Raw genomic sequence first — 72089 nt, 5'->3', positions numbered from 1 at the left:
AGATCTTGCTTGTGCAAGACCCCAGGGAAGTGTTTTGATTTGTTTCTCTTTCTTTACAGTTTTCTTTACTTGCTTTGTTTTTATTTGTTCTTTTGCTTTGATTTTATATTTCATGATTGATTGTTTGTTTTGCTTGCTTAGTCTCTGCACTTTCTTTTCTTTCGCTCAACTCATTGAGGACTATGTCTCTCTCTAGTTGGGGGATAGCACGTGTGCACAGTTTCAAAATATATATATATATATAAATAAATAAATAAGATTTGTGAAATTTGAGCATCTTGGTGGAGTAGTTGAGCGGGATCATTTGTGAAGATTTATTTTCAAGCTTAAACATAGAGCATGATTTTTAATGCATCATATTTTGTTGATATGTGGCTTGAAATACCGGGATGTTATGCTTATTGAGATGAAACTTGATAAAATTTTTGTAGAACGAAAGGCAAATTTTGAAGGACATTTTGCACATGCTTACGCTTGTAGTGTTCCTTATTTACCATTCATTGATTTAACACTGGAGAAGTAAACTGCAGGACTACCGAGCCATGCCAAAAAGAAAAAAAAAAAGAAGAAAAAAAGAAAACAAAAAAAAAAAGGGGAAAAGGATTTGAAAAGATTAGAATGAAAAGAAAAAAAGAAAAAAAAAAGAGAGAAAAGGAATAAAGGCAACTTAGTGAACTTTCCTAAGTAAAAAGGGCTAGAAACAGTTACCCAAGACTTTGGGGGTTGAGTGTCCAACCTTTAAAAACAGAGCTGGCGTGAAAACTGCTAGACCCTTGGGCTTTGAGGTAGTTAGAATCAGCAATGATTAATCTTAAGGTTGAAAAAAATCCTATGGCAAATCATGGCTAGTAATGAGGAACACACAACCGATCTAGCTCCACACACACATTTGAGTTCTGAGATATTTGCCTTAATTCTATGTGAAAGATTGTTAAGATAGTCTTGATGGGTATAACCCTTGGGGGTTGAGTAGTAACGTGTCACTTTTGTGAGAATTCAGAATTGTGTTTGATTGTTTTTGTTTGAATTTCGATCTTTATGCAACATTCATCTCAATTAATTTTCACTATTTTGCTCAAGGATTAGCAAAATGCTAGTTGGGGGGTGTGATTGAGTTGAATTATTGCATTTTTAATGCTTTTGGAACCAATATATATTAATTCTTTCATTACTTTATCATTGGTTTTATATGGAAAAATGAATAAATCAAAATTGTGATTTTAATTGATTAAAAGCATGAATTTCTGTTCTAATTTTATCAACTGCCAATTAATATGGGTTATGGTACATTTCGCTCGAGCGTCGGCTTCTGGCCGCTCGAGCGAAGTCAGGCAGATTCAAACGCTCGACTTCCGCTCGACAGTGGGCTCGAGCGAGATGCGGGAAAAGAAATCGCTCGAGCGGAGGCATTTGGCTGCTCGAGCGAATTCAGGCAGAGTCGAACGCTCGATGTTCGCTCGACAGGCCGCTCGAGCGAATTCAGGCAGAGTCGAATGCTCGATGTTCGCTTGACAGGCCGCTCGAGCGAACTTAGGCAGAGTTGAACACTCGATGTTCGCTCGACACTCCGCTCGAGCGAATATCGCATTTTTACAGATCAGGGTTCATTCCGCCGTCAGAGTATATATATGTTTTCTTTACATCTGAGGACGACTCTTGGGCTGGAAAACTTGGTTTTTGAGTAGAGAAACACTTAGAATTCATTTTGCCTTTGATTTTAGTTCAGATTCGAAGAGGATGATTCATTCAATCGATCATTCACGCAGCTACACAATTTCCACTGGATCATTCACTCACACTGCAGCAGATTGAAGAACTCCTTGAGGGGTCCAATTGCCACTGCAGCTCAGCCTCCTCCACCTCTTCAAATCTTCATCTCCATTCAACTGACTTGATCTTTTCAATTCCCTACTTGCTATTTCATTTCAGTTTTGAGTTTCTGAATTATTTTAGAAAATTTTGATTTAGACGTTTGAGTAATTTATTTGTTATTCATTTAATTCATGTTATTTATTCTTATTGTTTCGTTAAGCTTTCATTTTAGTATTGATTACAATTACGGTGGTTTAATTTGAGAATTTGTGATTTGAACATAATGATGAACCCTAGAACATTGATTTTGGGGCTTTTCAATTTCAGTGCATGTTTTGTCAATTACTTCCTAATTTAGTTTAATTCTTAATTTAGTTTTATCAATTTCTGAGTTTAATCTATTAGTCCTTTACATTCCGATCCGACAATCAAAATCTAAAAATATGAATATAGTCCAAGACTAGTGTCCTCTCCCATCCATTGCACATACCATCATTTTATTTTCTCTTTGTGAAGTTTTTCACCTTTTTCAACGAGTTTGATTTCTAAGTAACTTTCCCTGAGGAGACGATCTAGGAATTTATTCATAATTATTACACGACATCCTCCTGCACTTGGGATAACTTTAGTGCTACTCATTTTTGAGTGAGTCAGCTGCGCCTCCCCTTATGTTGTCCTATGCGGGATGTTCTTAATTTCTTAGGGTTGGCCCCGGTGCAGCTTTATCCAAATGTGCCTAGCATCTCATAGTTGCCACCTATGTGATCTTTCATAGGATACTCAGCTCAGGATTGAAGGAGTACCTCAGATTGACAACTCGAGAGTTTCTATCCATGTATAGGGTGTTTCATCTCAAAATATGTTGAGTACTGTAGAGTCTGGTCCACACCGCTCAAGCGGAGGCATTGGCCGCTCGAGTGAAGTCAGGCAAATTCGAACGCTCGATGTTAGCTCGAGCGAACATGCATTTTACACGGATCTAGGGTTTTTTCCGCCGTTTGACTATATATATGATTATTATATCATATGGCCATACCGTAGAAACACTGTGGATGTATAGTGATTGATCCATCATTGTAGTGTGATATTCCTTAATAATAAAATCCTCTGCAGCTTCCGTGGACATAGGCAATTTGCCGAACCACGTAAATCTTGTGTCGTGTGTAATTGTTTTCTCATTCCATATTCTTTTTCAATTTATTGTCATAATTTTTCACAACAATTGGTATTAGAGCCAGGTTCGGGTCTGAGAAAAAACGATGGCTGGAGATGAATTGAAGGCATTAGAGATCGAGAAGTTTGATGGCACTGATTTTGGATACTGGAGGATGCAAATAGAGGACTACCTCTATGGGAAGAAACTTCATCTTCCACTATTGGGAAAACAACCGGAAAAGATGGATAATGCTAATTGGAACTTGTTGGATCGACAGGTTTTGGGGGTTATTCGATTAACCCTGTCGAGATCCGTTGCACACAGCGTCATCAAGGAGAAGACGACTGCGGATCTCATGGTGGCTTTGTCAGGTATGTATGAAAATTCGTCAACGAATAACAATGTACATTTGATGAAAAAGTTATTCAATTTGAAGATGGCAGATGGTATATCTGTTGCACAACATCTGAATAATTTTAATACTATCACAAATCAATTGTCGTCTATTGAAATTGAATTTGATGATGAGATACGTGCACTGATACTATTGGCTTCACTGCCAAATAGTTGGGAAGCCATGAGAATGGCTGTCGGTAATTCTGCTGGTAAATTTAAATTGAAATATGATGGTATTCGTGATTTGATTTTGGCTAAGAAGGTGCGTAGGAAAGATTCAGGTGAGATCTCTGGTTTGAGTTCAGCTCTAAATGTTGATTCTCGAGGGAGATCACAAGACAGGAACTCAAACAGAGGAAGATCAAAATCAAAGTACAGGGACAAGAGCAAGTCAAGGCCTGGTCAGCAGGCAACTTACTGGAATTGTGGCAAAGCTGGCCACGTAAAGAAGAACTGCAAAAACCCTAAGAAGACCAAGAATGATAGTGCTAATGTGGTAACTGAAGAAGTACAGTATGCACTATTACTTATAGTTCATAGTCCAGTTGATGACTGGAAACTAGATTCAGAAGCTTCATTCCATACATCTTCCCACCGGGAGTTAATGCGGAACTATGTTGTAGGTGATTTTGGGAATGTGTATTTGGTTGATGAAGAGGCTTTGAACGTAGTGGGGATGAGAGATATTGATATTGCACTCCCTGGCAAGAACAAATGGACCTTGCAAAAGGTCAGGCACATTCCTGAGTTGAAAAAGAACCTCATTTCTGTTGGGCAGCTCGATGAGTGTAGTCATTCAGTGGTATTCTTAGATAGCACCTGGAAGGTCACAAAAGGGGCATTGGTACTGACTCGGGGTAAGAAAACTGGTACACTTTATATGGTTTGATTGACACTATTGCTACTACCGTTGCAGAGAGCACAACAGATTTGTGGCATTGCAGGCTTGGCCATATGAGTTAGAATGGTATGAAAGAACTTCTGTCTAGAGGCAAGCTACCATAACTTAAGTCAGTTGATCTTAGTATGTGTGAGAGTTGTGTTATGGGAAAACAAAAGAAGGTCAGCTTCTTGAAAAGTGTCAGGACGCCTAAGATAGGAAGACTGGATCTTGTGCACACAGATGTGTGGGGTCCTTCCCCAGTGGCATCTCTTGGAGGTTCTCATTACTATGTCACATTCATTGATGACCATAGTAGGAAGGTATGAGTTTATTTTTTGAAGTATGAATCTAATGTATTTAATGTGTTCAAAATTTGGAAAGCCATGGTTGAAACTGAAATGTTTGAGGTCTGACAATGGTGGTGAGTATGTCGATGGTGGGTTTAAGGAGTATTGTGCAGCTCTAGGCATCAAAATGGAGAAGACCATTCCTGAGACACCACAGCAAAATGGAGTTATTGAACTTATGAACAGAACCATTAATGAGCATGCTAGAAGCATGAGGTTGTACGCTAGACTACCACCCACTTTCTGGGCAGATACAGTCAGCACTGCTGTTTACTTGATAAACAGAGGGTCATCAGTTCCACTGGATTGTGGATTGCCTAAGGAGGTTTGGAGCGGGAAAGAGGTCAAAATTTCTCACCTTAAAACTTTTGGTTGTCTTTCTTATGTGCTTATTGATTCTGATGCTCGTAGTAAACTTAAGGCTAAGTCAAAGAAATGTTATTTCATTGGCTATGGAGACGACGCATTTGGCTATCTTTTATGGGATGATCAAGGTCGAAAGATCATAAGAAGCAGAAATGTGATTTTCAATGAGAAAATATGTACAAGAATAAGTCTAGTACAGCTTCTGTAGTAGCTCCTCAGGAGTCCGAGTTTGTAAGATTGGATGACCTACCAGAGGTCATAGTGCAATGTAGAGATGTGAGTGACGAGGAGAGTGGGTCCAGTGCACCCATTCCTATTATTCCGTAGGCAGTTTCAGAACCATCTACTCCTACAGTTGCAGTTCGCAGGTCAGTTAGGACTATACGTCCTCCACAACGTTTCTCACATACTTTGAATTACATTCTGTTGACAGATGGTAGAAAACTGTAGAGTTACAAAGAAACCTTGCAAGATGAAAATTTTATCAAGTGGGAGCTGACCATGAAAGATGAGATGGATTCCCTGTTAGGGAATCAGACATGGGAGTTGACAGAACTTCCATCAGGGAAGAAGGCATTACACAACAAGTGGGTGTACTGGGTGAAAACTGAGCATGATGGCAGTAAGAGGTACAAGGCCAGACTTGTTGTAAAAGTCTTTCAGCAGAAGCAGGGTATTGATTACTCTGAGATCTTTTCTCCTGTGGTGAAGATCACAACCATCAGGATGGTATTAGCTATGGTTGCTACTAAAGATTTATTTCTTGAGCAGTTAGATGTGAAGACAGCTTTTCTTCATGGAGACCTTGAAGAAGACATCTGCATGCACCAGCTTGAGGGGTTTGTGGTACAGGGAAAGAAAGGTTCAGTTTGCAAACTGAGGAAGAGCTTGTATGGCCTGAAGCAAGCTCCTAGGCAGTGGTACAAGAAATTTGATAACTTCATGCACAGTGCAGGGTACATTAGATGTCAGGCAGATCACTGTTGTTATGTCAGACACTTTGACAATTCTTATATTATTCTGCTGTTGTATGTGGATGACATGCTTATTGCAGGGGCTAATATTGATGAGATCAATAATCTGAAGAAGCAGATGTCAGAGCACTTTGCAATGAAGGATTTGGGAGTTGCAAAGCAAATCCTTGGCATGAGAATTGTCAGAGATAGAGTTAGAGGTACGTTGAGACTCTCACAGGCTGAGTACGTGAAAAAGGTACTCAGCAGGTTCAATATGGACAAGGCCAAACCAGTTGGCACACCCTTGGGCAGTCACTTCAGACTCAGCAAGAATCAGTCACCTGAGTCAGAGGAGGAACAATATTACATGAGTAAGGTTCCTTATGCCTCAGCTATTGGTTCACTTATGTATGTTATGGTTTGCACAAGACCGGATATTGCCCATGCAGTGGGAGTTATGAGTAGATACATGAGTAACCCAGGAAAGCAACATTGGGAAGCAGTGAAATGGATTTTAAGGTACTTAAAGGGCTTCTTAGAAACCTGTTTGTGTTTCTCTGGAGAGAACTTAGAGGTGCAGGGCTATGTTGATGCTGATCTAGCTGGAGATATTGATAGCAGAAAGAGTACCACGGGCTTTGTTTATACACTTGGTGGTACTGCAGTGTCATGGGGCTCTAATCTACAGAAAACAGTTTCTTTGTCTATTACAGAAGCTGAGTATATTGCAGCGTCAGAAGCTGCAAAGGAGATGATATGGCTACAGGGCTTCTTGGAGGAATTGGGTAAAAAGAATCAGAAAGGCACTCTCTATAGTGATAGTCAAAGTGCCATATTCCTTACCAAGAATCCAGCATTTCATTCCAGGACCAAGTATATTCAGATTAGGCATCACTTCATACAATCATTGTTAGATGACGGACAGTTGTTACTTGAGAAGATTCGTGGAAGCAAGAACCCTACTGATATGTTGACAAATGGTGTTACACTTGAGAAACTGAAGTTGTGCGCAACTTCAGTTGGTCTTCTAGCATGAAGACAGGGGCAGTGAGTTGCAGAGATGGAGGATATCATGTTTGAGGAAGACGGCGATACAGCGAGTGTACCAATCTCCAAGTGGGAGAATTGTTGAATACTATGGAGTCTGGTCCACACCGCTCGAGCGGAGGCATTGGCCGCTCGAGCAAAGTCAGGCAGATTCAAACGCTCGATGTTAGCTCGACAGAGAGCTTGAGCGGATGCGGAAGAAAGTTCGCTCGACGCGTGCTCGACACGCCACTTGAGCGAACATGCATTTTACACGGATCTAGGATTTTTTCCGCCGTTTGACTATATATATGATTATTATATCATATGGCCGTACCGTAGAAACACTGTGGATGTACAATGATTGATCCATCATTGTAGTGTGATATTCCTCAATAATAAAATCCTCTGCAGCTCCCGTGGACGTAGGCAATTTGCCGAACCACGTAAATCTTGTGTCGTGTGTGATTATTTTCTCGTTCCATATTCTTTTACAATTTATTGTCATCGTTTTTCACAACAAAATAGTAATTGCAGACAAAATAAAAAGGAGATCGAAGAACTTCTTACTAATTATTATTTTTCCGTCACATGAATTGAAGATGAATAGAATTTCATAAGAATCCGTCTTTTTTTGTTGAAAGGTTTTTGAGTTTGCAGGAAGTTCGCCGCACATCAATTAGTGAGCAAATATGTTAATTGTATTTATATAACTACTTTACATAGCATCATTATCTTATTAGGATTACAAAACTTTAGAGTATCTTATTACAATTGTCTAACTTTGTACTCATCACAAGCTTTATCTCGGTCTTATCTTCTTGTGTTCAAAGTTACGTGTTTGAGTTTTGATTCCATCTAAGTTCTCGTCCAGGACAACCCCTTCTATATGTCTTCGCAAACTGAATACAGCAAAGGAATGCCAAATCATGTTAACGGTAATGTTCGTATCGTATCAAGTCGTATATATTATACAATATGAGTTAACCTGAACACGACCCGTTAAACTTAACATATCAAATTTCTAAACCCTAATATGATCCCTTAAAATAACGGATTGACACGACAATGTCTATTATGAATTAATTAAAAATATATTGATACGATATGACTCGTTTCGACTCGTGTTAACCCGTTTCAATTAGTTTATGTAAATGGATTGGATTGATCCAAATCATCTATTTGATCAAATTAACATAATTTCACATAAAATTTGAAATCATAATATCTCCCAAAAACATAAAACTAACTACAAAATTCCAAAATTACAATCCAAAAAATAAAAACATTAAAATTACAATCCAGAGAAAGTGTGGAAGGCGGTCGTGATTCATAAGAACTTATTCAACTGAGAACTGAGAGAGAGTGAGGGTATGAGAGAGTTAGAAAATATGAAATAGGGTTAGAGTTTTTTTTTTAGGTTAAAAATGATATAATTATAATTTTGAGTAAAAAAAATTAATGAGTCTAAATGGATCACTAACAAGTCAAGCGGGTTAGAAGTGACCCATTAATGAATCATGTCTTAACGAATCAATCCGATTTAACCTGAATCTGTTAACATCAATCCAAACTCATTAATTTCGTGTCGTGTTCATACTAAATTAATAGATCGTGTCGTATATTATTACCCCTCATAAAACTAGTTCTACGTGAAGCTTAGACCAGAGGAATGTAAACCTGGTAGATACTGATGGTTTAGTGAATACATCAGCCGCTTAATCCTTATTTGAGATCAACCGAATATAAAAAATACATTAGAAGACGTTCTCACCAACAAAATGGGAACCGATGAAATGACCAATTTTCTGGATCTTTCAAATAGCCACAAAAAATCAAAAACGAGAAAAATGCGCAGCAGAAGATTAAAGTAAACCATAAATATTTAATATATATAAATATATTTTTTCTTTATTACTAAACATTTGGACAGTGAGAACTCAGTTTGATGTCAATAATATCATAAGCAATTCTAAATATATTTATGAATTGTATAAACGTAACATAATTTTTTAAAAAAAAAAGAGTGAAATTTGTTATTAAAAAAATTAATTTATATATATATATATTTTATATTTAATCGTTTAAAAAAATGTGTGACATTTATTAAGTAAAATGTAAATATTATTTATCTGATATCACGGTTGATCAATGAAGTAAAGAATAAAAAGTAGTTGCCCACGCCCAAACCACCGGTAGTTGATTTGTTTGTCCTAATTTTAATTTGCAAAGAAACCACAGCAGAGTTTGGGCCTAAGTAATTACGCGACGGGCCGGGCAGTGAACACAAGCTCAAATATTAATGCGTTCTGGAATTAGGTACTACCAACCATTAATTTTTTTTTTAAAAATTTCTTCTTATCATCTTTACACTTCACATATTATATTTATTTTAATTTTTTTTTATTTTTTTATAATAAATATATAGTATATGGATGATAAATAAAATAATTTAATTAATTTAATAAGAATAAAATAAAATAAAAAATAAAAAAAATAAAAAATAATATTTTAATATATAAAATATGTGGTGTAAGATGATGTGTAACATTCCTCTAATTATTAAAATGACTTTTTGAATTGTTATTAAAGCCATCTCCACTAATACGAAGTAAAATGAAAACTTTTCTTTTTTAAATTACAAGCCATCGGTACTGCAACATAACATCCAACTAAAAATTTGAGAAAACCATAAAACACATGATCCTAAATTAGAAACATAAGAAAAATGAAGACTTTTTTTTTTTTTAATTACAAATCATTGGTACTGCAACATAAACAGCCCACTAAAATTTTGAGAAAACTGTAAAACACATGATCCTAAATCAGAAACATAAGAAAAATGAAAACATTTTTTTTTTTAATTACAAACCATTGGTACTGCAACATAACAGCCCAGTAAAAATGTGAGAAAACCGTATAACACATGATCCTATATCAAAAACTTAGAACCATGACTCTTTAGATACTTTTTAGATTATTGAATAAAATATGTTTATGTCAAAGAAATGCATTATGATAATGATATTTAGACTACTTTTTAGATACAAAGTCACCAAAAATTCTCCTTGTTTGTTTCCTTTATGATAATGATTAGTCATAGAAAAAATATGTTTCTAGTAGTACAATCTTATTTTAATTAATGATATTTGTAACCAATCTTATTTTTTGATACTATCCCATTAAATTCTTAGCTATTGTGCATTCGATATTTGTTCTCTAAATGACACATTTTTCATGATATTAGGTGGAGTATAAATTTGAAACATGAGTATTTCTAGGGATGATATTGATGTAATATCCACTTTTACGTGTATTTGTATTGAATAATTTAAAAAAAAAAAATTATTATAACTAATGTTTTTCTTGTTTTAAATTAAAAGTGATTTTCGCGGTATTAGTTTATGATTTTTAAGTTGTAAAATTATTTTAATATGATTTCTTGTTATTTATCATTGTTTTGTATTTAAATTACTTTTTAATTTAAATTAGTCTATTTTGGGTTTTAAAATTATTGTATTTTTAGATTTATTTTATTTTATTTAATCATTGTATTTAAATTATTTTATGGACTTTGCTACATACAGTCGGCAAATATAGTCGGCGTGCAGTCGGCTGTACGGAATGAATAAAAAAAAAATATTCAAGGAAACCTACATGAATAAAAAAAAGTTATAAAAATAATTTTTTTTTTCATATAGGTCCCGTATTAATTTACTTTTTTACAATCGATTGCACGTTAACTGCATCTGCCGCCTGCAAAAACTATTTCTCTATTTCTTTTTCACTCTTTTTTCTTCTTTCTTTCCTGCTTTTCTCTCCCCACACGCAACCCGTTTACCTCAGGTCTCTCGCAATTTCGCTGTCAGTCTCCTCAGGTCAAAGGTATTTAGACGTGTTGTTTTTTACGTGCTTACAAGTTTTTTTTCTTTTTTTCTTTTTGATTACGTAAAGTTACTTCTACTTTGATAATTACTGCAAAATAATATGTTTAGTCATTACCTGTAGCATTAACCCTCCATAAAAATATAGCCACTCTTTGTCTACATAGGTACTTGACAAAAGAGTTAATTTGTCTTTTTTTTAAAACTTGGTAAAATGAAAACTTTACAAGTCATTGGTACTGGTACTGCAAAATAACAGCTTACTAAAAATTTAAGAAAACTGTAAAACACATAATCCTAAATCAAAAACATAAGAAAAATAAAAACTTTTTTTTTTAATTACAAATCATTGGTATTGCAACATAACAACCCATTAAAAATTTGAGAAAACTGTAAAATACATGATCCTAAATCAGAAACATAGAATCATGACTTTTTAGATTATTGAATAAAATATGTTTATGTTAAAAAAGTGCATTATGATAATGATATTTAGATTCCTTTTTAGATACAAAGTCACCAAAAATTTTCCTTGTTTCTTTCCTTTATGATAATGATTATTTATCAAAAAATATGTTCTTAATAGTGCAATCTTATTTTAATTAACGATATTTGTAACCAATCTTATTTTAAACAAATGATGTACCATGTATGTAATAAAATTGCAGACATAAGAAGAGAGTCGATGTTAAAGAAAGACCAATATTATAAATATGTGTTAAGAATATATAAATATATGATAAATAGTTAAGAAGAATGTTATTTTTAATGATAAGTATCATTATAAGAATTAATTTTAATTCGTGTTTTAAAAATTATTAGTTTTGTTACAATAATATTCAAAATTTGTTCACACTCGTTTTGAACAAATCGAGTCTACATTATTTTTATAACATATTAAATCTATAATAGCAAAAGTATTATAACATATTAAATAAAAAATACTATAAATGTAATTGATGGATTGTAATAACTTAAACATCTATTTGTTAGGATAAAAAATAAAAAAATAAATAAAAAATAAAAACTTACGCGAGTGACGGCGTAAAGAATTAAGTGGGTGAAAGTGAATAGATCCATGATAAATTCAGCTTTTTTTTTTTTTTTTTTTTGAAATAATGATAAATTCAGCTCAGTTCCTATATGGGCTCGAATTCCGTCATAAAAGTACCGTTGGCTTCCAGCCGAAGCAAAGTGGTACAAAAATACAAATCAACAAAGTAAACTGAACGTGACCTCGAAGCCGATCTGATTTCATAGCAAGTACTAACTTTAGCAGGATGGAGCCCAGTTTGATTTTTCATTAAATTATTTATTGTTCTAACTATCTTAGGTTTATTCCCTGCTTTTCCTATTGGCCCCAAAACCACGCCACCCACCGTTTGCATTATTTTTCAAGAAATAATAATTATAATTATGAGTATATAAGTATTGTATAATTATTTTTATAAAAATAATTAATATAATATCTATATAAAAATAAATTAATTTTTTAATAATAGATTCTATTCTTTATCAAAATGATTAAATGATATTTATACATTATATAATTATATGTAATATTACTTTTATTTTCCTTTGCCCGCTATCTGCATAGATATAATGATTAACTTGAAGGGGATTAAAAAAAGAAAGAAAATAAACAAACAAAGGAGTAAGGGACATGTCTCAATATCAAATATGATTGTCAACCTGCAAGTAAAAGGTGAACGGCCACTAGGTGTATGTGGCCACTCCGATGTTTAAGTCAGTAGAAAATAATATATAATGGCTCAAATATATGATCAAAAGTGATTTCAAAGTTACTTGATACATATATATATATATATATATATAGGTGTAAGGACGAATGGAATCAACACTACGAGTTGATTACCTTCCTAGCTAAGTAGACATGAAGTTTATCCTTAAATGGAATACCATGTTTGCCATGCTATTGCTTATCTATCCTACTAATCAAAAGAGTATTGGGTCTTGATGGGCCTTTATTCTGTGGCCTGGCCGGTCTCTACTATTATTACCCGTAATTGGGTTAGCTCAGAATTAGACCCTCCAAAGGGATATATAATACTAACATAAAGCATCAGTACTTTAATACTATAAACAAGATAGGAAATAACATCTACCAACTACTGAAGCGCTAGTGGAATGTGATGAGACGAATGATCAGTAGGTGGATGTTGATGCCTAACAAATCACAGGTCCATTACATTCACGAGACTAATAGTTTACACATGAGCAAAGGCATAAAGTTTCAACCTAGGTATAAATTTATAATGCTTTTACTACACATGATAACAATTGTGGATATATATTTTGTCACGACAAGTATAGAAAGGAAATCAGATCGGTTTCGAGGTAACCTTCACTTTACTTTAGCAGGTATAAAGTAAAGTGTAGCTTTTATAATAGACTTTTCTTTATTTGTTCAGAAAAGTAAATGGTAAAGTTTAAGGCACAGAGAGGAGAGACAGTAGGAAGGCAACAAGAGGATGGAGAGAGAGAGAGAGAGAGAGGGAAAAACACATCTTTTTAATATGTTAGAAAAAACATTGAGATCTCGTTTGATTATACAGTTTAAATTAGATAAGATGAGATATTTTGTTAAAAGTTAAATAAAATATTATTATAATATAATTTTTTTAATATTAATTTTGTTTTGAAATTTAAAAAAGTTGAATTGTTTATTATATCTTATATAAAAATTTAAAAAAATTATAATGATTATATGAGATGAGATAAGATAATTTGATTTTATGTAACCAAATTAGTCCTAAATTACTTTTTTATTATTTTTTATTACCCATAGGCTATCAAACAGAAAAGCCTTTGATTGAAGAGATATTTTTATCAGAGTTTTGCTATGTACAATCATTTTTACATATTTTTTATGCATTCCATTAATTTGATTGTCTAAAATAATTATTTTATATTAAAAAAATGACATAATCAATCACATGAATGATGTGCATAAAGAGTAAACAAAAGTGATTAAATATAGAATTTTTATTTTACTCAACTTAAACATGTGCATGTATCTATCTTTCTCTTATCTCAATAGAACAATGTACCCACCTCATTTACTTTGGACGATGCATGATAAATGCCTTGATCTGTTTGCAAATAAAATAAATGCATGATCTAAGTTTATATATATATATATATATATAATCATTTAACTTTGAAACAATTATTGATGAATGGAAACCAACCTGGAGCACATATCGTATTTTATATTAAATTTCTACTTTTCGTGTTATGAAATATTGATTGTTTTTTTTATATATATAAAATACTGTTCTCCTTTTACTTTACTTTTACATACAACATTATTTCTTCTCCACTCATAAAAGATGTTGCAACCAACATGAGACCACCTCGAAAAGGATTGTAATAATCCAAGGCTACACATTAGCCTATATATCAGACCTTTTATACAAACTATTGTTTTATATATACCTGCACATTTCTATCACTTTTGTTCAGCTTAGAATAATTTAATTTAAAAAAAATTGAAATCCAGCCTTCCCTATAATTTCTCCTAATTTTTAACTAAAAATCACATTTCTTTTAATTTTCTCATAAATTTTATTTATCTTTAAAAAATCACATATATCTCATTCCTTATAATTTCTCTTTATCTGTTAAAATAATTTTTCTTTATTCATTCTTTATTATTTTTTTCTCTCATCTCTATTTACAATCTTAACTATTTTTTTTTTTTTGTCTTCTTTCCCTGTTGAGCATTTCCAGTTTCTACATAAATCTTAAACACGAAGCTTATTTTTTTATTCCGATATGCGAATAGTTTTCAAATTAATACAAATAATAAATATTTATCTTTTCCAACTGTTTTTTATTTGTAATGGAGAAATATAAAATTGAAAACTGAAAAATATATTTATATTATCTTATCAATTCTACATACAAGTATTAGTATTGCCTATTCAAACTAGCTTCAAAACACAAATATTTTTTGTGAACAATAAAAGCGAGTTATAATTACAATTACTGAAATGTCGATATAGTAAACCCAAAAGTTTGGTATATGTCACCATAATCAGAATTTTTCATAATAAATTGTCAAAACAAATAACCATGACGTCAAAATTCAAATAATCAAACTAGTTTTCTCCAATTTTTGCTTCCGCCTCTCTAAAGTAATTTCTAGTTGATGTCTACTAGTTTGGATGTCCATTGAGGCTTGTATCTTATGAAGTTCGGTTTTTAATCGGTTAATTGTCTTTTACCCATATGTTGATATTTTTGGTTTATACCAACAGAAAAACCCGCAAGCCTATCCAGCATGCACAATTGACAAGTATTGAAATCAGTAAGCACACCAGTACAATTACATCTATTGGAAATAAGACCACCAACAAAGCATGCAAAATTACTTCATAATTTTGGCAACTGAAAAATTGGTACGCCCCATTATTCTTAGTATGAGCAGTTCGTCAACATGCTTTAATACCACAATAACATACTCAATATTCATTGTGACGATAATTTGCTGAGCATGAGTTATTGGTAGTGCTACTACTTGACCCAAGCATTGGGTGGTGTATCTTTTGTTTTGTTTCAAGTTTATAGACAAACAGTGAGCATTTTCATTCAAATTTGTCTACTTATTTTGCTAGCCGGCTTAGGAACCGAATTGTGACATACATAAAATTTGGCACCCTCCCTTAAATGGCTGTCATAACTAGTTGCCACTACTTACTGACCATCCAAGTTAACATGCAATGGAGGTGTGTGTAGAATTTCCTATATCCCTATGAGGCTTTGTCATCATCACAATGAGGAGGTTAGATAAGGAAAATCCAACAACAACTGGTAAAGAGGATGTGCTGTAAATGAATGAGAGCATTCACATATGCTTCCATAAAGAATGTTTGTTCCATGGGGCTCAAAATGATTTTTATTTATTTACAGCATGCGTAATATAGGAGCTTAATCTTGAATGCCAGCAAAACCATAAACCTCGGTTACCTTTTGTAAAAACTATTACAAAATAGTTGGTGGCCATCTAGGTTTGGATTCTCCCGCCATATCAATGGATCCCCATGGCTAAACAGTTGTGAATTAACTCCATTCACCACATCCTTACACTAGACATGCAGCCCCACTCAATACGCCTAAATTAACACCAAAAGCTATAGAGGATGAAGGTAGAACTAAATCACAGTAAGCAAAATCATAGCATCAACGTGGCTAACAAGAAAGACCAAACTGAGCAACAGTTACACAAAGTAGAAGAGCAAAATTAGAGCATGCAAAATCAGAAATAGGCATGCAACATGACAGCCCCAAATGGCAAGTATTTCAAGTGGAAAACTGAGCAGCAAATTGACGAAGGTTTAGAGCAAACTCACAACAAGCAAAAGCAAAACAATATGGCAAGTATACTTTGTAAAAATAAAAGCATGAAAAATAATTCCCAACAAAGATAATGAATGCATTAAAGTGACTATCAAATTAAAGACTAAACTGAGTAGCAGATTCACAAAAGTTTAGAATAAACTCACAGCCTACAAAAATAGAACAATATGGCAAGTATACTTTGTGAAAATGAAAACAAGAAAATAATTCTCAACAAATATAATGAATGCATCAAAGTGGCTAACAAATTAAAGATCGAATTGAGTAGCAGATTCACTAGGAGTTAGAGCAAAGCACAACCTGCAAAATTATTCAAATTAGGGATGCAAAATCACAGACCTGAATGGCAGCAGATATAGGGATGCAAAATCACATACCCAAATGGCTGCAAATCACATACCCAAATGGCAACAAATCACAAACCAAAATGGCAGCCAATCACAGAACCAAATGGTAGCAAATCACAAACCCAAATGGCAGCAAATCACAGACCCAAATGGCAATAAATCACATATCCAAATGGCTTCAAATCACAGACTCAAATAGCTGCAAATCATAGACCCAAATGACAGCAAATTACAGATCCAAATGGCGGCATGCAAATCACAAACTTAAATGGCTGCAAATCACAGACTCAAATGGTAACAAATCACAGACCCAAAGAATGGACATCATAGAGAAAATGGCAGCAAATATATTCACCCAAAGTACAGATCCAAATGGTAGTAGAAATTTAGAACAAACTCACAATTTAGGCAAAATCAACATCTTCAATAAGGATGCAAAATCATAGACCAGTGAGCGACCAATTTTCCCAAATCAGAAACCCTAAATATATTGTGAGAGACTAATTTTTCCGAAATTAGAGCCCCAATATTGCATAAGAGAGAGGTTGGTGCTACAAGTTCGAGTAGCAGAACACCCAAATAGGTAAAATCAAACCTAAATCACAAGCCATTTCGAAGGTGTAAAATCAGACCCAACAACATTGAAAGCACAACTCAACATCAATAAATCACAAAGAGAAAATCGCAAATCAAGCAATGCATTGATGGATGTTAACAATGAAGCATGCAAGGTGTATGCTAGGAATCTCGACTATTGGCACAGTGCATCATATATGTGTGTGTGTGTGTGTGAGAGAGAGAGAGAGAGAGAGAGAGAGAGAGAAGATTTGACCCCGTGTGTGTGTGGCTCTTACTAGAGACGATGACAAAAGGGCTACTGGATGGGAAGGCGAACAATAGTTGAGGTGATGAAGGTTCGAACCAAGGGCGTTGGCGCATGACGAAATTGGAGAGGAAAGGATTGGAAATGTATAGTAGTTCCCCATATATGAGAAACCACTGTAGCATTCCCGATAGCAAATGGGGAATATGATGGAGTGTGTATTTGAGGTTTTCCCCAAATACAAACCTATAATTGAAGGAAAAGCCTCCTTTAGGTAATCAGATGGGAATGCTATAAATAGGTTGTATGTACTATGAACCCATGACCTCCCTTCTCCCATGAAATCTTAAGTAAAGAATGGAAAAAAAAAAAAAAAAAAAAAAAACGTTTTTCATAAAGGGAAAATGAACCATTTTCTTGAAGACAGTTTAGAAACAACAGTTCCAGAAAAAGCATAAATCTACTTTTTCGTAGGGGTGTCGACTCCAAGCTTTTGAAACTCGTTCCGGTGACTGTTTTAGTTGAGGCATTAGAATAGAATATTTTGATACTAGTACGTTTTGGTGTACCGTTATGGGATAGACATTAAATAAATAAATTATATATATTTATGTATATATATATATAGAAACTACATTCCAAAATAATATTTTAAAAATATACATAGTGAGAAACTCATAAATTAAAAACACAAAACTAAATGAAAGGAATTGAATAAAGTGTAGAGTTTGTTAACCAGAACACAAAGCTGCCATTGCTTCCCAATCCAACATCAGAATATAATGTTATGGAAAATGATAATATGATTATCAAATATGCCCACTAAATATGTTCACTCATATATTTTTATTTTTTATTTTTTTTCTTAATGATTATAAAAGTGATTATTAGTGAATTTATGTTTTTTTTTATCAGTTTTTTTTAATGATTAGGGATGTTTAAAAAATTCTTAAAGAAAAAGAAAAAAAACCTTATTTATATTAGTATGCACATTTGATGGACATGCATATTTAATAGACATGACATACTGTTATATAAAATAAAATGTCAAAAACTTAGGAAAAAAAATGCACAAATGTTAAGGAGAACAAATAAAAAGCAAGAGGCATGGTTGTATTGCTTTTAGGCTAATAGGCTTTTAGCCTTTTGGGGGGTTTGGGGAGATTTCGCCGGCTAATCAGGTAATGTGGGGGAGAAAATGGGGGTAGTTGGGCCGTACAAATATCATTTTGTCCCTATTTTTTACTTGATTTACAAAGAGGCCATTGATTTTAACTTTATTAATCTTTTTCTATTAATTTGGTACTGAAATCATCATTCCAGCTGGAATACCAAAATCTAGTAGGACTGGTTGGGCATTACATACAGAACAGTGATCCAGTGATCCAACCTGACGTGATCCGTTTATATAAATGGGTTGAACAAATTTGAAATTAATCCATTTAATCATATTAAATTTAGTATAATTTTATATAAATATTAAAATTTCTCTATAAAATAATAGAAAACTAACTACAAATTTAAAATTACAATCTAAATAATAAAAATATCAAAATTAAAATTTTAACAATTTTACTTTTAAGTATAAGGATATAATTGTAACTTTAATTTTCTTAACGGATTGTAACAGGTCAAAGTGAGTTGATCCGTTAAGCAATTGTGCCTTGATGGATCAACTCCTTTTTATCCAAATCCGTTAAAACTAAATTCAAACCTACTATTATTAAACCCATAATTAGTAGATGATCTCTCGTGATTAGGTTATGCATTCTTCCATTTGTCATAATCCGATCTCTCTCTCTCTCTCTCACACACACACTGCACACACGCACACGCGACATATATAGGCTAGCTATAGCAAGTGCAGTTAAATATGATATATACCGGCAGTATCTTCTATCAAAAAAAAAATACCGGCAGTATCTCTTTCTAAATACCACCTTCTAGGAGGTAGGCTCGGCTCAAGTGTTTTTGAATTGACGATAACGAACGGTAGGTGTCTTAATAATTTGAAGGGCCGAAAAATAGATGAAGAAGAAGAAGAAGAAGGAGAAGGGAAGATTAACGCCGACCAATATTTCATTTGCTCGACAAATCATTTTATGTTATCATGGGATCACATGCAGATGATTCCCAATTCAAGCATATCTTTCACGTGGAAGAATGTAAAATGGACAGGCCGTTTCCTATCGAACTTTATATAAACTCTTCATGCGTCCACCTTCTACTGTAAGTCTGTATCAGTAACTAGCCAAGACTTCCATTAAGCTTGTTTTGTGTTTTTTTGTCCTGCCACTTTCTCCTTACACAGTTTGAGACCTACGAAGCCGAAAACCAGACTTCTTTCTTCCCTCTACCTACCAAAGATGAATGCCCTCAATTTCAACCATGGCCTCATGAAACACTCTTCTTTCTGTAACACAAATAATCCACTAGACCCTGAGGAGTTCAGGCGTCAAGGCCACATGATCATAGACTTCCTAGCTGATTATTACTTGAATATCGAGAAATATCCTGTTCTGAGCCAAGTCGAACCAGGTTATCTCCGAAAACGCTTGCCAGAATCTACCCCATATAATCCTGAATCCATTGAAACCATTCTCAAAGACGTGCAAGACCATATACTTCCTGGTGTAACTCATTGGCAAAGCCCTAGCTATTTTGCTTACTTCCCATCCAGCGGAAGCATAGCGGGGTTTCTTGGCGAGATGCTTTCCACTGGATTCAATGTGGTTGGCTTCAACTGGATTTCGTCACCAGCTGCGACTGAGCTAGAGTCAATAGTCATGGATTGGCTCGGAGAGATGCTTCAGCTGCCCAAGTCTTTCCTTTTCTCGGGCAATGGTGGGGGTGTGCTACAAGGGACTACTTGTGAGGCCATTTTGTGCACACTCGTCGCTGCTAGGGATCAAATGTTGCTCCGCATTGGGAGTCAGAATGTGGGAAAGTTGGTGGTCTATGGATCTGACCAAACACATTGTTCACTTCAAAAGGCGGCACGGATAGCTGGAATCAACCCAAGTAATTTCAGAGCCATCAAAACCAGCAAGCGTGCGTCATTTTCGTTGTCTCCGGACTCCCTACGATCAGCCATTTGCAAAGATATTGATGCAGGCCTAATCCCCTTATTCTTGTGTGCCACTGTGGGGACAACTTCGACAACTGCAATTGATCCACTAGGGTCGTTAAGCGATGTTGCCAAGGATTATGGCTTGTGGCTTCATGTCGACGCTGCTTATGCTGGAAGCGTCTGCATTTGTCCTGAGTTCCGACATGTCATTGATGGTGTTGAGGGTGCAAACTCTTTTAGCCTCAATGCACATAAATGGTTCCTAACCACTTTAGATTGCTGCTGCCTTTGGGTCAAGGACCCGAGGGCCTTGATAAAATCACTCTCAACAAATCCTGAGTACTTGAAGAATAAGGCAACCGATTCAAGGCAAGTGGTGGACTACAAAGACTGGCAGCTTACCCTAAGCCGAAGATTCCGATCTTTGAAATTATGGTTCGTGCTTCGAAGCTATGGCGTGGCTAAGCTTAGGGACTTTCTGAGAAGTCATGTTAACATGGCCAAGCTTTTTGAAGGGTTTGTCACTTCGGACAAGAGGTTTGAAATTGTTGTCCCTAGAAGCTTTGCTGTGGTTTGCTTTAGGGTTCTGTCCCCAGGAATGGGTAAGGGCGCATCAAACGCAAATGGTACTACTACAAATGGTCATACAAATGGTTATACAAATGGCGTAAACGGCCACGTAAACGGTCATGCAAATGGAAAGGGTGATGATCATGATCATAACTACATGAAAGAAGCAAGTACAAATGAGCTTAACCGGAAGTTATTGGAGTCCATTAACAAGTCAGGTCTTGTTTTTATGACTCATTCCATTGTTGGCGGTGTGTACGTGATAAGGTTTGCAGTTGGAGCAACTCTAGTGGAAGAAAAACACGTTATCACGGCTTGGAAAGTGGTGCAGGAGCACGCAAATGCCATACTTATAAGCGAAAACAACTGAAAAGTATGTTTTTGTTGCATGAAATAATCTATATATTATTTTCCATTTTCTGTATTGGTGTTCTTAATTAAGTACCCTTGGGTCTTAATTGGTAAATAATTAACACCACTTCAGATCGTATTGATTTGTACGTACTTGGCCATTTTAAATGGGTGAAATTTGTTGTTGATTTGAATGTCGCTTTCAAATGACTATTTATAATAAGAATGGATTCATAATTTCGATAAGAAATTGTCAATTTTCATAGCAGTTTCTCGTACAACACAAACAACTCCGCATAGTTAAGGTTGTAAATGAATAACTAGTGCGTCAGAAAATTATCTTGTACGTAGCAAAACGGGGGACATTATTCAGTTATGATGCTGAAGCAAACCGTGGGGGGAAAATCATGAGAAATAGAAAACTTGTGGCAAGACGTGCATGATCATGTCTATGTATGGCGACAGAGATCATGGTGCTGCCGGATTTTAGAGTTGGGGCGAGAAAATCAGTAAAAAGGGCCAAAATACCACAGATAAGGGAGGTCGGCCATGCTGGGAGGGAGGAGCTGGAGATTCAAATCTTGATGGAGGGTAGAAAATCAGTAAAAAAGATCGAGTTTGACACATATTCAAATAAAATTTAAACAAGCCTTGTTTGGTTAAATATATGAGATGAGACGAGATAAAAGGTTAAAGTTGAATAAGATATATATTACTAGAATATAATTTTTTAATATTATTTTATTTTAAAATTTTTAATTTTTAATTTTTTGTTATATTTTGCATTAAAGTTAGAAAAAATTATAATAATTATATAAAATGAGATGAGATAATTTGATTTATAATAATAATCTCTTACTCGCTCGAATTCAACTCGTTGACAAGTTGCATTCCTACCTTTTCTAACTTTCCAAATCAACTTCTTGTGCTCAATCTTGTCTATATGCCTCTATTCTACTTTTGTCTTTTTAGGTGGGATTTGGAAATTAAGATGAGATGGGATAATTTTAGATGAAAATTGAAATAAAATAAAATATTGTTATAATGTTATTTTTTAATATTATTCTTGTTTGAGATTTGAAAAAATTTAATTGTTTATTATATTTTATAACAAAATTTATGAAAATTGTAATGATGAGATAAGATAAAATAAAATAGGTTGGAATGGTTTTATACTGGGTTTAGATATTGAGAAGTATTGAGATATATTGTGAATATTAGTAAAAAAGTAGGTGAAAAGTAAAAATAGAATATTGAATAATAGTAAAAAATAATAAATAGTAATATAAAGTAGGTGAAAAGAAATAATAAAGTAATAAATAGTAATGGAGTATGTTGAGAAATGTCGAGAGTATTTCAACACCCAAACACATGTCCAGCTTGGGCTGGGTTTATCTGACTTGGGACTTTTTCCATAACCAAGGGCTTCTTGGGCTTCAATTTGATCTGATGAGCCCAATGGGCTTGTTGAAGTTTGCTCCAGCTCGATATCGAAGGTCATAATTTTTACCCACGAATTCAATCGGCGCGAGAGCCGGAGCAGCCGTTCTCATTTATACCATCTCGTTTGAATCCAGTCGTCCTGTGTAAACCCTTAAAATTGTCAAATTCTGGTTTCTCAATTACTATCTTCAAGTAGGTAAAATGGCTAACCGAAGTCTATAACTAAGAGGACCAGAAACTTGAAAAGCCCTCATTTTTCGTGCAAACATAATCTGATGCATTCAAGGCATGCTGCATTGGTCCGCTTGCATTCGATAGAACCAACCTTACCTCACAACCCAAGCAACAACTTCTCAAAGCCGATACCAACTTGCCCAGGAAATCCTGTGCCACACCTTCTCAAGAAATGTATTAATCTCTTGCAGTTATGTGCCTCCTCCATAATCAGACTCAAGCAAATCCATGCCTTCTCGATCAGACATGGCGTCTCACTATCCAACCCAGACATGGGCAAGCACCTCATCTTCACCATTGTGTCCCTCTCATCTCCCATGTCTTATGCCCAGCATATATTTTCGAAACTCCAGGGTCCCAACATCTTCACACGGAATACCATGATTAAAGGCTATGCTGAGAGTGCGAACCCAAGGCCAGCCGTTGAATTGTACTATCAAATGCATATGTCCTCCATAGAACCTGACACACACACATACCCTTTTCTTCTGAAGGCTGTAGCTAAGTTGACTGCTGTTAGAGAGGGAGAAAAGATACATTCCATTGCTATAAGAAATGGGTTTGAGTCATTGGTTTTTGTTCAAAACTCATTGGTTCATATGTACGCTGCTTGTGGGCATGCCGAGTGTGCACACAGGATGTTTGAGTTAACGCCTGAAAAAGATCTTGTGGCTTGGAATTCTGTCATTAATGGGTATGCTCTTAATGGGATGCCCAATGAGGCCCTGACCCTTTTCCGGGAAATGGGTTTGGAGGGTGTTCAGCCAGATGGATTCACTATGGTAAGTTTATTGTCTGCTTGTGCTGAGCTTGGAGCATTGGCATTGGGGAGGAGGGCCCACGTGTATATGTTTAAAGTTGGTTTGAGTGTCAACTTGCATGCTAATAATTCCCTCTTGGACCTCTATGCAAAGTGTGGGAGTATTAGAGATGCGCAAAAAATATTTGATGAGATGAAGGAGAGGAATGTGGTTTCTTGGACTTCTTTGATAGTTGGGTTGGCTGTTAATGGGTTTGGTAAGGAAGCACTTGAGCTTTTCAAGGATTTAGAAAAAGAGGGGTTTGTGCCAACGGCAGTAACTTTTGTTGGGGTCCTATATGCTTGTAGTCATTGCGGAATGGTGGATGAGGGGTTTAATTATTTTGAGAGGATGAAAAAGGAATATGGCCTTGTGCCTAGGATGGAACACTATGGCTGCATGGTTGATTTGTTGGGTAGGTCAGGCAAGGTGAAAGAAGCATATGAATATATTCAAAACATGCCATTGCAGCCCAATGCCGTTATTTGGAGGACCTTGTTGGGAGCATGCACGATTCATGGACTTTTGTCTCTTGGGGAGGTTGCAAGAGCCCGGCTTCTAGAATTAGAGCCTGGGCATAGTGGGGATTATGTACTCCTCTCAAATCTTTATGCAGCAGAGCGTCATTGGTCAGATGTGCAAAAGTTAAGGAGGACAATGCTTACAGAAGGGGTGAGGAAAACTCCTGGATATAGCCTTGTTGAGTTAGGAAATAAGGTTTATGAATTTACTATTGGTGATAGATCTCAACCTCAAAGTGAGGATATATATGCAATGCTAGCTGAGATCACAAAGTTGTTGAAATTGGAAGGTTATGTGCCTCACACAGCAAATGTGCTTGCAGACATAGAGGAGGAGGAAAAGGAAAATGCTTTGTTGTATCATAGTGAGAAAATTGCAATTGCTTTTATGCTTATCAATACAACACCGGGGACCCCAATTAGAGTTGTAAAGAATTTGAGAGCGTGTGCAGATTGCCATTTGGCTATCAAACTCATATCCAAGGTTTTCAAGCGAGAGATTGCTGTGAGGGACCGTAGTCGGTTTCACCATTTCAGAAATGGTGACTGTTCTTGTCAGGATTATTGGTAACTATTGGTCAATTCATGTGAAAGATCAGGTGAAGCTGGTACTGGAGATATGAATATAAATTGCAAAACTTTCCTCCTTGTTATTGCCACACCAATGTTTGCAGGATGCATGCCAACATTGGACCAAGTTGGATGATAGTCGATGCTTCCTTGCATGCATGCTGGTGCTCAAACATGCAAAGGAAGCTTTCAAAGTTCTGAGAGTTAACTGATTTTATACCCAAATATATTTCCCCGGTTTTTATTGAAATAGTTTTTGTCAAAATTTGAAGTAGAAATACAGAATGCATACAATGAGGCATCGGCTATAATACTGGAATGCTTAAACACCTTATTCCCAACAAAACGTAATGCTTTTTTAATACCAGTGAACTCTTCCTCTCTTTTCTTTTTCCAGCTTAGAAACGAACCACAATGTCCACAAAATCTTTTTCTGGAATGTAAGAACGGAAATTGTTTGAAGACAACTCAACAGTAGTGTCTTCCAATTAGCCTCATAGTTGATGTTCTCTTAGCCTTTCTGCTAATATAAGTGTTATGCATGGTTGGGATGCTGTTTGGGATCTGTTGTACTTGATGTTGATGCTGTCCAGCATGACTCTGTGTTGCTTTGTTCTAAATTCATTCATCTTTAATTTGCAGCATTAATTTGGAGTTCTAATGATCTGCTTCGTTTGTGTATGGTAACTGGCTAGTCTGGCTGAGTTCTTTGATGCAACTCTGTTCAGTTTTCTGAGATTCCAACTTGGTGTGTCAACCTGTTATTAAAAAAATGGCATTTTGACGATTTTCATGAGTAACTTTTTCACCAACCTGTTTTCTCTGTTTCAAGGGATAACTCCATTACTTTGATGATCTTTTTCTCGACTTTTGTAATCAGCCTTGAGAGGACCATTCAAAGATGTACCACATGGTACATAATCTTTTCAGTGATCCTTTTTCATTCCCATAATTAAACAGATCTATTGATCATTGGTGCAAAAACTAGTAGTACGTAGTCTATCAAAGTCTTTATCAGAGTTGCACCTTTTCCATTTCTTAGAAAGAGAAGCTCGGACTTTTCTCTAGAAAAAAAACTTATTCTTCCGTTCAGTTTCGCCAGAGAGGAAGGTATGAGTCGAAACTCACACCTTCCTCTCTATCTCGCTTTCTTCTTTTGTTTCCTATTCGCTACCTATATATGAATATGCTTATATGATAGTCTTTTATTGTCGGTTCAGATTTTATCAGATATGCTGCTTTCCAGCCACGAAAAGTCGACACGCGCTCCACCATGATGTTTCCCTGCTGCCGATTTGTTGGGACGACGCAGAGCTACGCCCAAAATGCCATCGCGTGGACCTCACGCTCGGCTTGTTTTCGCGTATGGTCTTCACGCTCCACTGCTCTTCGATAGCTCTGCTGGCTACACACGCCGCACTGGCAGATTCCCCTCCCTCCGTTCATTTTGATTCGCCTAACCTCATCTCCATCCCATCGGCACGTGGCCCTCGTGCGCTACTCCAGAGGCGTGGGTTGACTGTCCCGCCACCCTAGATCTACTCTTCCGATGACGACCTCTCTAAATTTTTGCTTTTTCTAATTGGTGATTTTGTTGAAGAGACTAAGGATCTCTCCATAAAATTTTTCAAGACAATAGATTGCAGTGCACCTGTTGTCATTGCCTCCAGCAGTGGCTTACTTTCAAAATGTCTTTTAAGACGGTACCCTTGTAATAGGGCTTAGGTTGTGACCAAGAAATTGGTCTCAAAATCTTTTTTTTTTTCTTTTTTCTTTTTTTTTTCCACCACTTTTGCACTGTGGTTATTGTATTGGGGTATTTATTGGAAAACCTTACCCCCTAACATGTATCATCTTTTATTTTAATGAAATTTGATTACTTAGAAAAAAAAAAAAAAGGTCTTTATATCAGGCTATATACTTCAGAGATACAAGCTACTTTAACTTCTTTTGTAAAGTGTTAGTGATCCTGGAAGGTCCAACACGACTATTAGGAGTGTCGATATGTTACACGATCCGTTAATTCAACACAAACACAACGCGATAATAACAGGTTAGGGTTTAGTCTTAACGGGTTTAAGTCAAAATGGGTTAACCCGTTAAGACACGATTACTTAACGAGTTGATAATGGATTAACCCGTTTTGAACCGTTATGACACGTTAAGAAAGTTAAAGTTACAATTATACCTTTATACCTAAAAGTAAAATTGTTCGAATTTCAATTTTGATATTTTTATTTTTTCGATTATAATTTTAGACTTGTAGTTAGTTTTATAATTTTTTATAGATATTATGATTTTAACATTTATATAAATTTAAGTTAAATTTAATCAGATCAAATGGGTTAATTTAGAGTCTATTCAACCTATTTACATAAACAGTTTAGAATGAGTCGTATTGTGTCATGTTAACGTATTTCATAATATTTACTAGTGGGTTAAAACAGGTTAACACGACACGACCCGTTATGTTAATAGATCGTATTAGGATTTGAAATTTTAACACGATAAGTTTAACGGGTCGGGTTAAGGTTGACCTATATAGTATAATATACATATTTTAACACGATACAAATACGATCCGTTAACACGATTTGACACTCTTAATGACTACTTTGAACTACTTCGAATGGTAGAAAAGACAAGATTAATTAATCTCTATGGAAGCTGGCAAGAGGTAGAAGACTTGTCAATGGACTTGGTGGGATTGGCATCTTTGCATCTTTCTTCTTGGGCATAATGCATCTTCTGTTGAACACATTCACTTGACCCGATTCAACAATGCTCCATCTCTTTGAATGCTACTCTACGTAAGAAAATAATAATAATTTATCAAATCAGCTAAAAAAATGAAAAATAATCTTTACAGCATTAACCAAAAAAATAAAAAACAAAACAAAAGTGAAAATCCAAAAAATAGAAAAAATCAGATCGAGTAATCGGACAATGATAATTGGTTCGGAAATGCCAGCTTCAATGGTGAAGGAGGTCGGAACAGGAACAGGTTTCGGACTGGATTGGATAAGCAATTCTATATTAAATCATAAATTATTTTTATTATAAAATAAATTTAATTAATCACATAAAATTGTCTAAATTTATAAATTTATTTTTATAAAATATATTTGTTATCCACAATTACTCAACTACAGACATGTTTTATGGACTGTTTTCGTGTTCGCATTTGGAGAAAACAGAAACACGACAAAATATCTAAAGTGACAACGTCGGATCAGAAAAAGAAAAGAAAGGAAAAAAGGTTCTGTCATTATTTTTCTCGTGCACCACTCAACAATGTCCTTTACAAAGAAAGGGAAAAAAAAAAAAAAACACTCCGTTACAAAGAAAAATGCTTTGTATTCCGAGGATGGGTCTCAATTTTTTTTTTTTTTACCTAATAATTAAATAAATATTTTTTAATAATATTGTACAAAATTTTAAAAATATTTAAGGAAATTAAAAAAAGGCTAAAAAAAAAAAAAAGAAGAAAAAAATGGCGGTGACTTTTCTTGTAGCAGTGTCATTTTGCAGAACTCAAAACACAAACTATCAGATACCTTTTTCTTTACTTAGCATCGTCGTATGGAATCTTGAACGGCAATGTCATGCTTTTTTCTTTACTCGTGGAAATGATCTTCAGGCTGGTCAACTTTTTCTTTTGCTGAGATGATTCCACATCACTTTGGTACGGGAAGAGGGACACCTCATGTTCTACTTTCTACTTTTTTTTATTTGAGTAGTGGATGTGGCCGAGCACCCAATAAATTTTTTTATTTTTATTTTTTATATTCTTAAATATTTTTTTAAAAATAAAAAATTTAAAACATCACTAAAAAATATTTCATTAACAACTAAATTAAAAAAAAAAAATTCCAATCACAAAGCATTTCTATTTTTATTTTTTTAATTTCCCTTTTTATTTTTTTTTCTTCTTTGGAAATAGCCGATTTTCTAGCTCGATCCATGGAATTATGTGAGACACGCTGAACATGCCACATGGCGCCATAGCATTCTGCTATCTTATCCTTGATCAACCTATTCCTGCTCTTCAAGTATACTGGTTCTTATCCAAATGAGAAATAAAATTATTAATATAACTACAATAAAAATAAGAAAAATGTTTGATTTATATATAAATAAATTTATATACTTACTTGATTTAATATGATGTATTAGATTGATTTTTTTTTTTAATTTTTATAAAAATTAAAAAAATTGTGGCATGGTCATGTAATTGTGAAGTGTATTTTGCGGCGATATAGTTGAAGTGTTGGGCATTACTATGCAGTTTGTGTTATGGCTGTAAGTAGTGTGAAGCGACAGAGTGTTGTGTCGTGTCATGTGATTGGTGATGTGGTTGTATGCTATGAAGTGACGGGATTGGGTGTGGATTTGTGATGTGACGGTGTTGTACGTAGTGATGTGATCACTACGCAGTTTGTGAAGTGGCAGGATGCCACTTGAAGTGTTGGGATGAGCTCTCTAGCTTGACGTGCAGTGTAGAGCGATTTGATATGGTGTAACCATGATGCAGTTGTACACCATGTAAGTCGTGTGAAGTGTCGATATATGCCATGTAGTTAGACGGGTTGTGTGAAGTGTTACGTTGATGGATTTGAGTTTGGAGTTAATGTCGGTGTGTACAAAGCTTGTGTTATATAAACAAGCAGATGTTTAGTGAATTATAAGTTGATCTTAGGTGATAGAAAGGATAAGGTATAGGTGTAAGCTGGTTAGACACATGTGCTAGACAGATATGCCATATGTAATAGATAATCTGTCCAGAATATGAGTACACAATGTTTAAACCTCAAGGTTGGCTTAAAATTATGTATTAGACATGGTTTAGATTATGATGAAGTGTTGGTTAGGATTGGGATGTATCACTTGGTTGGTCTGAGTTATGCATCAAGACAGATGGTTTGGTAGGAAAAGAATGATGGATGGTTGGTCTGAGTTATGCATTAATGTGGTTTTGAGGGAAGACTAACCATATAATATAATATAATATAATTATAGAAAAAAATGATACTTGCAGTCGTAAGTATGCAAATACTGGTTAATTACTTTGAAAAAAGTGAATAAATTTGAAACTCATATGAAAAAAATTAATTTTTTAACAGTTGATTCCAAACTTTTTCAAAATGGCTTTACGCTACTTACACACTCCACGTAACTGTAGATAACATTATTCAATTTTTGTATCAAACTCAAGCAGCCAATTATTATCCAAACCAAGGTCTCCTTTAGCACCCTTTTCAATCAGCGAACTATTTAACACCTTTTCCTTTCCATAACATGGCCTCCGCAGTCTCCGGCATATACTTTTTCTTTCTTTCTTATTTATTTCCTTCACTTTATACCTTATAACTTCCATTCCTCTTTTAAAAGGCCGATTTTCCCCCAACGAAAGGAATAATTATACGTGTGGCATGTATAGCATAACATGGCATACTCTTTACCTTTAATTATCCCACTTTGGCACTTTCTTTTATGTAATTATCAGCCAATCCTGCTCTTGAAAAGTATTATTGATACTTTGCCAAATGAAAAATAATATATATATATATATATATAAAATAAGCTACCATCAAGAAAACTAGATTTCCTTTTGATTTTGATTAGGAGTCATTTTATTCAAAAGTCAGTATTTAAAACACACTATATATATCACTTAAATAATAAAAATTGATTAATTTATAAGATTTAAATTTTAAAATTTATCTTCCATAAAATCAAATAATATACACGAAATTAAGAACATAATTTTTCTTTCATTTTTTTTTTCCACGTGTCTCTTAGGAGTATTTTTCCTTCTATTTAAACAACACTTCCTCCCCCACCCTGCATGATCACTTTAAGTAAACAACCCCAACTTTTTCAGAAAGAAAAACCTCTAGCAGTAATGGAGCCTCCTCCTCCAGCGCCACCTCCACCTCCACCACCTCATCCTCTACCTGAAGAGCAGTACAGGAATTGGCTGGATCTGCCCCAAGAAGTGACGGAGTCTATCCTCAAAAGGCTTGGAGTCATCGAGATCCTGACGAGCGCGCAAAAGGTGTGCTTACTCTGGCGTAAAATCTGCAAGGGTCCCTCCATGTGGCGCACCATCAACATGGCGGCCTACCGGGACTACGACCTCATGGCGGCCTACCTGGACTCATGGAGTATGCCCTACGACGTCGAGGATATGTGTCGCCACGCCATCGATCTCAGTTGTGGCCAGTTGGTGGGGATCACACTCGGCCCCTTTTGCACCGACGATCTCCTTAAGTACGTCACTGAGAGGTAGTATATTTTGTTTTTACCTTCATGTTTATTTTAATTCTTATGTTATTTTTCAATATTGTTGTTTGGCCTTGATTTGAAAATTCAAGTTTAGATATATATATATATATATATATTACTTTAAAAATCTAATATTGTTGGCGGATACGGCCGGTTGCTCGCCAACTCCGGCAATCTTTTAGAGTGGTGGCCGCCGGCCGGAACGGTCACTAATTTGAAACTCCTAAAAATAATTAACATTTGGATTTTTGAAAGTTGGGGTTCACGTCTTATAAGATTTAGAAAACTTTCTAAAAAAATTAATTCGGCATGATTTAATTTATCGTAGAATTAGTAGAATCATGAAATGATGGTTGCGATTGGAAGGTGTAAAAGCCATTTTACACCATCCTGACAAAAGAAGCGCACACCTACTCTAAATACATATGTTCTGATTTTCTGGTTTAATTTTGGTGTGTTCTGATGTACTTATGTCGTTTGTTTGTAATATATATAATGTAATGATCTGAACGAGTCTTGAGGCTGTTTTGAGTTTTCCTCTTCATGTTCACATCCTGGAATTTTAAATGTTCAAGAGGCTTAGGTGATTTGTTTCTGTTTGGTTAACGGGCACGTCTTCCCTCCTTTCCTCTGTCTCGGCTTGCTTCTGATAGCCTCATAGTTCTCAGTAGTAATGCATAGGTGACAAAAATATATATATGTTAATTTTTTTATTTAATAAAATAATATTAATTTATCATGTATTGGCCCCTCCTCTAAAAATTATTTTGCCCCTCCATAAAATTTAATATGATATAAAAATAAAATAAATAAAACACATCTCATATAAAATAAAATACATATTTCTATTATAAATAAAATTCAAAAAAATTCTAACTATAACTAGTAGTATTTCTAACATCTTTCCATTGTCTATATTGAAAGAGCAATAGTTAAGAATTTTGATTTAGATTCAATATTTGATGATTTTGTTTGTTTAAAAGAACGCAAGTTACAATTTTAAATACTCTATATTTCTTTTGTTTAATATATTTGTATGAATATCTTTATATTATTTCAATAATATATTATTTTTGACATATCAAATACTTTTTTAATACATAAGTTGTGTTAAACGTATTTTATTTTTATTGTAAATCTTCTTATCAGATTATTATATATCTTAAAAAAATTGTATAAAAGTAGAATAAAAAATATTTTATGCATATTATTCTAGTTTTGTTTGGCCCCCCCTAAAATAAATTTCTGGCTCTATGGACGAAGCTTTGTGCAGTGCGGATGAATTAAATTGGTGCATGACTTGGCTTGGACAATGCTCCCCACGACACATTGGGCTAATTTCTTCTCTTTGAATATTTTTTTTTTGTCTGCATTGAGTCTAAAATAGACAGCATTTTATGCAAACCAACCCTCATAGAAATATACACCCCAATGACAAGCATATCATAGAAAAATTATTCGTGCTGACAACTTTGTTCTCTGAATCAGTTCACATTCTATGTATGTTGTGCATGGGGGCTCATTTGTTATGCCATTTTATTGCATTTTTCACAGTTCAAGTGAGCTCAGATACCTTGGGCTTTCAGGATGCTATAAAATTTCGGCGAAGGGATTCAGTGAGGCAGCTGCAAATATTCCATTATTGGACAAGCTTGAACTTGCATACTTTGGGACAGAAAATTTTCTGGAAGCTGTCGGCCGCAGTTGTCCCATTTTGAAATCACTCACATTGATAAGAAGTGTGGTTTGTTGGGATCCTTTCAAAGGCTGTGATCTTTCCGCGGTTGCTATTTCAGAGAACATGCCTGGATTAGTCAGCCTCCTCCTTGTTGGGAATAAGCTGACTAATGATGGTTTGCAGGCCATACTTGATGGTTGTCCTCACCTTCAATCATTGGAACTTTTGCGTTGTCGTCATGTCTCTATGGAAGGGGATTTTGCAAGAAAATGTTCTGAACGGATCAAAAACTTGCGGTTTCATTATTTCAGCGACCAAGAATTTCGGAAAATATTGGAAGATGGTGGATATTATGATGAGGACGAGACCAACGACTGTGAAAATTTTGGGCTTGAATATACAAACGATTGGTAGTACTTAATTGCTTTGTGTAATATTTGCATTTGTTTAGTTTAAATTAGTCGCTTGTACGTACGTATATATATAGGTGTGCTGTAATTTCTTGATTTTTGAGTGAGCTTTGTGCTGCTATTAACTAACTATTGACTACTACTGGTAATGTTTTCCACTTCTTATTGATATTACTAAGAGAATGCTTTATATAATGGGTCTCAATTTTATTTATTTTTACTTAATAATTAAATAAATATTTTTAAGTAATATTGTACAAAATTTTAAAAATATTTAAGGAAATTAAAAAAAGGCTAAAAAAAAAAAGAAGAAAAAAATGGCGGTGACTTTTCTTGCAGAACTCAAAACTAGGGGTGAATTCGGTCCGGTCCGGTCCGGTCCGAGGAGGTTTTACGGACCGGACCGGACCTATTCGGTCCAGGGTTTTCCCACCCTGGACCGGACCGAACTTCGTTCGGTCCGGTCCGGTCCGGTCGGTCCGTTCGGTCCATCCTATGAGTTTTTTTTTTTTTTTTCAATGACATTTTGTTTAATACTTATGTAATTATATTGTGACATATTTAATATATATACATATACTATACTATTATATATATTAGTAATACACTACTACTATTAGTAATAGTGATAATTATATATGTAACTATATCATGTAATAATAATAGTAATAATAGTAATATATGTAACTATATGTAATATTAATAACTAATACTATTAGTCTATTAGTACTAATACTATAACTAATAAATATATGTAATGATAGTGATAATATATGTAATATTATATTAAATAATAGTAATACTCTTATTACTAATATTCTATGTAGTTATAGTGATTTAATGCTAACATATTACATATTAAGTTAACTATACTAATACTATTATAAATTTACAAATATATGATATATTATAATTTATACTATAACTTTTATAATATGTTAATACATTAATATATATACTAGTACTATATTTTTTTTTGATCGGTTATACTAGTACTATATATTATAGTTAATAGTTATATATTAAAGAATATAGTAATACATTGATACTAAATATATATATAATATAGTTATAGACTTACAATGATTTAGACTATTAGTAATTCAACTATTATATAAATAATAATATTTTTTTTTAATCTATTCGGTCCGGTCCGGGGTGAAAAACCCCCGGACCGGGACCGGACCGGACCGAATACCTTCGGTCCCTTAAAAATTGGACCGGGATCGGACCGGACTCATTCGGTCCGGTCCGGTCCGGTCCAAAAATGACCGGTCCGGTCGGTTTTTCCGGTCCGGACCGTTCGACTTTCAGCCCTACTCAAAACACAAACTATCAGATACCTTTTTCTTTACTTAGCATCGCCGTAAGGAATCTTGAACGGCAATGTCGTGCTTTTTTCTTTACTCGTGGAAATGATCTTCAGAGGCTGCAGGCTGGTCAACTTTTTCCTTTGCTGAGATAATTCCACATCACTTGGTACGGAAAGAGGGACACCTCATGTTCTACTTTCTACTTTTTTTTTATTTGAGTAGCAACAATTCTACACTCAGTCGGGAAATGTAATCGCCATGCAATCGGTGACGTGGCCTGACGCCACGTCAGCCGGAGAGAGAGAGAGAAAAAAAAAAAAAACGACCGAAGTAAAATGGAAGAAATTGATCGATATTCATCATTTCGGCAAATATTTTCCCGCTTCTGGTGTGCGACTGAGACCGAAGAGAAACTTTCCCCCATTTTGTCAATCCCGGCTTCTTCAGTTCGTCGTGGGTGCAGATCGGTTGAAAGCACCGTTGGGCCTCTGTTTTGCTTGGGTGGGTTTAGTTCAGGCCGGTTGCGTTGGGTGGGTCAAGGCTGAGGCTTGTTTGGGTGAGCTTGGTGGGCTGAGTTTGAGTCAGATCCGTGGGCCATCACCTCGGGTCAGCTTCGTGGGCCATCACCTCGGGTCAGCTTCGTGGGCCATCACCTCGGGTCAGCGACAGTGGGTCAGCGACGTGGGTTGGCAGTTCGTGGGTCGGGCTGCGTTTCGTGGGTCATGATCTAAGGCTGCCGTCGGCACCACCACAGCCAGGTTCTCTATCCACCATCGATCGGAAAACCAACATCATATGTTTGAAAAAAAGTTTGATTTTCCTGGTATATAAATTGCATGAAACGTGCTCAGTTTCGGTCCAGAACTCATGGACGGTAGATATATATGTGGCTATGTGGGTCTGTGTCGTGGCATTTGCATTAACAATGTAAAGTGAGATGTTGGAGCATTAATATGAGGAACAAAAAGATGTTTTCAGAAAATGTTGTTTACAGTTGTTGTTTAGTTAGATGATTGAAAAATTTAATAATTTTCTGGTGCAAAAGATTGAATACAAGTGTAGAATTGTTGTTAAAAAAATACCTTCGAGTGTTTTTTATTGGTTAAAACTGTACCAATAAATTGAACTAATTGCATAATGCTAATGGTTGAGGATTTTAAAATTGATGGTGATAAGTCTACTTAAACATTTGGAAACAAATTGTGTATAATCACCATGCAGCTATGGACATGCCATTATCAAGTCCCCTTTCAATGTGGCTCAAATTTGTTTTTTCCTTTTGGGTTTGAAGTGAAAATTGTCGGCATTTTTGTTTGACATAAGGAAAAATAAATTACAAGACTCATGATAATTGAGAATTTATTATTATTGTTATAATTGGCCATATTTTTCTACTTTAAATTGAAAATGTTGAGGGTGTGATGTACAAGTTTTGTAATAAGAAAATAAAATCATGGCTGAGAAACATGAAGGTTTTAACTCCAAATGTAAGATGTGATAATTGATTAGTAATTGTCATTTGTTTTTAAATGAAAACAGTAAAGTTTTATTATGCTTGGTTCACAACTGCTTCATGAAATGTGATCATATTAGTGAACAACTTGTACAGGCCATGGGAAAAGCGGAAGAACAAGCATCTACCTTAACACCATTTAGCTCAAATCACCCAACCACAGTATGTTATTTTATAATTTAAAAACCTAATGCAATGCAACTCAATTATTTAGCATCCTAATTATTATTATTTCTTTTATGTTAGGGTATCAGTCAAATTAGTCTACAAAACTTTCCAACGCCCATGCATGGTTATTTTGGACCAGTTCCTGCATGGTCACCACCTTTCATGCCGTATGTAGATGGCAATTATCACGTAAGCAACATTGTGGTGCTTTTCCTACAAGTTGCATGAATTTATAATTTATATTATTTATATTTTATTTCTTTCCTGTGAAGCAAAACGTTGGATATGCATTTCAATATGGAATGGGACCTCCAAGGCCATTTATGAGTACAAGCGCCGCGACGAGCGCAAGATTTGCTGAAGAGGATAGACCGGACACATTTGAAACTGAAGCACCATGTACTTCCGCCGCTAGAGTTGATGAAGAAATACTGTTGGATAGACCAGTTGAGACTGTAAATGAACCTGTTTCCCCTGGTACACCACATGTAGTGACATCGTCAGATGGTGATGATATTTTTGAAGAGCCAAAATCAGGGATGGAGTTCAATTCGTTTGAAGATCTGTTGAGCTATTATAAGCAGTATGCAAAAAGATGTGGGTTTGGGGTGATGACACAAAGGAGTGAGAGGTCTGACGATCACGGTGTGAGATATGTTACTCTTGGTTGTGCACGGGGAGGGAAGGCCCGGATTAAGAGTTCTAATCCTGCAAACCCACGTCCGACGGGAAAGACGGATTGTAAGGCCCGGATTAATGCACTAAGAATTGAGGGGAAGATGCGGTTGACAACAGTGAATAATACACATAATCATGTAATCAGCCCTAAAAAATCCCGCTTCTTTCGATGCAATAGAGCAGTTAGTGAAACTATTAAAAGAGTCTTAGACACAAATGATTTAGCTGGCATCCGAATGAACAAGAGTTATGGATCTCTTGTGGTTGGCGCAGGTGGCTTTGAGAACCTCCCTTTTTTGGAAAAGGATTGTCGCAATTACATCGACAAAGCCCGTCATCTGCGACTTGGTGCAGGTGGTGCTGGAGCACTTCGTGACTATTTTATGAGAATGCAGTACAAGAATAACGGCTTTTTTGCGTTGATGGATTTAGACGATGACGGGCGGTTAAAAAATGTTTTTTGGGCAGATCCACGAAGTCGGGCTGCTTATTAGTATTTTGGTAATGTCGTGACATTCGACACCACATACCTGACTAATAGGTATGGGATGCCCTTTGCACCTTTTGTCGGTGTAAACCATCACGGGCAGTCGATTCTGTTAGCAGCTGGATTGATTTTCAATGAGGACACGGAGACATTTACATGGCTGTTCCAAACATGGTTGCAGTGTATGGATGGAATAGCGCCAAAGGCAATTATCACTGATCAAGACAGAGCAATGAAAAATGCAATTGCTATTGTCTTTCCTGAAAGTCGACATAGATTTTGCCTTTGGCATATACTTAAGAAAGTCCCCGAGAAGCTTGGATCGTATGCCACCTATAGAAGTGGGCTGAAAACCGAGCTGATGAAATGTGTGTACGACACACAAACTGTTCAGGAGTTTGAAAACTGTTGGGCCGGTTTTATTAACACATACGACTTACATGAGAATGCATGGTTGACAAGTTTATACAATGAGCGTGAGCATTGGGTACCGGTTTTCCTAAAAGAGCACTTTTGGGCTGGAATGAGTACAACACAGCGAAGCGAGAGTATGAATGCTTTTTTTGATGGTTACGTCCATGCGAAGACCAACTTGAAGGAGTTTGTTGACCAGTTTGACAATGCATTGAAGAAGAAAATTGAAAATGAAAATCAGGCGGAATTCCAGTCATTTAGCGGCACCATTCCCTGCGTATCTAGATCCCCAATTGAGAAGAAATTTCAATCCTTGTACACCAATGCTAAATTTAAGGAAGTTCAACAGCAAGTCATAGGCATGCTTGATTTGGAAATTAAGCTACACAATTCTGATGGCGTAACTAGCACTTATGTATTAGAGGATGAAGTTCGTATTCAGGAGTTCACAAAACAGGTTACATATTCAGTGGATTTTAATGTGGATGACTGCAATGCAAAGTGCTCATGTGGGTTATTTCAGATGAGGGGGATACTGTGTAGACATATCCTGGCTGTATTCAAAACAACGGGTATAAAATCATTGCCAAACCAGTACATTTTGGACCGATGGAGGAAGGACATCAAGAGGAGATACACGTCAATCCGAAGTAGCTACGATGCAGGGGATCAGAGGCCAAATGGTAATAGACACACAATTCTTCTGAATATGTGCTACGAGATGATAGATTATGCTGTGGATTCTAATGAGCAATTTGAAGATGCAAAGAAGAGGATAAATGAGATGACTGGATTATATCGTCAATACCAACGCCCCTTGGCTATGGCCGAGACAGGTTCGAAAGCGACAAACCTATTTCTTGTGTATTTACTACAATAATGGAAGTTATAAAATCCATTAACTATTGCTTGTGTATTTATGTCCTATCTAACATGTTCTTTGGCCTAAAAAGGTTCGGAACCTGTATTTACGACACAGGATACTGCAGTTGGTAGTTCACAACAAGTGAAAAGTCCACGTATTGTCAGAGGGAAGGGAAGACCCCCATCTCTTAGAAGAGCATCTAGGATGGAGATAGACATGCGGAAGGTTAAAGCCAAACAAGCCAAACAACAAGTTGGAGGAAAACGCAAACAGGTTCGGGTTTATACGCTCATGGGTTTATACGAATTGTCTTATTTTTGTAAATAATGTAATAGAGCAGTTTTTTATTTCCTTAATTGGTAGCGAGATGAGAGAGAGACATCATCCATTGGAACGTGTATGAATTTATTTCATGACGAAGATATTGCAGCACTGGACACGCGCAGGAATTTATTTGGGCCATCGGGAGTAGATATTTGTGTCAATCCTGGCCAAGTGCAGGTATTAGACCGATTGTTCTTATAAAAGCTATGGTTTGATACGGGTTTCAATATTTGTAATCTGATAGGATTTGTTTGAAAATAAACAGAGAGTTCGAGACAGCTCACCTTTTAACAGTAGTGGACCCGAGCAATCTCATCCCTTTATTGATAGTCCAGAAAGTGTAAGATGGATATACATGCATATATTAGATTCTAATATTTATTGGAGATGACTGAATATTTTCTCACATTTTTGCTATCAGATATTTTATGATTGGATGGCGCACAATCAGCACTCATTGGGTGGAGATGGGTGGAGATGGGTCAGAAGAAAGGGTATATTAGATATCTTTGATGCGTAGCCCTTAAAAATTGTTGGAAGTTTTTTTTGTAAAGAAAAGCACTGTAATTATGTATGTGGAAAACAGGATAAGTTGGTGGAAAAGCTATTCAAAACAGGCCAGGGCATATTTTTGTATTTTTGTAAATTTTGAAAATTTATGTTGTAATTCATTTCTTGTAAATTTTGGCAATGGTTGCCAATGTGGCTCATGAATGAGGCTAGACACATGATTCGTTTGAAAGCTATGTTTTATTGAGGTGTTGACGTTGAAAAGTATTCATGGTTTATTTAGGTGTTGATGGTGAAAAGTATTCACCATTCTATTTGTGTTTGATGTGGCCGGATTATAAGCAGGTCATGTATTGGTTACCGGAATTTGTGTCAATCGGGATGGTGTAATGGTAGTTCACGTGGGCTGGAATTTGACGCAGTAACAGGGTGTATTTAAGTTCAGGCGTGTATGGCTCAAAAAGGCTAAATTGGCCAGACTAGTGTGGTCATTTGGTCTCTGCAATGTTCTAACTACTTAACGTTAGTGGCCAGATTAATGGCATACCAGCTGAAAGTAAAACAAACATCTGGAAATGACCAAGCTATTATAACTGAAATAATGAAACAGTTTATTAAGAGCATTAATTCATACAAGTTGCTGGGCAGAAGTTAGAACATACAAATAAAAACAGTTTCTTTATTTCAAGTTCCTCCAAATTGTTCTTTGCAATACAAATCACAAATTACTAAGACAACGAGCAACATATATACAGGAATTCCTCATTACAGTCATACAAATGAGGCCAAAATGACCAACTTGAGAAAGGCTCATGAAGTACCCTTTTCAAAAACAAACCCAAAAGTCCAGTTCGGTTTTACATATGACACAAGTCGACCAATACATTCCAACTGATACAGTCACATTCAAACAGGCCAAAAAAGGGCTACATCAGTCGTAGCATTGGTTGAGATAGGTTACAAGACACTGGATACACTAAAAGTACAACACAAAAAGTTACTATGAAAAACCATGTCAATCCCAGCAAATTGACGACTCCCTTGTACTTCTTCTCCAATGCGACATATTTCGCTTCCTCGCTGCATAGCCGCGATTGAAGTACCCTGTCGTGCCTCCGTTCAGCTAGCTCCAACGTCATCTTACAGCAACTGTTCTGCTCACTTTGAATATCAATCCACTCGAAAAAGTCACATTGTTTTTTCATCTTATAGTTTGGACAATTGAAAAATCTTCTACCAAAAGAGTTTGCTTTTCCAGAAATCCGTAGCTTCGCTTGGGAGCCACAATAGCAAAGTGGTCTCTCCAAACTTGATCCGGAATGAGAAGCAGAACTCATTTGCTATCATGGATATTGTAGTAAAACGAGCATTCAAATCAGTATATGGCATTTAATAAACAGGTTATCACTATATATAAGGCAGTATTGGGATAAATTTGGTCTCAGATATATACACAGCAGCTATGGCATTTCATAAACAAGTTACAGGAATATATGTCAATCCCAATTGAAAACAGTTAAGTAAAACAATGGGTATAAAAACAGATATATGTCAATCCCAATTGAAAATAGTTAAGTAAAAAGACGTGTATAATAAGGGCATAATGTCAATCCCAATTGAAAACAGTTTTGAGAAACAGGGCCTTATAAGTAGTATGTCAATCACGGGTCCCCAATTGAAAACAGTAAAGTGTCTACAGTATGTCAATTTGATATATGTCAATCCCAATTGAAAACAGTTAAGTGAAACAAAAACAAACAGTTAAGTGAAACAGGTTCTAGGAGATACATGTCAATCCCAATTGAAAACAGTTAGGTGAAACAGGGCATTACAAGCAGTTTTCCAATCTCAATTGAAAACAGTTAAGTGAAACAGCATAATACACAAGCAGTATGTCAATCACAGTTGAAAACAGTTAAGTGAAACAGGGTTATTTCAGATGTAAGTCAATCCCAACACAAAACAGTTAAGTGAAATAGAATAATACACAAGCAGTATGTCAATCACAATTGAAAACAGTTAAGTGAAACAGGGTTAACAGTGATATAAGTCAATCCCAATTGCAAACAGTTAGGTGAAACAAGGCATTAAAAGCAGTATGTCAATCCCAATTATAAATGGGTTAAGTGAAACAAGGATATGAGGCACAGGATTTGGGTAGCATATATGGTGCCCAATCCCAACTGATACAATCAAATATGAGGAAGAAGGTTGTGTCCATCAGATATTTATTGCTAACCTATCAACAGCCAGCTTTTTCTCAGTACTCAGACGCATAAATCAAGAAGCTGAGCCAAATAAATTTAATGTTAGGTGGCTAGGTTGTAAGCATGTGTGTGTGTACCTCTCCATCCACCATTTACATTACTGATCAACAAAAACATACCACCCGGACCAAAAACATATTTATTTTAAAAACATTTTTTGACAAGTATTTCTTTTATAAACATAACAGATTTCATAACAGATTTCTTTTATCATCCCCCGGATTCATTATAGAATATTATGCTTCGCAGAAACTACAGAAATACAAAACTAAAAATATCCTAAAATACAGAAATCCAATCATACAAATACTAAAAATAGTGGATATTCAAGTATTTCTTTTATAAACATAACAGATTTCATAACAGATTTCTTTTATCAACTCCCAATATTCATTACAGAATATTATGCTTCGCAGAAACTACAGAAATACAAAACTAAAAATATCCTAAAATACAGAAATCCAATCATACAAATACAGTAATTTAAAAATATGATATGAAATAACCTGGACACGGCCGACTGATTGTCAGTTTCGGGATGAAAAGTTAAGGTTATATCTAGGTATAAACAGGGCTAGGGTTTCGGTTTGGGATGATGACTTAGGGTTTTGAAAATGGTTAGGGTTAGGTCTAGGCTGATTAGGGTTAGGGTTTTGCAAATTTTTTGGTTCGGTCACCTTTGAGACTACGAAAGGAATGAGATCATGATGTACTCGAGCAATGGAATGAGAGAAGAAGAGAGACAGAGAGATGGAGAGGGAAATACGATGAGAGGGACGGAATCGAGGGAGAGGGAAGATGATTAGAGGGACTGACTGACTCGAGGCTTTGGGAAGACGATTGAGATGGACTGAATCGGGGGAGATGGAAGGAAGACGATTAGAGGGACTCAATCGAGGGTTTCGTCAATTCGATGAGAGGCATTTAGGGTTTCGCATTTGGGGAAGACGATGAGAGGAGGGAAACAAATCTAGGGTTTGGAATTTGGGGAAGACGATGAGAGGAGGGAAACAAATCTAGGGTTTGGAATCTGGGGAAGACGATGAGAGGAGTTAGATGACTCGAGGGCTTCTGGGCTTCTGAGGGACTGAAATTTTATCGAGGGTTTCGACAGTTTGGGGAAGACGAGACAGGAGGGCATTTCAATCGAGGGCTTCTGGGCATGGGTGGGACTGATTCAGAATCCTGCGTTTCGTTCATTTGGGGAAGACGAGAGAGGAGGGAAAGGAATGTTGAGGCTTCTAGGCTTCTGAGGAGGGAAAGGAATCGAGGGACGTTTCGAGCATTTGGGGAAGACGATGAGCTGTTATCACGGGGAAGACGAGAGGGAAATTAAATGAAGACGAGAGGGAAACAAAAAATTAAATGAAGACGATTGCATCGAGGACTTGAAGGAAGGCAATTGAATCGAGGGGCTTCTGACTTTAAAAACCAAAACGGAGCGTTTTCATTTTATCCACGTCAGCGAAGCCGTTTGCACATCGACTGCTCAACACAATTGCATCCAGAGTTTTTCTTTGAGTAGTGGATGTGGCCGTGAACCCAATAAATCTTTTTTTTTTTGTTTTTCATTTATTTTTTTATATTTTTAAATATTTTTTAAAAATAAAAAAAAATTCAAAAAATCACTAAAAAATATTTCACTAATCACTAAATAATAATAATAATAAAAAAAACATTCAGATCACAAAACATTTGTATTTTTTTTATATATAAAATAAATCTAATATATTATATACTCACGTACGTAATGTGTAAACTTTCTTATATAAATATGAAACTTTAAGAGTTTTTAGGTAAAGAAATTTAGTGATCTAAAATAAAAAATTAAAAATATTTTTTTCTTTCTATTTAAACAAGAAAGAAATAGAAATAGAAAGAAAAAATTAAAAATTTAATTTTAAAAATAGATTTTTCATTAAAAATTTAAAACCCCATTTTTTCACCTATAAAAAATTAAAGGGAAGAAAAGTGTAAGTTCCCGTTTGAATAGGTAGTTGGTTTCATTCCATCGGATTTTATATCATCTCAATATCTAGACACTATTAGAGCACAAGTATTTTTTAATTTTTTTTTTTTACTTTATCATCTAATCATCATTAATTATTACGACTTTTTCAAACTTCATATAAAACAAAAAAAATAATTTAATTTTTTCAAATCACAAAATAAAAATAATATTAAATAAATTATATTTTAATTTTATAATATTTTTATTCAATTTCTTTCTCTTTTTTCTTCCAAACCCAATAAATACTTTGATTCAAACTATTTCACTATTATTTACAAAACCATAATATATATATAATATATAAAATATATATATTATGGTTTTGTAAATAACAGTGAAACTTTGGAATTAGAAAAACAATTTAGACGGGGAAGTTGCTCTAAAAAATCGTTAAGCTACCACCCAAATGCATGCCGACCAATTTATAAATCTTAACAATGTTACAGTCACACGTAGTTAAAAATATTAAAATTGTCCTGGTTTGAATATTTTAATTTTACATATTATTCTCAAAATTATATAAAAAAATTGTAGATGCCTTAATTATCATGCATATAATATCAGACATCCTCTCTCGGTCGGAGTAGAGGTTTTTTCTCTCTGCCTTTGTGCAGTCCTGGTGGTTTTTTCTTTGTTGCTCTTAGTTGTTTGATCTGTGTATTGCTATGACGGATGATTTGGATGGGTTATATCAAAGATTATCTTTGCCTGAACAGGAGGAGGAGGCGGTTTTGGTGTACACTGGCGACTTGGAGGCGATTTTGGTGGACACTGGCGACTTGGAAGACATTTCTTTGGTTTAGGGTAAGGGGTTGCTTCTTACTCTTTTTACTGAAAAACACTTTAACCGGGAGGCTTTCAAGTTAACTATGAAGCGAGCGTGGCGAGCGGTGCGTGGCGTGTGCTTTCGGGATCTTAATGTCAATCTTTTCTTTGCTGAATTCGATGATCTGCGTGATAAGGAGCTAGTGTTGCGTGAGGGCCCGTAGTCTTTTGATAAGCACTTAGTATTAGTGCAGGAAGTTGATGGCAATAAACAGGTGCATCAAATTAAGTTTCGAGACGCCTCATTTTGGGTAAGGTTTCATGACCTTCCTCTAAGGGCTCGTAATGTTCGGGTTGGAACTCTAATTGGTCAGAAACTTGGCCGGGTTGAGGAGGTTGATTTGGAGGCTGGGGAGTTGGCTTGGGACGAGTTCCTTCGTGTTCGTGTTACGTTGGATGTGTCAAAGCCTCTTTTACGTGGAACGCGACTTGCACTGGGGATTGCCACCTCCTGTTGGGTTCACTTTAGTTATGAACGCTTAGGAATTTTCTGTTATTTTTGTGGCCTTCTGGGCCATGGCGACAGAGAGTGTGCCTCTTGGAAGGCTACTGTTCAGGCTGGTCATGATCTCACAATGTCGTATGGGACATGGCTGCGGGCTACTAGCTATGGTGACTCCTTTCATGACTTTCGTTCTTGGGATAAAAGGGACACTTCCCGTACGGGTCGTCGCTCTCATCCTCGGGATGGCTCAGGCTTAGAGGGTTGTGGGATGACAGACAATGTTGTCGTGACAGTTTTCGACGGTTTGGCGACTCTGGTTGACACGGTTGTGGATAACGGTGAGCAGTTAGGGACAGTTGCTGCAGCGGTTCCCACGGAGATAGTTCTTCCAACCATTCCTTTGTCACCGAATGGGCCAGCTAAGGTGGTTGGGCTAGATCAGCTTGGGTTAGAGGATGGGCCTGCTCCAGGCCCGCACGCACAAGTGCCCCTCCCGGGCCTTTCCATACAGCGTGATGTTTCTGTCTCGCTTTCTGCTGGGCCGAGTCGTGGTACTGGAGTTTCTCTTGAGGAGCAAAGTCCTCAATTGGGCACTGAGAAGGGGCACAACCCAGATGTCTCGCCTCTTTCCCCTTCAGTTTCTGCTCGTCCTATTTCTGTGAAGGCGGACGGACCGGATGGGTATTCTAGCAAGAAATGGAAGAGGATCTTGTCCATTACAGGCTATATTTCTTCGGCTCCTCTGGAGGCAAAGGCTTTTCCAAGTTCTAATAAGCGAAAATCCCCCTGTGTTGATGGAGGCAGTGATGGTACTCCCCGGAAGCGTGGGCACTCTACTGGTGTTTCCCCAACGGCAGAGCTTCCTATGGTTCCATCTGTATCGGCGGTGGCTGTGGACCAGCATCACCGCGCCCCATGAAACTCTTAAGCTGGAATGCCCATGGGCTTGGGAACCCACGGGGCATTCGATCCCTTTGTGACTTGGTGCGGAGGGAAGCTCTCGATGTCCTGTTTTTACAGGAAACGCGGTTCAAAGCTCACGAATTCGAGGTATGTAAATTCAAACTTGGTTTTGTTAATTGTCTGGTCGTTGATTGTATTGGTGGAAAAGGGGGTCTAGCTATGTTGTGGGGTTGGGACTTGTCTCTTTCGATTCTTAGCTGCTCAAAGTGTCATATTGATGCGGCTGTTGAGGATACTTCTGTTGATGGAGTGTGGTTTCTTACGGGTATTTATGGTTATCCGAAAGTGGGTCAACGTTATCGAACATGGGATATGCTACGACATTTAGGTCGCAATCGGGGTGAGGCTTGGGTTGTATTTGGTGATTTTAACGAAATCTTGCACCTTAATGAGAAGTGTGGAGGACGGCCTAGGATGGAATGGCAAATCTCAGCTTTTAGGGAGGCTCTTAATGACTGTTGTTTACGGGATTTGGGATTCAGAGGTAATCGTTTTACATGGTCCAACCGGTGGGGCGGGTCTCTTTGTACTAATGAACGTTTAGATTGAGCTGTGGTAAATCAGTCATGGTTGGGTTTTTTCCCAAATGATGTGGTTGTCCATGGTGTGGTGGCCTATTCTGACCAAGTTCCAATCTGGGTTAATACTACAGGGGAGGGGGTTCCATCTCGGGTTAAAAGACAATTTCGTTTTAAGGAGATGTGGGTTGGTGAGAAGGCATGTGGAGCAAGCAGCCATAATATGGATGCGGTTATATCTCATATCAAGGACTGTGGTACTTGTTTGGATGCTTGGAATAAATCCTGTTTTGGCAATGTGCAGCAGCAACTAACCCGGGCTCGCAAACACTTGGAACTGCTTTTTAATTATGATCCTATTGGGGAATTTATTCCGGAACATAATCAGGCTCGAGAGGAATTTCACAAATGGTTAGAACGGGATGAAGTGATGTGGAGGCAATGCTCAAAAGCGTTATGGCTTAAGCATGGTGACAAAAATTCCAAGTATTTTCATATGAAGGCTTCACAGCGACTGTGGAAGAACAAGCTGGATCGTTTAAAGGATGGTGAGGGCATCTGGCGCTCGAGTGTTTTGAGCGATAAGCTGTTGGTAGACTACTTTCAGTCTCTATTTGCTAGTTCACATCCTAGCAGCTTTGCAGCTTTTCTTGAAGGTCTTCGGGGCTGTGCCACTTCCACTATGAATGCGGATCTTAGTCAGCATTTTACTGAAGCTGAAATTGTTGGTGCATTATCTGAAATGAACCCTTCTATGGCTCCTAGCCCGGATGGCATGTCTCCGGTCTTTTATCAGAAATATTGGCATGTGGTGGGTCCTTTAATCCAGGCTGCGGTACTTCAGGCTCTAAACTCAGGTTCATTTCCTTCATCTCTTAACCATACGTATCTCACTCTTATTCCTAAGACTAAATGTTCTGCTGTGGTTGCTGATTATCGACCAATTAGTTTGTGTAATGTGGTCTATAAGCTTATTTCAAAAGTTATTGCGAACCGTTTGAAGAATGTGCTTCCTAGTATTATTGGGGAGTCTCAAAGTGCTTTTGTTCTGGGTCATTTGATTACGGATAATGTATTAATTGCCTATGAGTTAATACATTTCCTTAAACACAAGAAGAGTGGGAATCAAGGATATATGTCTTTGAAACTGGATATGAGTAAGGTCTATGACCGGGTGGAATGGTGTTTTCTTCAAAAGGTGATGGAAATGTTGGGCTTCGAGTCGGGTTTTATTTCTTTAGTGATGTTCTGTGTTCAAATAGTATCTTTTTCAGTTTTGGTTAATGGTGAACCCAAAGGGCCAATTTTATCCACTCGGGGGTTGAGACAAGGGGACCCTTTGTCCCCCTATCTCTTTCTGTTTTGTATGGAGGGGCTCTCTTGTTTGTTAAATCAGGCTGGTCTACGATGGGAAATTTCTGGCCTGAAAATTTGTAGAAATGCCCCAACTATTAATCATTTGCTTTTCGTGGATGATAGTGTTATTTTTTGTAAGGCTTCTGTGGCTGAAAATAGAAGGGTGCAAGATGTATTAGAAGTCTACAAAAGCTGTTCAGGATAGAAAATTAACAAGGAGAAAACATCTATGGTTTTTAGTTGTAATGTGGGGCTGGAACTTCAAGAAGAGATTCGCCTATTATGGGGCAATGGTGAAATTTAGCAGTATGAGAAGTACCTTGACTTACCCCCTATTGTTGGTCGATCAAAATCTCGGGCTTTTCAAAATATCAAGCAGTGTGTTTGGCAAAAGTTACAAAGTTGGAAGGAAAAATTGTTGTCCCAAGGGGGTAAGGAGATCTTATTAAAAGTTGTTGCTCTTTCGATCCCAACTTATTCCATGAGTTGTTTCCTATTGCCTGCTAGTTTTTGTTCAGATTTAGAGGCTTTAATGGCCAGATTTTGGTGGGGACAAAAACGGGAGGAGCGTCGAATTCATTGGATAAGTTGGCAACATATGTGTGCAGGAAAGAGTAGAGGAGGGAGGGTTGGGCTTTAAGGATCTTCGAAGATTTAATCTTGCTCTTCTCGCTAAGCAAGGGTGGCGGCTGATTCAAAATGAGAACTCGGTGCTGTACAAGCTTCTTAAAGCTCGATATTTCTCTCAATCGACTTTTTTGGACTCGAGTTTGGGGCATTGTCCTTCTTATACATGGCGGGGCATTTGGGAGGGGAAGCGGTGGTTATGGGAGGGTTGCTCTTGGCGGCTTGGTGATAGGCAGACTATTAAGGTGTGGCAGGATCCTTGGGTCCCGGGACATAGGTCTTTGAGTGGTGAGCTGGATTCTGCTATGCATTTGAATTCTGATGTTGTGGCTTCTCTGTTTCTTGGAAATGCTAGGGGGTGGGATTTGTCCAAGCTTAGATCTCTCTTTAATCCAATGGTAGTGGCTGATATAATGAAGGTCATGATTTTCCCTCCGGGTACTGCTGATAAGCTGATTTGGGGTCCAGAGCGAAGTAGTCTTTTCTCTGTTAAAAGTTGCTATAAATTGATTATGAACAAGTCTTGTGTTAATACAGCTGAATGCTCCTCAATGGGGCGTTATACACGTTTATGGAAAGCTTTGTGGAGACTTCTTGTTCCTAATAAAATTAAAATCTTTGCTTGGAGGGCTTGTAAGGACAGTTTACCTTCAAAGGCTAATTTGTTGAAAAAACATGTGATCCCTGCTGCACCTTGTAATTTCTGTACCCACTCTGATGAAGATTTATTATATGCTTTATTTGGTTGTGCCCAGATTCGGTCTTCATGGACCCAGTTCTTTCCTTCTTTGGCAACTTTTTCACCAACTAGTTTTACAGATTTGGCTTTGTCTGTTGCTGAGGCTCAACATGTTAATTCTCTGGCTGTTTTTTTTTTGCATTGCCTTGGCTTTCTGGTTTAGGCATAACAAATGGGAGTTTGACCATGTTTGTTTGAGTCCCAGTCATGTTATTTCTCATTCTTTGGGCCTGTTGCAGAGTTATAAATTGGTTGCTCTTAAATCTCAGCCCCAAATCCGACATCATTTCTGTTGGCAGCCTCTTCCTTCTGGGGTTCTTAAACTCAACACTAATGGTGCCCTGTTTTTAGATATTCACAAGGCTGGTATTGGGGTCCTTCTTTGTGATTCTGCTGGTAAGATACTCATGGCTGCTTCTAAACTAGAATCAGATGTGATTGACCCGGAAGCTGTGGAATTGTTAGCTATATTCCGCAGGTTACAGTTGTGTTCTACAATGGGAATCTCACATCTTGTCGTGGAGAGTGACTGTTTGCTTTTAGTCAAAGCTTTACAACGCAATTCTATGCTTAATTCACTGCTTGGCAACCTGTTCTCATAAGTGCAGCGTCTAGCTAGTCTTTTTCATACTGTTTCTTTTACTCATGTGTATAGAGAAGGTAACATGGCAACACATTCACTTGCTAGATATGCTTGGCGTGTGGAAGATATGAAGATGTGGTGGGATAGTATTCCAGACTGTCTTTCTCAAGCCTTATGATTTGATAATTATTTGTAATTGTTTCTATTCAATGATATTGTTATGTTTCTATCAAAAAAAAAAAAAAAACAAACCTCCTAGTTGCCCTTACATCACTTCTAGGAAAACCTCATGTACCCAACTTACTTAGAAAGAAATACCTCTCATAATGGACTCTCTTCTTCCCCCTCCTCCTCTTCGATCCGCTGACCAGTACCGGAATTGGCTGGATCTTCCCCGGGAGGTGACGGCCTCAATCCTTAAGAGGCTTGGCGTCATAGAGATCCTGACAAGCGCTCAGAAGGTGTGCTTGCTATGGCGTAGCATCTGCAAGGACCCCTCCATGTGGCGCATGATCAACACGGGCTACGTCCGGAACCTATGGAGCATTCCCTACGACCTTGAGCAGATGTGTCGCCACGCTGTTGATCGCAGTTGCAGCCAATTGGTGGGGATTAAAGTTGGTTGGTTTTGCATGGACGGTCTCCTCAAGTACATCACTGAGAGGTACGCACGTAGTTTATTTTGTTTTTATGATCTTTTCCACCATATATAGCATATATATATACACACACATGATTTGTGTTTTGATGTCGAAGGATTTTGTGGCATAACGTGTTGAGAAGAGTCTAGCTAGGTGGCTGTTAAAAGTTTTGTCAATTTCCTTTCTGGTGCAATATTGCTAAAGATATAATGTGTTTTGGTTATTAAAATCTGAAGCTTGAGGCTAGAGTTGGTTAATTGGGACCCCGGCCGCTTGCAAATTAATGTGTCATCTCTAATCAAATTTCTGGCACCATGAAGTTATAAAGATTTGGAAGGTTGTCGATCATGAAGACGACAAGCTAGCTAGTGTTTTTATTGTTATTGGAGCAAATTATTATTTGACGGTATGCATGACAAAAGTCAATTTTGCTTTGTGCTTTGGTCCAACTTTATCTTTTGACTGTTTAAGTTCCATGAGTTTTCTTTTCTTTTCTGCGTAGTCTAAAATAGACAGCATTGAAACCCAAGCCTCGTAGAAATATAGGCCCCAATGACACACACACACACACACACACACACACACACACACACACACACACATATACACATATATATATTAGAAAAAGTTTCTTGAGACCCTGTTAGCTAGTCTGTGTCTCTGATACATGAGTTGAATTTTATATATGCGCTTTTATGTCATTTTCACAGTTCAAGTAGGCTCAGATACCTTGAAGTTGCAAGGTGCTCCATTATTTCAGATAAGGAATGGAGTGAGGCTGTTGCAAATATTCCATTATTGGAGGAGCTTGAACTTTCATACTGTTCTTGGAACACTGAAAAAATTCTGGAAGCTGTGGGCCGAAGTTGTCCCCATTTGAAATCACTCAAATTGAGAAGTGAGGTTTATTGGAGAGATCCTTTCAAGGGGTGTGATCTTTGGGCAGTTGCTATGGCAGAGAATATGCCCGGATTGGTCAGCCTCCTCCTTGTTGGGAATAGGCTGACTAATGATGGTTTGCAGGCCATACTTGATGGTTGTCCTCACGTTCAATCACTGGAACTTTGGTGTTGTCGTCATGTCTCTATGGAAGGGAATTTTGGAAGAAAATGTTCTGAACGGATCAAGAACTTGCGGTTTCATTACTTCAGTGACCATGAATTTGAGAAAATACTGATAAATAGTGGATATTACGATCAAGACGACAACGACTATGAAAATTTTGGGCTTGAATATATAGAAGATTGAGTAGTACTTAATTGCTTTGTGTAATATTTGCATTTGTTTAGTTTAAATTAGTTGCTTGTACGTACGTATATATATAGGTGTGCTGTAATTTCTTGATTTTTGAGTGAGCTTTGTGCTGCTATTAACTAACTATTGACTACTGGTAATGTTTTCCACTTCTTATTGATATTACTAAGAGAATGCTTTATATAATGAGTAATCGTACCGTATCATTCCTTTTATCATCATCCATGCGATGATCATGTGAAATTAAGTGGTTAGAGATGATTTGATTTGCTTTACTTGTAGATCAATTATTTACTAATGTTGCAATTCATGAAATGTTATAGAGAACATGTTTTAGGACTAATGAAGGATATATATGTAGGTATTTATCGAATCTCTGATATATCTGGTGCTGCTCACACGCTTTTGCTATTTATTTGATGAGTTTTGTTATGTATAAGAAAAGTCGTGTACTAATCTATGTACCAATACTGATTCCTTCATATTCAAAATTTAAATTAGTATTGTTTTTAATAAAATCTACTTTTTGACCAATCACATTAGATTGGTGTATATATTAGTGCGTAATTGTGCTAGCAACTAGATTTTTTCTTATTTGATGCATTTAAATAATTTTATATGTTAACTACTTATATGATCAGTAATTTAATTAAACTTTTTCAAACGGCGTCATTTAATTTGATTTGCCACGAGGGAGATGATCAAGCTCTTCAAATTCCAAATATATTACGGGTACCGGGTATAGAGCCAACCCTAATTAACTATCGCAAAACATGCATGTAATTTGATTAGTCTTAGTCGCGAGAGCATGATCCGTGCATGCATGCTATAACCCATTCAACGTGCATGGTTTCGTTGATTATTCCTTTATTGGTTATTAATTTACCGATGCAAATATATTTTTTGAAATGGCACTAAATCCAACGAATTAACCGATGTTTTTTAAAATGTTGGATCAAGAAACTTAATCGACAATGGTGGTTTTGATATTTCGTTAATTTCCATAATTCCCTTCAAGAAGGAACTTTCTTTCTATTTAAGCAACATGACTTCCTCCCCTTATACATCCTTATACATTACTTCAGATAAACCGCCAACTTTTTCAGAAAGCAAAACCTCTCAACAATGGACTCTCATTCTCCTCAACCCGTCGACCGGTACAGGAATTGGCTGGATCTTCCCCTTGATGTGACGTCGTTGATACTCCGAAGATTGGATATCATCGAGATCCTAACCAGCGCGCAAATGGTGTGCTTGCACTGGTGTAACGTCTGCAAGGACCCCTCCATGTGGCGCACCTTCTGTTAGAAAAGTAGAATATGTTGCTGAAAACTCTCTGTTTTTCAATCTATTTGTTTGATTACAGCTGGTGGTATTTATACATGATGTAAAGGAATAAAAAACAGTTGAGTTGGTTACAAATCACCGTAGACATTAATAATAGATTTGTCTACTGTTAGTTTCTAGAACTTGTGCTGTGCTCTGCTGTTGAGTGGTACCCGTGGTACCCTTTTGTTGTAAATCATGCTCACTCTGTAATTGTCCTCCATTGTTTGCTGTAGTGTCATGCCGAGTGTCTGCATTCTGTTTGTGGAAAGGTGGCATAGAGTCTGTTATTTCAATATGCCCCCTCGAGTCCAAGGGGGTATCTACCACGTTGAGACTCATTCTAAAAGCTGTGAATTTATCTGCAACTAAAGGCTTAGTTAGGACATCTACAATTTGTTCTTTGGAGCTGTAGAATTGAACTTGCAGTGCACGGGCAGCAACTCTATCCCTCACAAAGTGATAGTCGATGTCCATATACTTCGTTTTGGAGTGATAAATCGGGTTGACAGAGAGATATGTGGCTCCAATGTTGTCAGACCACAAGATTGGGGCCTTGGATAAAGAAATACCAAGTTCTTTAAGAACTGTTTGAAGCCTTCTTGTCTCAGCAGCTGATGATGCGAGTGACTTATACTCGGCTTCTGTTGTTGAACGTGCAACGGTCTGCTGCTTCTTTCAGCTCCAAGAGATGAGATGATTTCCAATGTAGATGCAGAATCCTCCGATTGATCGTCGATCGTCAGGACACCCTCCCCAATCAGAGTCTGAGTATGACTGAAGTATGAAGGTGGACTATTTTTAAAAAGTAGGCCATAGTTAAGTGTGGCTTTGAGATATCTGAGGATTCGTTTAACAGCAGTCCAGTGAGAATTTTTTGGAGAGTGCATAAACTGGCAGATTTTATTCACTGCAAAGGAGATGTCTGGCCTTGTGAGAGATAGATATTGCAAACCTCCTACGATGCTTATGTACAAAGTTGGGCCCTCAAAATCTGGAGAGTCAAATTTTGATAACTTGAGAGAGGCTGCCATTGGAGAGGAGTCTGGTTTTGCATTGATCATTTGACTTCGAATAAGCAAGCTTTTGATGTATTTGCGTTGACTGAGGAGAAGGCCTGCTGCTGTGTAGTCGACTTCCAGCCCAAGAAAAAAAGAAAGTTGACCCAAGTCTTTGACTGGAAATGCATAGCCTAAGTCACAAAGAAGGAGATCAATGGCTGCGGATTTTGACCCTGTGACAACTAAGTCATCCACGTAGACTAGAACATAGAGTGTAACATCACAATGGTGCAATATGAACAAGGAAGGATCTGCCTTTGAAGCTGTAAAACCGTATGCATGTAACCATGAGCTAAGTTGGAAAAACCAAGCACGTGGTGCTTGCTTCAAACCGTATAGAGCCTTGTGCAATTTGCACACATATGTGGGATGAAGTGGATCGACAAATCCTTGAGGTTGCTGCATGTACACCTCATCAGCTAATGAACCATGCAAAAAAGCATTTTCAATATCAAGTTGGCGCAAGGGCCATGACCGAGTGACAACAATAGATAGAATAAGTCGTATTGTGGAAGGTTTGACCACTGGAGAAAAAAGTCTCGTTGTAGTTCAATCCATGCTGTTGATGATATCCTTTAGCCACAAGACGAGCTTTCCTTCGTTGAAAAGAGCCATCAGCATTTGTTTTGGTGCGAAACACCCATCTGCATCCAAGAATGTTAGTCACGGGTGTGGGAGGTACAAGAGACCAGGTGCAGTTTTGTTGAAGTGCAACATATTCTTTGCCCATAGCCTCCTTCCATTCTGGAAATTTGGAGGCAGCTGAATAACTAGAAGGCTCATCTGGGACAGTCAAAGTGGTGCTGAGATAGAATCGGGTGGAGTATGGAATGGTTCCATCCATGAACTGTCTTGGTCTAGATGAGTTTGTCTGGGCTTGTGTAATAATGGGAGACTGAGGTGGCTGTAAAATAACTGGAGAAGAACTAAGAATAGGAGCAGAGGATGAGGGTGGGGAGTTTGGTGTCGGCAGAGAAGAGGATGAGGATGTGAATTGACTGGAGATAGATGATGAAGGGTGATGTTGATTGGGGCTTGGACCTGGACCAAGAATAGACTGAGAAAAGATGGGCAGAGACACGGTTGTTGACTGGGCTGGAGTAGATGAACGTGTGGTTTGAGAATTGGAAAGTGGAAAAGAGGCCTCGTTAAAACTGGCATCCCGAGAGATGTATAAACGGTTTTTTACTAAGTCAAGGCATTTATAGCCTTTATGTGAAGTACTGTAACCCAAAAATAGACAAGAAATGGAGCAGAAATTTAATTTATTTAAAAGATAGGGTCTGAGATTGGGCCAACATTCACATCCAAACACTTTCAAAAATTTATAATCTGGTTTAGATTTATAAACTAGAAAATGTGGTGATTTATTTTTTAGAGTGGGTGAGGGGAGAAGATTAATCAAATAAACCGCAGTTTCAAAAGCATCGGCCCAATAGAAGAAGGGTAGAGAGGAGTGGGCTAATAAAGCAAGCCCGGTTTCGACAATGTGCTGGTGTTTTCTTTCAACGAGTCCATTTTGTTGATGCGTGTGAGGGCATGAGAGACGATGAGTTATTCCTAATTTTTGACAAATTGAAGTTAAGGGTTTAAATTCTTCTCCACCGTCTGTTTGTAGAGTTAGGAGTTTGGAGTTGAATAATCTTTCAAGATAAGGTAAAAAGGTAATGAAAATTTGTGTGACATCTGATTTTCATTTCAGTGGAAAGAACCATGTATACCGTGTATAATGATCAACAAAAGAGATATAGTATTTAAAACCAAGTCTTGAAACATAAGGGGCCGGGCCCCATAAGTCAGCACAAATGAGTTTTAAGGGCCTGGAATATTTGGCCGGACTATTACAAAAGGGCAACTGATGACTTTTAGCAAGAGTACATTCAGGACATTTAAAATTGTAATGCTGGAAGAAATAGGCAGGCATTTTGTTTGCAGTACTCGTGAAACCAATGCTAGAGATGGATGCCCAAGCCTGCGATGCCATTGTTCCAGAGTAGTTCTTTCACCAAGATGAGTGGATGGAGATGAAGAGGTGGTGGAAGGAAAGACATAAAGACCGTTATGTGTTGGCCCGGTGAGGAGGAGAGTCCCCGTGTGTTTGTCCTTCACAGAAAAGTGAGAAGAGTGAAACTCAAAGTAGCAAGAATTATCGATACAGAATTGAAGAACAGATACTAAATTCTTGGTTATTGAAGGAACATGTAGCATATTACGGAGTGAAAAAGTAGAGGAAGAAGACAAGGGTTTGAAGGAGGAGTCACCAAAATGTTGGATGGGAAGACCATTTCCATCTCCAACCCATATTGTATCACCACCACTAAATTGTTCAGAAGAAATATTCAAGTTATTCAAGTCATGAGTTATATGATGCGTAGCTGCAGAGTCTGGATACCATGATGAATCAGAGAGTGATGCAGGAGCAGTGTAGTTAGCAGAAAAAGATCGTGGAGCATCAAGTTGATAGGAATGATCAAACCTGTAGCGGCATTGAAGTGCAACATGGCCAGATTTATTGCAAACCTAACATTGAGGATGCTGGGCAGTGTACTGAGAAGCAGGATTTGCAGTATTTGTGAAGGAAGTGATTCTGCCACCACCAGAAAAGAAACGACCTCTCCCTCGACCTTGGCGTCCATTGCGAGAGAAACCACGGCCGCGTTGGTCACGCCCACTTGAGGCACTAAAGTTGGCAGTGGGTTCAACAGAGGATAAAATGTTCCTTGTTAGGTGGGATGCTCGTGCCTCATTTATGAGCAAGAGTTGGTAAAGCTCATGAGATGAGAGAGGCTCGACTCTGGCAGTTACCGAAGTAATAAAGGTTTCATAAGACTGGCCAAGGCCATTTAGCAAGTATGTAACAATCTCTTTGTCAGGGAGATGAGTACCAGCAGCAGCGAGAGAATCAGCAAGGAGTCGAACCTTTCCAAAATATTCAGAAATTGATTGAGTACCTTTGGAAAGGTTAGTGAGTTGAAAACGCAGTTGAAATTCTTTTGCTTGGGAGTGAGAAGCATACTTGGAAGCTAGAAGAACCCATAAAGCTCAGGCAGAAGTAGAGGAGAGTACGTGACCAATAATGGAGTCAGATAGAGAAGAGAATAGAATGCTAAGGACAAGTTGGTCGGTATGTTTCCAGGTGAGAAAGGAGGGATTGGCTTTGGGAATGATAGTAGAGGAATCGGCAATGGTTTCAAGGGGTTTGGATACAGACCCATCGACATAACCAAAAAGATCTTGTTCGGTGAGATAAGCCGACATTTGTACCTTCCATAGAAGGTAATTATCATTAGTAAGCTTGGTGGAGATGATGTGGGAGAAAGAAGATAAGGTGGGAGATGGAGACGGGGAAGGGGAAGGGGGAGGAGGAGGAGATTCGGAAGAAAAATCCATGGATCAGAAAGACTATGGTCTGAAGGCTCCTGATACCATGTTAGAAAAGTAGAATATGTTGTTGAAAACTCTCTGTTTTTCAATCTCACTACAAAAAAAGATAGAATTGCCGGCGTTGGATATGCGCTGGTAACTATCTCTAAAAACGCCGCTAATTAATTTGCGGCATTTTTCTACCGGCGTAACCGTCCGCCGTTACTGGAGGGTCGCTATTTCCCATGTTCCGGCGGTTGCGCAAACGCCGGTACTCGTAAATCTCATTAGTGACGTTTGTATACAATTTAGTGGCATTTCGTAAAACGCCGCCACCTTATCTACATTAACAGCGTTTCTCGAAACGCCACTACTTTATCGTTGCCTTACCTTACATATAATAGTGGCATTACCATAAACGCCACTGCTACTACATTGCCGACGCATAATATAAATTGGCGACATTTATTTAAATGCCACTAATGGTACATTGGTGGCGGCACATTGAATTTTTTAACGGCATTTTTCTAACCGTCGCCACTTTTTAAAATAGCGGCGTTACGATAACTGCCGCTACTAATAATGTGCCGACGCATCATATAAATTGGTGGCATTTATTTGAATGCCACTAATAGTACATTAGCGACGGTACCTTAAATAATTTAATGGCGTTTATCTAAACGTCGCTAATGACCTAATTTAATGGCGATTAGATAAATGCCGCCACTAGTACAATGCCGACTCATCATACAATTTGGCGGCATTTATTTAAATGCCACTAATAGTATTTTGGCAAAGTTATTAACGACGTTTATTTAAACGACGGTATTTTTTTAAAATAGTGGCGTTAATATAAACGCCGCCACATTATATTGCCAGCACATCATACAAATTAGCGGTTTTTATTTAAATGTCACTAATAGTACATTAGCAACACCTTGAATTTATTAATGGCGTTTATCTAAACGTCACCATGAGTTTGTTTTTTTCTGCATTGCAGCTAATTGTAAACACTACTACTAATTTGTTGCTAGCATATTTTTTTAAATTAGCAACATTAATATAAACACCGCAATAAATATATTATTGGTGCATTGCATTAATTAACGGTATTTACTAAAGCACCAATAATATGATATCTCACAATAAAATAATATAATATATCAATTAATAATAAATATGATATAATGGGTCATTATTCATATAATAAAAAAAATTACAAATCAAAGCACATAAAAGTTCTTCATGAATAATTCTTCGTCTTCACATTGTGTTTGTCATTAGCTTTAAGACCATTTCTTTCATGGGTAGTTCTTCACATTTATCCAATAATGTTTTGGAAAATGTTATGCAATCGTTGAGCCTGTAAAAGATCATAAAAAAAAATTATACTAAATTAATAGAGAGTAACCATAAATCAATAGCTGAAACTTCTAATCGATAACCAAAAAAGTTATGCAATTGTTGAGCTTGCAAAATGTTTCTTTGGGTCATATTCAATATCATACAATCCTCAAGCTGGAGAGCTTCTAATCTAGTAGCTGAAAGCATAATGGTCCAGATTCAAATAATGGGTAAGATTAAAATGATCTGCTCGTTTATATATCCTACTCAAAATACCAAAAAACAGAGTATACCTTGGGCACGACATCTAAAAAATAATCTACACGGCATCTGAAAAATGTAAATCTTGTAAGTACATAGAATTAGATCAACTTTTCATATATTTCAGAAACATAGAGATTAAAAATGTAAACTATTTGGTAATGCAAGAGACCTCTAATGCAAATGCAAAAACATAGAGATTGAAAATCTAGTTAATTACAAGGGACCTCTAATGCAAATGCAAAAACATATATAATCAATGCAATCTAATAATAAATAGAATAATGATAGCCTTACCACTATAAAATAAATAGAATAGTTGTATTTTTTCAACCATTAAAAAATAAATAAATTAAAACACACTTACAGTCAAATTGAGAGAACAAAATCAAGGGACTAAGCATTTTTCTAAATATAATAACCAACAAGTACGGTAATTAGTTCATGGGATTACATTAATATAACAAAAATGCTACACTCACCAATAAACAAGTCCTGATTAATTTTTTTATTTAGTAATTAAGGAAGTGCTTTAATTTTTAGTTATGCTGGGATTTTTTTTAATATTTAAGAAAATAAAAATAAAATTTTTCTTTTGTTCTTCTCGATGGGGACCGAACCCGTGCTGCACTGCTCTTAATATAAATAAGTATATGTCCAAGTCGAATGGAAAGTCAGTTAATTACCTTGATAATAGTTGGATGGTTGTTGCATTCTACACTAGAGAATTCTGCAAAATCCCCGGTAAAATCACAAGTTGGCACAGAGTTTTGGACCGCAACCTCAATTTTGTGGAAAAGATGCTCATACTCGTCCTACGTGAGATAAAGACAAAAAGCAGGTAGCTTGGCTCTTTAAGTTATACGTAATTAATTAGTAAATACTTAGAAATATTAATCTAACTCTGGCAGGTATGAATATTAATTATTATTACCTTCATCCTTTTCCTTTCATGTTGGAACTCCTTTGTGCTATTACTGAGCGTTATAACCTGATCATTAGAAAAGTATCTAAAAGGAGCTCTAACTTGAATATCATACCTTTTACAAAATGGTACCCAAAGTTGGGCAAACTTTGAGGCCTCGACAAGTGAATAGTAGGTAAGAGGAGAACAGCCATCATCCGAGACATAGCAAGTAAGCTTGTGAGCTGGGTAATCTACTGCCAACAAAGAGAGCATTGTATTTACAGTGATGATAGGAGGTTCTAGCACAGGGTCCACAGTTGTCACAAACATGTCCACTGAGGGAAGCTCAACAGGTTCCCTATCAAGAATATGGTCATGATGAAAGTTATATTCAATATTGAAATGAGGCATATATAAACAAGAATAATCATTACAAAATGCAATTAGACATTAAATAATTGAATTTTTTATGATAAAATATCATTCACTCTGATTATTTGTTAATATCCGAGGCAAACTTAAGATTTTACATGCACGGATGTTTTGTGTATATATTCCAACAATTTATGCAGCAAAAACATCATGCACAGCAGATAGAAAGGTATATAACAATTGCAAGGGGTCATGTGTATATATATATAGATGTTACCCGGCCTGTAGCTTGCAAGAGATGGTCCAGTTGCGTTTTGGTCTGAAAAAAAAGATCATTGGCATAAATCACAACTAAGTTAAATTTAACAAAATAAACATATCTATTTCTTGTAATTATAAATAGATCAACAACACAGATGAATACCAAACCAGTAAAAATAAATAGAAGACATAGATGAATACCAAACCAGTAAAAAAGCTTACGGATCCTGACAGACTATAGAAAAATAACTGCAAAGCAGAGGCAACGGTAAGCATAGCAAAACAGATTTACATTTGACTGGATTGCTCTGTTTTTTGCATAGAAAAACAGAGTTACGTTGCTGGCTTTACATTGGTTGGGCTGTTTCCATGGTTTTACGTTGGTTGGGCTATTTCCATGGTTTTTCTGACTTGAGGAATTAAGCTCCGGCTTGACAGAAACTTATTAAAATGAGAACAAAGGGAGAACGTGAGGAATTAAGCTCCGGCCTGACGTGAGGAATTAAGCTCCGGCTTGACAAAACGCTTAAGTTTATGGGAGGGATGGATGAGTTGCAGCGGGTTAGGGTTAATTAGAAATGAGAGGGAGATTCAAGTTTTGATTGAAAATTTGACAAAAGTTTGAAGTTGCCGCTCAGGACCCGTTTTTGTTGTGGAAAAATTTTGAGGGAACTCAGCTATATACACGTACACATGACGCGCGCCCCACGTTTATTAGAATTTTCGTTCCTTATTTGGCCTCTTTCCTTCTCTGAATACTTTCCACTTGAAAGGTACTCCGGTGCTATAGCCTATATGCCCAATTGTGCCATGTATAGCAGTAGTGACATGAGTATCTTTGTAATCCATCAGTTTAGCCAACCCAAATTCTCCAACAACTGCTTCAAACTCTCCATCCAAAAATGAAAATGCATTGCATTAGGATATGCAAGGGGGCTTGCTTATTTGCATGGTCATTGTGATCCTAAAATCATTCACCGTAATGTAAAAGTTGGCCTCTTTCCTTCTAATAAATATTTCATCCAAATATTTCAATTCTTTTTATAATTAAAATATATAATACAATATTTTTTTATATTATATATAATTATAATATATAATATATATATAATATTATTTTATTATATATATTACATATAAGATAATGTTATTATAATTTTATATCTATATAAAATATATAAAATAATGGTATTACACCCCAAACATGATAATAATGTTATCATATGCTTTAAATATAATATATACATTAATAACATTTTAAAACTCAATAAATTCTCAAAATATTCCTTTTGATAATTATATTAGAAAATTAGTAATACTAATTTATATTAGTATTAATGTATATTAATTATAATTTATACTTTATGGTCTTATAATAACACTCTAATACTATTAGTAATATACTTTAAGTTTATATATAAATTATTACAGAAATCACTATAGTATTAGTTATACTATACTATATATATATCACAATTGTCGCAGCAATTAACAACTGCCGGAATAGGTCGGTATTTCAAGCAAGACATCAAATCGATAAAAAATCATAGGATGTTTTGTAATTAGTGCTATTTGTGCCCAAAATTCAACCCTGGGCTAAAAAGCAAAATTCATCAAATACTCTTATATATTATAGTGGGCAACTTGGGTTGATATGACTAAATAAAATGTTTGGAATTAGCTAGCTTGGTTCTATTGTGCATATGTTTAATTAAGTTTTTATGATAAATGGAAATTGCACATGTTTATATAACTGTGATTCTAAATTTGAACTTTGACTCTACACTTTATCGGTAATTGATCAATGGAATATTTTCCGTGTGAAGCTGGCTTATTGAGGAGGAGTCTGGTGCACTCGTGAGGGGATTAGTATAAAATGACTCTACACTTTACCATATTCAATTAAATATGTTATGTGTTGAGCCTGTTAATAAAGGGGGTCTGACGTCTACCTTTATAATATAATTAAAATTTATACATTTAAAAAAATATAAACTTATTATAGTTGTATTTTGGATTAGCTTGAACTTGAATTCAAGTTTTTAACAAATTTATATATCTATATTCAACCCCGCCCCGCATGCCCCCCGCTCAACAAAATGTAAAAATCTATTTAGACCCAAATTAAAATTATAAATTAAAATTTATACATTTAAAAAAATATAAACTTATTAGAGTTGTATTTTGGATTAACTTGAATTCAACAGAAAAGTTTTTAACAAATTTTATATATCTATATTCAACCCCGCCCAGCCCGCCCCCCACTCAACCCAATGTAAAAATCTTTTTAGACCCAAATTATAATGTAATTAAAATTTATACATTTAAAAAAATATAAACTTATTAGAGTTGTATTTTGGATTAACTTGAACTTGAATTCAAGTTTTTAACAAATTTATATATCTATATTCAACCCCGCCCCGCATGCCCCCCGCTCAACAAAATGTAAAAATCTATTTAGACCCAAATTAAAATTATAAATTAAAATTTATACATTTAAAAAAATATAAACTTATTAGAGTTGTATTTTGGATTAACTTGAATTCAACAGAAAAGTTTTTAACAAATTTTATATATCTATATTCAACCCCGCCCTGCCCGCCCCCCACTCAACCCAATGTAAAAATCTTTTTAGACCCAAATTATAATGTAATTAAAATTTATACATTTAAAAAAATATAAACTTATTAGAGTTGTATTTTGGATTAACTTGAATTTGAATTTAAGTTTTTAACAAATTTATATATCTATATTCAACCCCGCCCCGCCCGCCCCCTGCTCAACAAAATGTAAAAATCTATTTAGACCCAAATTAAAATTATAAATTAAAATTTATACATTTAAAAAAATATAAACTTATTAGAGTTGTATTTTGGATTAACTTGAATTCAACGGAAAAGTTTTTAACAAATTTTATATATCTATATTCAACCCCGCCCTGCCCGCCCCCCACTCAACCCAATGTAAAAATCTTTTTAGACCCAAATTATAATGTAATTAAAATTTATACATTTAAAAAAATATAAACTTATTAGAGTTGTATTTTGGATTAACTTGAATTTGAATTTAAGTTTTTAACAAATTTATATATCTATATTCAACCCCGCCCCGCCCGCCCCCCGCTCAACAAAATGTAAAAATCTATTTAGACCCAAATTAAAATTATAAATTAAAATTTATACATTTAAAAAATATAAACTTATTAGAGTTGTATTTTGGATTAACTTGAATTCAACGGAAAAGTTTTTAACAAATTTTATATATCTATATTCAACCCCACCCTGCCCGGCCCCCACTCAACAGACATTTTATTTGTGAAATTGTATTTGTGAAATTGTATTTTAATATCTAAATTTTATTTGTGAAATTGTAACAGACATTTGTGATGTCGTGAACATATAATAGGATGCACTTGGAAATAATGAGGAATACAGTTGATGGAAATCATTTATCGAATGATGAACTACAGAAGAGGCACGAAAACCAATTTTGTAATTGGTTCCAAGACTATGTATGGATTACACCCCATTCAATATTGTATCACAATATTAATTTATTATGCCTCTATAGCTAGTTTTTGTCATTTTAATCAATGCTAATAATTCAACTTTTCAGGTAATGAAAATGGATGACAATGGAAGAAGCAAATTGGGCCATAAAGTCGTAATGCATTCTAAAGGACCCATGTGAGTTGCCAAAGAATTTAAACGAATTGTCATCAATGGCACAAAATATCGCACTAGGAATCACGAAAATGGGAAGAAAACTCAGAATTGTGGTGTTAGTGTGTGTACTGATCAAGATGGCCCTGCTTGGTATGGCCAATTAACACGCATAATTGAGGTTATGTATTATGATGGGTCCCGATATGTGTTATTCAAATGTGATTGGGCAGACGTTGCTCGAGGTAGAGGTTTCAAGGAGGACGAGTTTGGCTTTACTATTGTAAATTTTTCTCATCTAGTACACACTGGTAGTCGGATAACTGATGATCCATTTGTTTTATCTTCCCAAGTATCTCAAGTATTTTATGTGGCAGATGAAAGATGCCCAAATTGGGTTGTCGTCGTTAAGACAAAACCAAGAGACGTGTATGACATTGGTGAAGAGGAAGTGACTGACGACGATGAGGATGAATATTTAGTCAATGAATATTGTATTAACACTTCCAACGATGAAGCTATTGAACTTGGTATTGACGATATTGTGTGGACACGAAACGACATAGATGGAATGACAATCGAAACTCGCTAATAGTGTTGAGGTTTCGTTTATATTTCTATAGGCTTGTTTACATCAATTTTCTTTTATATAGGCATGTTTAGTGGTACTGTTTTTGCTATATCGTTTTGTTGGTACTTGGGTTTTTTAATTTTGTTATATATTTTTGTAAAATCCAGGTACTTTGATTGTTACTACGGTATTCCTCCGCCACAAGTGAGGGTTTATTAATAAATTTGGGCGGGGGTCACTAATGGACATGTGACTACCCTCTCTTTAATTTTGTTTAAAAAGATATGATATCTCTTATCACATAAATCTATCTCATATCATGCTCAAAATATTATAAAATCTATTGATTTGCATATAATCATTTTTTTTTTGTATAGGTACAATGGGTCCAAAAAAGAAGGCAAAAACTACCATACCACACTTGAGAAGACAATCTACTAGACTACAAGCTGTCCATAGCGAGACACAATCTGATAGAGCGGCCCATTCATTACCCTCTGTCGATGGGTCACCCCTTTCCATTAATAGGATGGTGGAGTCATCACCATCTATAGATTGTCCTTCACAGCCATCATTATCTTCACAGCAAGAGACCCAACCTTCTCCATCTAGCCAAATGGGAGGACAACTATCCACACATACGGAGATGAGAAGAGAGACCGAGCCATGCACATCTATACCAGTAGCACCTAGTTTAGAAGCAGAAAATGTCGACTTGTGTTTCGACATTGGAGATCGCTTCGTCGTCGTCGTAGGTATGTTTATGTTTTTCTTACTTATTATTTGTTTAACTATGAATGAAGATTTACAAAATACTAACAATGTAACTAAATCCATTTTTGCAGATAGTAATGGCAATCGAGTAAAGAGACAATTGCACTCGATTCCTGATATTTGGCATCTTCCAGAAGGGGAGCGCATTGAAATGAAGCTTAATCTTCTTGGTCAACCTATAAAAAAGCAAGACTCAAAGGTGGTAAGGTTTGGTGGTCTGATAGCGAGAAGTAATAAGTTGGTTCCAATAATTTACAAAGATTGGAGGTCGGTGCCTACTACCGTGAAGGAGGAAGCGTGGGGTCTTATAAAAGTATGATTTTTTATAAAATCATATTAAAACATTATTAATAATTAATAGGTATATTTTGAAGTTTTTTTTTAGAAAGTTACTCACACACTTGTGTAAATTTATTTTGACTATAGGGCAAGTTTAAAGTTCCCGATGACAAATTGGATGTATTCAAAAAATGGATACTAAAGGACTTGGGGAAGAAATGGAAAGACTACAAGCATGAGTTGAAGAAAAAGTTACTTAATGAAAAAGACACCTCTGTAGCACAAGTTGTGGCAAGGGCAAGTCCCGATATGGTGGACTTAGAGCAACTGGCAGAGTTGGCTAATCTTTGGTTCGATCCAGAATATATGGTAACATTGCGCACATTTTTGTTATAGATTTATAAAGTCAACCAACTAGTTATTTTCATAATTCTCATAATCTTTGTGATATTGTAGTCAAAATGTAATAAAAACAAGGAATGTCGTAAGAAGCAGGTGATTGTTCACAGTGGAGGATCGAAAAGTTTAGCAAGATATGCCCATGATGTGGTATTTATTTAATTAATATTTATTTATTGTTGAATATTTGTTAGTTCTTTGTTTTCGATATATGTATTTAATCTAAAATATTGGAAGCAGAAAAAATCAACTGGAGCATTGCCAAGTCGAGCCCAGTTGTTTGTCAAGACCCATAAGAAAAAGGATGGCACACACTACAATGATGAAACGAGAAAGAAAGTGGTATGTTTATTTTCAAATTTATTACTTTTTAATTTTAATGGATTTATAAGATGGAGAATAATGTGTATTTTTATTGTCTATTACAGGTTGAGATGGAGGAACTTTTAACACAGGATGCGAATCCTATAGAAATGGGGTCCGGAGGAACCATGACTTGGAAATCAGATGATGTTTACTCGAAAGTTATGGGCCTAGAACGGCCCGGACGTGTGCGCGGTTTGGGGTTTGGGCCAACCCCTACAAAGCAAACTTGTCAACATTCACTACCAACTTCAAACCAAGAAAATGGTATATCAAAGGAAGAGTTTGATAAAATGCGGAACGAATTAATTGACTTGCGGAACTTAGTAAACACATTCGTGCATGCACAGGTGAGCACCCCACATATGTTTAGTTGATATCAGTCAACCCTATTTTGAAATTTTTGGACCCTAATTTGAATTTATATTCAGGCTTCAGGAAAAAATCAAAATGAGAATGAAGAGGAAGAGAAAGATGAAGAAGAGGAAAATGCTGAAGAGGAGGAAGATCAAGAGGAAGATGAAGAGGCGGAAGAGAATGATGAGGACAATGATTAAGGGTCAGGATTACAAGTTAGACTATAATTGAGACTATATTTATGGTATTTCTCATATATCAACGTTTGCTCTGTTTAATGGTATTTGCAGCTTTCCTTAGTTAAGACTAAATTAATGGTTATGTCATATATCGACGTTTGCTCTGTTTTGCTAAGTTGGAATTAGGACGGATTATAAAAGGATAAGTGCTGGATTATGCATATGTTTTACTACTCTTTTTGGAAGTTGTGAATCTTAGTATGATGTTTAACATATTTTGTCATAAAATTTGCAAACGCCATATTCTTTTTAAAAAAAGAATAAATATGAGATCCATATTAAAAGATTAAATTTTTAATAATAGACTATTTTTTTTCAAAAGGAATATTGTACGACACTTGCACAATTTTTAAAAGGAATGCACAATACTTACATTACTATATTGTATATTACTTATTAAATATTAAAGGAAAGAAATTAATCGCCGTCACATTAAGATCTCGACGTGCGAAATCTCTTCTTTAGTTCTATTTAACCTCCCTCCCTCCAGAACCGGAATGCAATATATGGCATTTACAGGTACGGCATCCTAGAAATTCAACTAAGATTTTGTGGGTATTTTCGTATCATTTAAATAAGTTTTTATTATTATTTATTTTACTATCAATAAATTTATAATAGCCTTCATCGCTAATGTTATATATTATTACCGACGTCAGAATAAATACTTTGGCCCATTTATCAATTAACGGTGTTTCATTGATCAATTTTCAGCATTTGGTAAACGCCGCCAATGCTATATAATTATTACCTGCGTAACAATATAAACGCCGGAAAACTACTTATTTACCAGCGTAAAGTTAATCAATGGCCGGCATTTGTTCAAACGATATAAACACCAAACAACTCATTATTTTATCTGCGTAAACTCTATCAATTGTCGGCGTTTTGTGAAACGCCGTTGATACTATATATTATTACTGGCGGTGGATTAAAAATGCCGGCAAACACGGTTAATATAACGGCGTAAAATTAATAATATATTGGCGTTTGTTTAAACGCCACCAAAAACATATATTACTACCAGCGTAACAATCTAAATGCCGGGAAACTACTAATTTCCCGACGCATAATTGCTATTTTGGCGGCGTTAATGTAAATGTCGCTAAACCTAAATATTATTACTGGCGTAATAAAGTAAACGCCGGGAATCTAAAAAATTTACCGGCAAAAACATTAAGCGCCGGTAAATTTATATAACTACCGGCGCATAAAAAAATGCCGCGGCTATAAACGCCGCCAATTTTGCTTTTTTTTGTAGTGTCTATTTGTTTGATTACAGTTGGTGGTATTTATACATGATGTAAAGGAATAAAAAACAATTGAGTTGGTTACAAATCACCATAGACATCAATAACAGATTTGTCTACTGTTAGTTTCTAGAACTTTTGTTGTGCTCTGCTGTTGAGTGGTACCCGTGGTACCCTTTTGTTGTAAATCATGCTCACTCTGTAATTGTCCTCCATTGTTTGCTGTAGTGTCATGCCGAGTGCCTGCATTCTGTTTGTGGAAAGGTGGCATAGAGTCTGTTATTTCAATACCTTCAACCTGGGCTACTTCTTTGACTCATGGTGGGATTACTGGCGCTCTTGCGGCTACGACCTCAGTAAGATCTGTCGCCGCTCAGTTGATCTTAGTTGCAGCCAGTTGTAGGGGATCGAACTCGGCAAATTTTGTGACGACAATCTCCTGAAGTACATTACTGAGCAGTATTAATTTTTTATTTTTATATCTGTTTCATTATAATGTTTTAATTCGTATGTTATTTTCTAATATTGTTGTTTGGGATTGATTTGAAAATTCAAGGTTTGAATTATATCAGTACTGATGTTGAATCGCTTTAATTTGTTCTCAGTAATTGGGGATGAATTATATTTTCTGACAAGTGATCACATCTAGTACTGATTGTGTTGATCATGGCTTCACGTACGTGCGTGAGTGTGGGAAGCATAGTACGTAGGACAAGAATCATATTCTATGTGGTGGCTCATTTATTATGCCCTTTTATTGCATTTTTAACAGTTCAGGGAAGCTCAGATACATTAAATTAGCTACAAACTAGTGCTTTCGCATTTCAGATAAGGGATGGATTGAGGCTGTTGCAAATATTCCATTATTCGAGGAGCTTGAAATTACACATGACTGTCCTCTCAGTATTGTTAAGTTTCTGGTAGCTGTAGGCCGTAGTTGTCCCCTTTTGAAATCACTCAAATTGAGAAGTGAAGTTAATTGGGAATCAAATGAGTACTGTAATCTTTCGGCATTTGCTATTGCAGAGAACATGCTTGGATTAGTTAGCCTCGTGCTTGATGGGAATAGGCTGACTGATGATGCCGTGCAGGCCATTCTTGAAGGTTGTCCTCGCCTTCAATCACTGGAAATTCGGCATTGTCTCCATGTCACTATGAAAGGGGATTTTGGGAGAAGATGTTCTGAACGGATCAAAGACTTGCGGTTTCATTATTTCAGCCACCAAGAATTGGAGAGAATGGTGGAAGATTGTAAATTTTTATGTGATGAGGGCTATTCATATTTGTATTGACGACGACTTTGAAGACTTTGGTGTTGGATCTGATTGAGTAGGAGCTTTGAGGGATTTTTGTGCTGCGATTATCTATTGCATGGCTTAGGCTACTAATATTTATATAGTAGGGGACCAAGTGTAAGGGCAGCGGAAGGGACTTTTGTAAAAATTAATATTAAAATAATCCATTTTTTCACTAAACAAATTTCTCTTAATTTGATTAGTCAGAAATGAGATGAACTTCTTCAACTCCAATTATTATTACCGGGTTTAGAGCCAAATTGTGGCTCCCTCGACCCCCACCTGTGTTAAGGGAGGAGTCATGATGCCGAGATGTTGACTGCTTGGGTTAAACACCCCTTGCATAGCATGAAAATAGTGTATATTTGCATGCTCAATAAATGTGTACAGTAAATTCTTAGAGGAAAAATAAAAGGGTGCAATCAATTAACAGTACCAGAAATTCAAATTACAACCACAGCAAAATAATCCATAATTTATTACAGTCAACTGACTAAGATAGAAGATAAGCAACATCACATCAACAACATAAAGGAGAAGTCCCCAGGTCTTCACTCCTCGAGTGTGGTTGATCCTCCAATCTCATGATCGTCCTTTGTATCAAAGTCTACGGAGAACTGTAGGTGGAACATCATAGTGAGATTTCACAATCTCAACAAGTAAAGCCAATAGAATGACACCTAAAAATACAAACATAGAAAAAGTGGACATATCAAACCATTTGAAAAAAAATGAGATCTTTCAACAGTGTATGAAACCAATATCCTTCTCAACAATTTATAGAAAAGGCCACGCACACCAAAAATCTACATTTCCATTTTTAAAGCATCCATTTCATTATGCATGCACTATGGTCTCCCCTACAGACCATAAGCACACCCTAGCTCACTTCGCCACAACATGGGTAACGATTGTATATGTGACTTCGTAATGAACGATGCCAAGCTCCTTGTTCGGCACGTACGTGACCTGTCATCCTCTAGTGTCCGCCAGTAAAGAAGTCATGGAGTAGGCACGAAAGCGTTATTGTCTCATCCGAGTCTGTTGTCGGCCGACGACAACCTAAGGGATGTCACTGAGTTTTACAAGCTAATAATACCTCATTAGCCTCATAGTTCTTCATAATCCATAAGTGAGAACTGTTTGTGTTGATGCATGGCTTCAAATGCATGCATGGAGGAGGAAGCCGTTTGCGGCGTGGATGAATAAAATTGGTGCATGATTTGGCTTCGACAATGCTCCCCACTACACATTGTAGTACTTCCTTTCATTTGTTCGAACAATAGAGTCAAAAATAGATAGCATTGCAACCCAACCCTCATAGAAATATAGACCCTAATAACATGCATATCATAGAAAAATTCTTTGTCGATCAGACTTTGTTCTCTGATTCAGTTCACTTTCTATGTGTTGGGCGCTCATTAGTTTTGCCCTAATTTCATGGCATTTTTTACAGTTCAAGTGGGCTCAGATACTTGGGACTTTCATTTTGTGAAATGTTGGATGGGGGTTCAGTGAGGCAGCTCCAAATATTCCATTATTAGATGAGCTCGACCTTTCATATTGTTCATGGACAGAGAACTTTTTGGAAGCTGTTGGCCGCACTTGACCCCATTTGAAATCACTCAAATTGAGAAGCGATGTTTATTTTGTAAATCCTTTCAAGGGGTGTGATCTTTCGGCAATTGCTATTGCAGAGAACATGCCCGGATTAGTCAGCCTCCTTCTTGTTGGGAATACGCTGACTAATGATGGTTTGCAGGCTATACTTGATGGTTGTCCTCACCTTCAATCACTAGAACTTTGGCGTTGTCTTCATGTCTCTCTGGAAGGGGATTTGGGAAGAAAATGTTGTGAACGGATGAAAAATTTGCGGTTTCATTGTTTCAGTGAACAAGAATTTCAGAAAGTACGAGAAGATAGTGGATATGATTACTATATATGACAACGAATAAGAAAATTTGGGGCTTGAATATATAGATCGATAATTGAGTAGTACGTACTCAATTGCTTTGTGTAATATGGTATGCATTTGTTTTAAATTAGTCGCTTTTAAGTACGTAAGTGTGCTGTAATTTCTTGATTTTGAGTGAGCTTTGTGCTGCTATTAATTAACTGTTGGCTACCGGTAATGTTTTCAACTTGTTATTAATATTACTAAGAGAATGTTTTATATCATGAGTAATGCTTT

At 36.2% G+C, this 72089-nt stretch overlaps 7 protein-coding genes across 8 annotated transcripts; all 7 read left to right on the top strand.

The window, feature by feature from the left end:
- Positions 1-19572: 19572 nt before the first annotated feature.
- LOC122279964 (tyrosine decarboxylase-like) lies at positions 19573-21478 on the top strand. Its single transcript, XM_043090883.1, has one exon. The coding sequence runs from the start codon at positions 19745-19747 to the stop codon at positions 21386-21388; it is 1644 nt and encodes a 547-aa protein (XP_042946817.1). The 5' UTR covers positions 19573-19744; the 3' UTR covers positions 21389-21478.
- Positions 21479-22891: 1413 nt separating this feature from the next.
- LOC122280124 (pentatricopeptide repeat-containing protein At4g21065) lies at positions 22892-26786 on the top strand. The gene is made up of 2 exons (XM_043091104.1): positions 22892-24966; positions 26158-26786. The coding sequence occupies exon 1, from the start codon at positions 23088-23090 to the stop codon at positions 24936-24938; it is 1851 nt and encodes a 616-aa protein (XP_042947038.1). The 5' UTR covers positions 22892-23087; the 3' UTR covers positions 24939-24966; positions 26158-26786.
- A 3989-nt stretch (positions 26787-30775) lies between these two features.
- On the top strand, positions 30776-33503 carry LOC122280149 (putative F-box/LRR-repeat protein 9). 2 transcript variants are annotated; one of them, XM_043091149.1, is made up of 2 exons: positions 30776-31210; positions 32780-33503. In XM_043091149.1, exons 1-2 carry the CDS (start codon positions 30786-30788, stop codon positions 33315-33317), a joined length of 963 nt encoding a protein of 320 aa, XP_042947083.1. In that variant the 5' UTR covers positions 30776-30785; the 3' UTR covers positions 33318-33503. The 2 variants fall into 2 exon arrangements, with proteins under 2 accessions (XP_042947083.1, XP_042947082.1); XM_043091148.1 differs by having other exon boundaries at positions 30777-31225.
- A 3106-nt stretch (positions 33504-36609) lies between these two features.
- On the top strand, positions 36610-37479 carry LOC122278411 (protein FAR-RED IMPAIRED RESPONSE 1-like). Its single transcript, XM_043088602.1, has one exon. It carries the CDS (start codon positions 36610-36612, stop codon positions 37477-37479), a length of 870 nt encoding a protein of 289 aa, XP_042944536.1.
- A 12766-nt stretch (positions 37480-50245) lies between these two features.
- Positions 50246-51808, top strand: LOC122278410 (putative F-box/LRR-repeat protein 23). Its single transcript, XM_043088601.1, has 2 exons — positions 50246-50583; positions 51271-51808. Exons 1-2 carry the CDS (start codon positions 50246-50248, stop codon positions 51806-51808), a joined length of 876 nt encoding a protein of 291 aa, XP_042944535.1.
- A 13516-nt stretch (positions 51809-65324) lies between these two features.
- On the top strand, positions 65325-66035 carry LOC122278409. Its single transcript, XM_043088599.1, has 2 exons — positions 65325-65697; positions 65788-66035. The coding sequence occupies exons 1-2, from the start codon at positions 65325-65327 to the stop codon at positions 66033-66035; spliced, it is 621 nt and encodes a 206-aa protein (XP_042944533.1).
- Positions 66036-66248: 213 nt separating this feature from the next.
- Positions 66249-67538, top strand: LOC122278947 (troponin T, skeletal muscle-like). Its single transcript, XM_043089172.1, has 5 exons — positions 66249-66364; positions 66452-66544; positions 66635-66736; positions 66823-67107; positions 67189-67538. The coding sequence occupies exons 1-5, from the start codon at positions 66305-66307 to the stop codon at positions 67312-67314; spliced, it is 666 nt and encodes a 221-aa protein (XP_042945106.1). The 5' UTR covers positions 66249-66304; the 3' UTR covers positions 67315-67538.
- Positions 67539-72089: the final 4551 nt, after the last annotated feature.

This window comes from Carya illinoinensis, chromosome 10, assembly GCF_018687715.1.
Source record: "Carya illinoinensis cultivar Pawnee chromosome 10, C.illinoinensisPawnee_v1, whole genome shotgun sequence".
In the NCBI taxonomy this organism is placed as follows: Eukaryota; Viridiplantae; Streptophyta; class Magnoliopsida; order Fagales; family Juglandaceae; genus Carya; species Carya illinoinensis.
Note: the sequence above shows the minus strand (reverse complement) of the source record. Positions and strands in the feature narration are given on the sequence as shown.

What these genes read in the sequence shown, in the direction of transcription:
- LOC122279964 (XM_043090883.1), top strand. Translation starts at nt 19,745, where the DNA reads ATGAATGCCCTCAATTTCAACCATGGCCTCATGAAACACTCTTCTTTC.
- LOC122280124 (XM_043091104.1), top strand. Translation starts at nt 23,088, where the DNA reads ATGCATTCAAGGCATGCTGCATTGGTCCGCTTGCATTCGATAGAACCA.
- LOC122280149 (XM_043091148.1), top strand. Translation starts at nt 30,786, where the DNA reads ATGATCACTTTAAGTAAACAACCCCAACTTTTTCAGAAAGAAAAACCT. An exon ending in CTTAAGTACGTCACTGAGAG is followed by an intron (nt 31,226 to 32,779) that starts GTAGTATATTTT and finishes CATTTTTCACAG; the next exon opens with TTCAAGTGAGCTCAGATACC.
- LOC122278411 (XM_043088602.1), top strand. Translation starts at nt 36,610, where the DNA reads ATGGGACCTCCAAGGCCATTTATGAGTACAAGCGCCGCGACGAGCGCA.
- LOC122278410 (XM_043088601.1), top strand. Translation starts at nt 50,246, where the DNA reads ATGGACTCTCTTCTTCCCCCTCCTCCTCTTCGATCCGCTGACCAGTAC. An exon ending in CTCAAGTACATCACTGAGAG is followed by an intron (nt 50,584 to 51,270) that starts GTACGCACGTAG and finishes TCATTTTCACAG; the next exon opens with TTCAAGTAGGCTCAGATACC.
- LOC122278409 (XM_043088599.1), top strand. Translation starts at nt 65,325, where the DNA reads ATGGGTCCAAAAAAGAAGGCAAAAACTACCATACCACACTTGAGAAGA. An exon ending in TCGCTTCGTCGTCGTCGTAG is followed by an intron (nt 65,698 to 65,787) that starts GTATGTTTATGT and finishes CCATTTTTGCAG; the next exon opens with ATAGTAATGGCAATCGAGTA.
- LOC122278947 (XM_043089172.1), top strand. Translation starts at nt 66,305, where the DNA reads ATGGTGGACTTAGAGCAACTGGCAGAGTTGGCTAATCTTTGGTTCGAT. An exon ending in GGTTCGATCCAGAATATATG is followed by an intron (nt 66,365 to 66,451) that starts GTAACATTGCGC and finishes GTGATATTGTAG; the next exon opens with TCAAAATGTAATAAAAACAA. An exon ending in ACACATTCGTGCATGCACAG is followed by an intron (nt 67,108 to 67,188) that starts GTGAGCACCCCA and finishes ATTTATATTCAG; the next exon opens with GCTTCAGGAAAAAATCAAAA.